Consider the following 72,089-nt stretch of genomic DNA (forward strand, 5'->3'; position numbering starts at 1 on the left):
GTGCGTCTGTTGCTTTTTTATGCCTTTTCTTATGTGCTTCGTAAGGTTGGGTTTGAGCGGTGCGACTCCATTGAATTTGATTGGTGGCATCAAAGAGGTTTGCTTTGTGTATGTTTGGCTTACGTACAACGTTGAAATTGGTATGTGTTTGTGAAGTTTCAATTTGGGCTACTATTAATTTTCTTTGGGTTTTGGAACTTACGGTGCTACTGTTTTGCTGGCTTTTGGAATTTAATTGGATTGGATGGAATTTGTTCAATTGATTTGGTGTTTGTGTTAGTAAAAAAAATAAAAAAAATCAGTTTGCTTTGTTGGTTTGTTTGTTTGTCTTGATTTCGTTTCGTTTGGTTCAGTTTGATTTCGTTTGGTTTGGTTCCATTTAAATTTGTTTGGATTAATTTGATTGTTTGGTGAGTTAAGTGCTCACAATTTGGTTTCTTCTTATTGATTGTCTCTCTATTGATCTCTGTTCTTCTGATTGATTGTCCCCCTTTGGATTCCTCTTGGTTGATTGGTATTCTTCCTCATTGGCTTCTTCCGTATACTTGATTCTTCTGAATGATTGCATTTCTCCCTCTATTGTTTCTTCTAATTGATTGCATTGCACTTCTCTCTGTCAATCCTTCCGTTTGATTGATTCTCTCTTATGATTTCTTCTATCTGATTGTTTCTTTTTAATGATTTCTTCTATTGCTTCTCATTGATGATGCTTTTGTCTGAATTCTATCTGATTGCTTCTCTTTGTTGATTTTCTTATGTCTGATGCTTCTCCCTGTTGGTTTCTTTTGTTTGATTGCTTCTCTCTCTGATGACTTCTCTTTTGTTGGATTGCTCCCATTTATTCTTTTATTTTGGTTGCTTCTCTCTCTATTGACTGATTCTTCTGGTTTGTGGTTTGGTTCTTCTTTATGTTGGTTTGGATTGCTTTGATTTGATTGGTTCAGTTCTCATTTGGTTTGGTTATGGGCCTATGGCTCATTTGGTTTTGTTCGATTTAAATTGGTTTGGTTTTGTATGATTTGGTTTAGTCTGGATTGGAACAATTTGGTTTGATAAAGTTTGGATTTGTTCGATTGGTTTGGGTTTGGTTAGCTTGAACTGAATTGGATGAAATAGATGTTAGATTGGTTTGATTTGATTCTCCTCTCGGTGTTTGAAGGTTCCTCTTTTGGTGCTACTTGTGGCTCTTGGTTATGATATTAGTTTATTTAGTTTAATTTTCTGGGTTAATTTTGTAACAAGCTTAAAGCTCAGTAAGCTTTAGCTTGAGGGGTAGTATTAAGAAAAAATGTTTTGAGTTTATATTTTTAAGTATGTTTTTCGTTTTGTTTGACAAACTCTCGATGCTTCTTGTTGTTGCATCGTGAGTTTGAGGGTAGGTGTTAAGATAATAAGTTGTTGGACTTTATATTATTGAGTCCATTAGGTTTATAGTCCACTAGGTTTTACTATATAATCTTTTGTAATTCTATTTTATTAAGTAATGCAATTCTGATATTATTGAAACCCTAGCCGTCACTTTGTGTTTCTATCTGAATTTTAACAATTTCAATATTCAGAAAATTCAAAAAGGTGTAAGTAACCTCTCTCTTTCTCTTTCTCTCTCTTATTTTCTTTATTTTTTTTTGTTACAATTTTTTTTTTCTTTCAAAAACTAACTTCGTGTAATAATTTTATGTGTCGCTTTAATATTTTTTAATAGGCCGGTTTATTTTAATACGTGGTTTCTTTCAATTGTAAGATTTTTGCTCTAATATGGTTTAGAATTCATTTTTCTCTCACGGACACCACGACACCGCTAATGTAAAAAATATAGGACACCGACACCGCTACATATTTATAAAACATATAAATTGAGAATCAAAATATATACATGTAAATCTAATTTGAGCAAGTTATTTTTTAAAAAAAGTTTTAAAACAAGATATGATAGTATTTTACCTTTATTTATCCATCTATGATCGAAGAAACTAAAAATATCGTAATCAAAATGTAATGTCTTCAATCCCTAATTGATCAATATTGTTGTTTCTACACATCTTTAACTCTTGTAGATATGTCTAATACGTGCGTAAGGAGAGTATAAGCAAAGAAAAATAATTTTTTTTGGGACACTTGTCCGACACGTGTCATACGAGTGTCTTACAGGTGTCGGACACCGATCTAAGGAGTGTCAAACTAAAGGAAAAATTGCATTTTTTCCGACACCGATATGAGCTATCCGACACGTGTCGGACGAGTGTCATAAGAGTGTCGGACACCGCGACACACCTAATCATAGAGGTGTCGGTGCTTCTTAGAATATATGGTTTATTTAATGCAAAACTAATTATGTGTTTAATAATCATTTTTCTTTTATGTTTTTTTTATAGGGCATTTTTCTTTTATGTTAATAATTTAGATGGTGGTCAAGATTGGTATTCCATGACCGCTCATATATTTTTGAACAAGTTAAATTTTTTTTGAACAAGCGACCTCTCATATACTAATATTTATTTTTATTTACTTGTAGAAATATATGATTAAAATAATATCTGTGAATAGTGCACAACAGTCAATTGACTCACTTATTATGGTACCGAGGGAGTATTGAGATTCTCTCTTGAGTTATGAATTCATCACCATTATCATAATAAAGTGTAAATCTTCTGAAAAATTAAAATTGAAAAGCCACCTTGCCCCCAAAGGAATTATTCCTCTCAGCTCAGTTAATCATGATAATATTTGTACTTCAAAGAGATTCAAATTCAATAGTAGTACTAAGAAAAATGTACCAATTGGTCAGAGAACTAAGAAGAACAAGAATATCAATTTTGAACAAAAAATAATGCTAGAAAGACCATTCTATTAAATCAAAATCAAAACTTGAAAACTCCATTAAAATGCAAAAACAGCATTTCAAATGAAAAATGTCTCTTTTTCTTTTTTTCTTCTTTTACATGATTTTCTACACTTACTCACACTATGTTGCTGGAAAGTGTTGTTGTTTCACTTTCTTTATCTCCACAAACTCCAACTTTTGCACCAAATTCAGAACAAATCCTTGCATCATCTGAACCATTTTTTGAACTACATTGTTGCTGAGACTGTTTACAATGTGCAATAGCTCCTTCAACTGAACCTTCTAACTCATAATTAGCACTAATACTTCTCTTAAACAACTGTAAATCATAGTACCCGGCAGAACTGAACGAAAAAGACGAAGAATTAGAACTAGACCCAGATGAAGATGTTGATAAAGATGAAGCTTTGTTACCACAATATTGTCTTTGAACAACACCAGAGAAAGATTTCCTATGGTTGACAAAATCATCTTCAACCATATCTCTTTTAATCTGTTTCTTATTTTCATCGCAAAAAATCTCAAAGGAGTTTTTATTTTTGTTTTTCATTCCAATTCCAACCTTGTTGTTTGGATCACTAGCATTTGATTTGTCAGAACAACCAGATTTGTTGAACAAAGATTTTAGATAAGCTTTTGAAGCTTTGAGTTTTTGACCAAACAATAACTGATTCATCATTTTCAGTTTCTTAGGCCAAGATTTAACTTTCGGTAAATCACTAACAACAAAACCATTCATTTCAAATGAGTACTCATCTTGGTTCCCTTCACTGCTACTAACTCTGCATGATTCTGAAGGTGAAATGTTGCAGGATTCAAGAGGGGTGTAATTAGAAAAAGTGGGAGGTGTTAAAGGAAAAGTACTATCTTCTAAATTGGTGTTTTGTAGAAGCTTTTGAACCATTTGAATCCGAGGAGGGAGGTGAAGAGGGAGAAGTTTTCCTTTGTAGAAGAGATCATCAGCAGGGGTAGTTTTGGAATCTTCTTCATTTGAGATAGAACTCATTTGAAATTCAAACTCTCTAGTATTCATTGGTGGAAAATCAATGGTATAAGAGAAGAAATTTAAGGGAGAAGTTAGTTCCATGTCAATGTAGTCTTCATCTACATGAACTAAAGTGGCTTGTTTAGTGGACATTTCAATTTTCATTTTTGACTCTTTTTATTGTGATGATGGTTTTTCTCTATTTGTGTTTGTTGAAGTTGAAATGTGGAGATGCCTATTGGAAATTGAGTTTCCTCAAGGACAAAGAGAATGGTGAATGGTGTTTGCCAAACTTTGTAAGTATATATAAAAGAGTATGAGTAAATAGTATTTTAAGTCATTGATTGAAAGAAAAAAATTGTCTCTATAATCAATTGAATGTATGATTTTAAGTTAAGGTTCGCAATCCCACAGTCGCGCAATCGAAACTATGGTATGAATATAGCAGATTTTGAGGTCTATGTAATAGCATTTCAATTGTAACTTTGATAGCATCGGCCTTTTTTTTTTTCTTCGCATTTTCCTGGAATATAACCGTTTGCAACATAACCACAACTGCAATTTAAAATCATGTCTAAATTAATGTATAAAATTATAAAAATATCTCAATATGTCTTCGATGAATCAATTTAATTTTCGCATATGTATGTTGTTGGTTAGTTTGATCCTTAAACACGTCTTTCGTTAATCTTGTATGTCTATAAAAATATTGACGCAAGACATTTTTAAGGATGTTTTTTATGTATAATTTTGATTCATTTAAAAATTATAGTGATACTATTTTAGGGACTAAAATATATTTTTACTCATAAGAGTTTTATGTTTGTATTATTTACAAAATATCAATGTTATCACCTGTGTCGTTACGTTACGTCTATTCAACTATAAAAAATGTTATTGGAACAATCAATTTTCAAACAAAAATACAACTTATGTATCTATGCAACTTTTAAATTTTTTAAATATTTTTTACACGTTTTGGGATCCATGCAAAGAGAGAGATAAAATACTATTGTCATATTTTTATTTAGAGAAAGTTGTTCATATAACATATAGCTCATTAAACCATTTAATGTTGAAAAATTAAATATCTATTTTTAAACTAGCAAGTTATAACATACACAAGTGCACCATATGGTGCACGGTGAACAAGTCAGTGTTTTCATTATATCGAATATAAAATTTACAAAATCCACCGTTGGATTGAAAGTTTATATCATATAGATCATCCATAAAAAAATTTAAAAATCATTTGATATGTTATTGAGATTCATAAAGATTAACGATATTTAATAAAAATTTATAAACCGTTAATTTTGACGGTCTCAATAACATATCGAATGATTTTCAATTTCTTCAAAAAAAATTATGGATGATCTATATGATATAAACTTTCAATCCAACAATAGGTTTTATAAAATTCATATTCGTTATAATAAAATCGTTAACTTGTGCATCATGCACCATATGGTGCACTTCTGCATGTTAGCCAAAGCTTTTTGAACTATGTATGTTGCTTTTCAAGCATGAAATTCATCCATGTATTATTGTAATGTTGAATCTTCCCCCTACTAAACAGTCACTTCCTTAATAATTTATTCTTTCTTTGTTTTTTTGTGTATATCCCAAGTGTTCAGAAAGTCATTGGCTCCACCAACATGCATAGGTGTGAATAATTCCGAACAATGAAACAATGTAAGTGATTTTAAAATGAAATGCAAAGTTTAGATGGAATTCAAATTTGTGTGGTCCTGTGACATAAAAGATAATGTAAGGGAGTAAAGATTTTTTTAAAAAAAATCCTATTGGTATATACCACTGAGGAACTATGAATGGCCTATAGATATTATAGATGCAGTTACCCCTCACTGGATATCTGTCAAAGTAAGCAAGTAAAGAGAGGAATGATGATCCATGAAAGTATATTGATTGTTTTCACTATTCTTTTTCTTTTCCCATTTTCCTATTTTTCATTTGTTTATAAGTTCAATCCATGCTAATTCTTACCTTTTCCATGATGCTTCGGGTCACGAGGAATAGCCGTTGATCATCCACATTGAGTTTAAGAATAATTCTACAAATGAGTTGGATATCACACTTTAATACAAAATCTTAAAGTGTTAGGTTTATGAGTCCTTTCACTTATAAAGTGTCCAACCTCTATTTTTCTAAGCAATGTGAGACTTAGCTCACTTGTCACAACAATCTCCCCCTCAAGTCCTTCAATTCATTTTGCTTCCCCTCAAGCGGAAACTTTCTTCATCCATGTACTTGCACCGCCGTTGACCACACTCAACGGGACATGTCGCCTAACCACCATTGTTAGGAAGACTTTCGATACAAAGTGTCAGTCAAACCTTTTGTCGAACCATCGACTCTGATACCACTGTTGGGTCACGAAGGAGCAGCCAAGGGGATCATCCACATTGGGTAAGAATAACTTCACAAGGGAGTTGGACACCACACTTATGAAATGTTCAACCTCCACTTTACTTCACACTTGCCACAACATATGCCTCCCCCGATCTTAAATATAAATAAAAGACAAAATATATTATATTTGATTTACATTTGAGACAAATGCATTTTAATATGTTCTTTTTCTAATAATTAAGATATCTAGAGATATCAATGAATAGACTTCCAACTATGTACATCGGTACCTCTAAACATTCTAATTAATCCTGTTATTAAAAAAATTTAAATTTTTACAAGAGAGATTCATATAATGTATTAAATATGACTGAAGAAAAAATTTTAAAATTTTGAATGATATGCACGAGTTGAATAAAAATAAAGACCAAAAATCATGACAATAAATACTTCAAGGACTAAAAAGTGGGAAAAAAAATTTAGAGCTATAAGCAAAATTTTTAACCCATAAAAATAAAATAGAAACATGCAACAACGGCAGAAAAAAAGTGAGAGGAATAAAATTAATGAAAGAGATGGTTTTGTCCTGTTTATAAAAAATTGTGTAGTTGATTTATTCAATAAGATCTTTGAATTTAACGATTGGATTGAAGAAACATAATGCCGATATCGAGTTATTAAGCGGAGTAAGTCAATGAAAACTTACTCCTGGAGTCAACGGATCGCTCCTCATATATATTATTAGTTAAAAATAATCTGATCCGGTTGAATCCCGATCGAAAAATCTTAAAACAATAAATATTCGTACATTTATGGTTAAAATTGTACTCAGGCTTAATATTATTCCTAGAGCGATCGATACAGATACATACCGGATACAAATGCTTCACAATTTTAAGAGCATACGTAAGTGTTGCAAGATTCAAATTTGTTTTAGAAACCTATACAAAGCAAGTATCCCCCTATGAAGAATTACTACAGGATCCAAACACATGCATTCTATATCATGAAGAGTGGAATCCAAACCGCATATAGTAAAAAAGAGTAATATGTTTTACTTGTTCTCATAGACAATTTTGATATACTCCATCTGTCCCAAAATATAAGATAAAATTGGTCAAATAAAGTTAAAATATGTAGTACAATTTTTTTAACCAAATATATCAATTTTCGTTGACCAATATTTTTCCTTATATATTTTGCGACGGAGGGAGTAGTAAATAATATCCCTTCATAATTTGATGGTTGTTGGTGTTTTATGTTGGCCTCATTTTGCTAAAACAAATATTCAAGCAAGTTGTTGGATAGAATGCTTCAACATTGGATACAACATTCATGCTTCAACATTGGATATCACATCCAGTGCGCTCTGTTTTCGCGAATGATATATTTTTGCGTAAGATCTTTGAAAGATTTGATTGAAGAATTAATCCACGTCTTTTAATTTGTGTGTCAACACACAGGTGTTTCCAGAATCTTCAGAAAGCGGTTTATGTGTTATTTGTTCCTCAAGATTGTCATAAAAGATTTGATTCTAAAATATATTTTGTGAAGATTGTTGTAGAAAATATAAAAGATTTATTTTAAATAAATCTTTATGGTTCAAGGAGATTATTATTGAAAATATATTCAAGGAGATTGCTACTGAAAATATATTTATGGACAATAAATATATTTATGGAAGGAATAAATATTTGGTGAAAATATATTTGTGGAAAATATATTTTTCTTCTACAAGGTTGCTTTGAGCTGAAGTATTGTGCACTAAGTAGCGCCTTTCCTGATGTTCTAGAAGGCGGTCATGACCTAGTTTTGTTTCTAAACAAATCAACTATTTTAGGAAACAAAACATTTGATACAAGAATATTCCTTGAAGTAACTTCTGGACCTGCTGCGTTTTTGAAGCCCAATTCAAGACCTAGCTCGTGCTATATAAAGGAAGACTGAACCCTTGTGCAACTCACTGAAGCCGAAATTGAGTTTTACAAATCGTGTGTTTAGGGTTTTAGTATTGTTAATTGTGTTCCTCTTCTTGTATTACCTTGATGCAAGATTAAGGATTGTGTGTTACTGTGTTGTAATATCTCTGAAGCTTATAAGCAAGGAGATAGTGTGTATGAACCATTCCTAAGCTTTGAAGTACAGAATTGGTGGATGTTTTAAGAAGTGTGTCTTCATCTGTAAACTGTAACGTGTACGATCACAGTGGTTGTGATTAAGAGGAGTTGAGCGGAGGTTCTCATACCTAGGTGTGACTTAGGTAGAATATAGCACGGGTGGTGATTAGGTGAGAAGTCATAAACGGGGTGTTTATTGAGGGCTTTGAACTAATACTATCATAGTAGATTCACTCCTGGATTGGTATCCCCTAGAGTAGGTTGTTATGCTGAACTGGGTTAACAAATAAATGTGTTATTCTGTTTCGTGCATTTTATATTTCCTTATTGTTCGTCTAGTTCAGTGTTGAACACAGTGTTGGATCATCGGATCAAACATACAGTGTTGGAGCATCGTGTTCAACATCGTGTTACTAGTGTGCCAGAATTTCAAGGGTATTTACCAATCAACTAATGACAACAAGTCACATAAGTATATTTACATGTGGTACTCACAACTAACTTGTAACATATTTTTATTTTGCATGCATATGGCTTGTTTTCATTGGTTGATTAATAAATAACCATAAATTATAAAATGTTATTCCAACACAATTTTCAAACAAAAATACAACAAATATACATTTTTTGTTTTTTTAATATTATTTGCATGCATCGATTTCCGTGTCAATTGTGTGTCCCCAAATTTTGTGTTTATATAACACTCCTCAATTATAAATGGGTGGTTTAGAAAAAAATCTAATATTTCAAGTATCCGGCGAAAGGGGAAAATGTGAAGAAGATTTCCTTCTTGAACTTGGCTGGGTTTTGATGATAACAAACTCTCATCACAAAAGAAGAAAGGTTATAGAGGCTCAACAAGAGGAAACAAGATGAAGACCAAGTCTTAGGATTTTTAATTTAAATTAATTGTAAGTATGTCCTTATCTTTGATTTATCATTTTCAATAATTATATAACTTAGAATGCTCATAAATTATTTATAAATTAATTAAAAATAAAGATGTGTAAGTTAAATATAAAAGTTCATATGAAGCAAGCCTTTAAAATTATAAAAAGCTGTTTTTTGAAAAATAGCTGTCAGGACCTTTTAACTCAGTGCGCTCGTTAACCGACTTAAAAAGATCTGTTACTGGTTGTATTTCCAAAACAGTGCAACGATTGAATTTTGAAAACAGAACTTTTTAAATCGGCTGTCCATAACAACAGATTTAATATATCTTGGACAGAATGCACTTTTTATAAACCATTGTGATTTTTAAACATAACTTTTTCTTATAAGATTTTTTGAAGAGTTGTCTTGCTTTATGGACATTTTCTAAAGCCTCTATAAATATATTTGTGATCATTACAATTGATAACAACTTTCACATTCACAATATTTCTAAGTTATTAATATCACTTTTTCTCATAAACCTTCAAACATATATCTTGTGAAACTTTGCCTGTATTTTCATATCCATAAAAGTTTCTGAGCACTAAGATATATACATTATTTAAAGTGATATTTGATAACAGCCATACATAGTTTTCTTCATTGTAACTTTGTATTGTTGCTTGTTTTCCAAGGTTATGGAAACAAGTGTTGTTTAAGATAGTGGGGTGCTATCTTGTGTTGTATGAGAATTTCACCATAGGGTTTGGTGAAGATTCTTGTGGTTAAAGATAGTGGGGTGCTATCTTGTGTATGTTAGAAAGATTGTTAGGGGGTCTTGGGGTAAGATTGCTTGTAACAAAGATTCTAACATAGTGAATTCATTCGCGGTGTGTGAAGGGAGTTGACGTACCAATAGGGGAACCACTATAATTCTCTTGTGTCGATTTTCTCTTTCCCTTCTCTCTTTTATTTTTCAGCATATTGTTATTACCTTCATCATAACTTTCAAGAAAAATAAAAGGAATCCAAAACATCTCTAAAATAACCAAAAAGTCTTAAAACTTAATTCACCCACCCTATTAGGTTGCACTCTAAAACTTACAGAAAATTGTTTTTTTATTTATTGAATGACTAGTCATTCCACCCGTGCGATGCACGGCTAAATTATGGATAATCATTTTTTTTTTGGTACATTATGCATAATCATATTTCACTATATAAATAACAATAATAATGACGGAGGAGTACTACTCATAATTAACAACATCTTCTTAAACATATTAGTTGATTAATTAACTTGACATCCATGAGTACATGGTAAGCACAAACACATTCTCACATAAAAAATGTTTAAATTTAAAAGTATTCCGGGTATATAAGCATTCCTATGTACAAATATATAAGTTAACCCCAATGGTAGAAAATCCAACCATTATTAATAGAAGAAAAGGATAAATAAATTTTTCATCCATATAAAATTAACAAATTTTGATCGTTGTTCTTACAAAAAAAAAAAGAAATAATTTGTTTTCATCTTTAAAATAATTTCTAATGGATAAAATTTTGACATATTTTTGATATATTTTTGAACATAGTATGAAATTATATATGTTTAATTGGTGAACATAAATTGATCAAAAACATTGACATTAAGATGAACATAAATTGGTGATTAGAAACAAAAAATTCAAATGTACCAAAAAAATAAATAGACGAAAAAAAAGAAAAATTTTAGAGGATGAAATCATATGATTTTGTTTTATAGAGAGAAAAACTAAAATTTACTAATTTTATATGAATGAAAAATATATTTAACTTTAAAAAAAATTAGAATAATTTTTTAATTTTTTTTAAAAGAACAGGAAAATATCGATTTGTTTCATGGGATCTAAAAGGTTTGCTATTAATTGTATTGGAAAGATTAATACTACAATGGGGGAATATTATTTGCCATTAAAAAAAATACTACAATGTATCAAAATTATAAAAAATACTACAAAAGGGGAATGAATGTGTATGAGATATGAAGTAGAAGATATGAGAAGTAGTTTAGACGAAATTAATTGCAGTATTGGAATTTAAAATTTTGTAAGGTGTTAATATTGGCAATTAATTAGTTATTAATTAATTAGAAAAATATGGGTTGAAGATTTAGGCGGACTATAATGGAAGTTTAGGAGGAAAAACATGTTTTGTGTTTTAATATATAAAGGATAATAAAAAGTTCAGAGTAGTGCAACTGACAAAATAATATGCTAAAATTGTTAAGCCGAATGGCAGACATTCTAAACTTATTATAACGAGTGTCCCTGAAAGGTGGTAAAATCAGGAGTGCCACTGCCAATCCGTTTTATAATTGGTGTACATAGTTCGTTTATTTTTAACTTTTTGGTAAACTATATAGTTCTTTTATTGTTTGTTGATTTAGTATTTAAAAGGATAAAGATTACATTATCTTGTCAAATTTTAATCATAATCATTGTTTAGTTTTTAATTAGTATTATATTCGGACAACTATTATGAAGTACATACAACATTGACCATTCCATTTTTATTGAAATCGGGGTTGGGTGAGATTTGCATCTCCTTAGCCACACAATTGTGGACCACGTACAACTATTAGATGAAGAATGAGAGAGATGTATCTCCAGGTACATCTTAGAATAGACATAATTAATGTTTAATTAGTCTACTAACTACTAAGTGAAACCGATTAAGAGTCTCAAACAAAATTTAGATCCAAGACTTAGGGCATACACAACTTATTACTTAATTTGCATGAGACTCAAATCTAGTCCCTATATTGCAATTCTCTTGTTGACAAATTTTTTTTTCACCACTAGTTTAATCTGGTTCGGGTGTCAGTTCTAGTATCAAGTGGTTCCAGTCCCCTCCCAATCACAGTTGCAGGTGATTAAATCGTGGTCTTCCCTTTCAAGTTCAACGTCAATCGTCACTGAATCAACTAACGATTGATTAGTTGACAAGTTATTTTCTTTTACTAAATAACATTTGTATATGAATAATACATAAATTACGGCGTAAATCTTGACCTAAGTTGATGATTTTTGCTAAGCTTTGCATGAGGGGTGGTGTGTGTCTCCTGCAGTCTATTTTTATATATAAAAAGTGGCACAAAACCATGTGTTAGATGAATGCTTTCATTCTTCCACCATATTGTCCTGTTTCATTTGATTATGATGCCTCAAGGTACAAGTTAAGAATTTGCAACTCAAGAAAGATGTTGACACAAACCTTGTTTTCATCGAGTATTTCAATGAAACATAATCTAAACATTCTGATTCATTTCATGACAAACAAAGTGTGAACATAATAATGATTCATAGGCTAGATAAAAGCTAGTGTTGTAGCAGGTACATCATACATGTACTTGGCTTTGGTCTCAATGAAATGAATCTAAATAATCCCCTGTCTAGTCTACATATCTGTCATTATCTCATGTATATTATATGAGAGCCTTAAATCCTTAATTTATTAAGTTACAAATTTAAATTATAGTGTGATTAGGTAAATAAAGACTATATATTGAACTTTGAAGCGGCTACATTAAGGCAAATTCTAAAATGGACCCTTACATTAAGTGGTCTATGATGGATGGGAAGTATTATCCCTAGGATTGACATTTTGTCTACAATAATATAATGAACCTCTCACACCTGATTTTTACTTTTAACTCTAATTTTCTCTCTCCCTCTGTATTCATGTCACTCATTTTCTCTTATTTATCACTCCTATTTTTATTTTTATTTTGGAATCTCCTCTTTTTATTTCTTTTGAACTTTTATAATGTTTTTTTTGTCAAGATTTTTTTTTCTCAAGTAGCCTAATGGCTATAAAATCTATCTTAAAGATGAATAAATGGAGTGTCTCATGTTCAAAACCGAAGTTCCTGTAAATATAGTGTGATGTCCCTATCAACTGAGCTAAGCTCACGGAGATTTTTTTGTCAATAACTTTTATAATATTTTTAATTAATTTTTATCAAAACTGTATGATTGTAAAGTTTTATATAAACCCATTGAAACTTTAACGTAGAAAAAAAATGTAATCATTTTTTATTCCAAAAAATAAATTAATAATTTAAAATAAGTTGTACTATGTAATAATTAATTCAATATATATTGCCTAAATTAATTTAAGGGTTAAATATATTTTTGGTACTTATAAAATTATCAAATTTTATTTTAGGTCCCTAACATGTTTTGGTCCTACAAAATTATAATGCGCACAATTTAGTCTCTATTATTAATCCAATTCGTATTTTTTATTTTTATTTCACATACATATTTAAAATATAATAAATATTGAACTCAAAATTTAATTTTTAAGTCGAGCTTTTCGTTACTTTTGTCTTTTTTTTCGTTACTTTTGTCTTTATCATTTGAAAATTAAAACATTCATAATTATTTTTTATTTTATTTTATATTTTAAACCCACTTGGGTTGGTGCATTGATATTGGCTTGGGACCTGAGAGTGTGCTCCTCTTGAGGTCTGAGGTTCGATTCTCTCTGGCGCCAATTTGGGTGGGTTAATTTAGCTTCTTAAAAAAAAAATTTAAAATTTTCTACATTTTTGTAAAGAAACTTTTTATAGTGTTCTAAATATTTCAAAAAAAAAATCCAAAAATTTAAAAGTTTAAGGTTAATTAAACAATTTTTAAAATTTTGAAGATTAGTTGTGTAAAAAAAAATTTTTGAAGATTAGCATGGACTAAAACTACATGCATAAAAAAATTATAGTGACTAATTATTAAATTTATTTTTGCCCCTATAAGAAAAGTGACATGTTTTGATTCTATAAAATTATTATGCATGTAGCTTTAGTTATGTCATGTTATTAAATCAATGTGTATTTTTGAAAGATTATTATGCTAACATGTTAAGAACATTATAAAAATATTATTGCTTTAGTCATGTCATGTTAAGAATATTATTGCTTTGTTCTTGCTAGCTGATGGTTGACGGAGACGTGGTTATTGTTTAATTCTAGTTTTTTTTCCAAATTGAAATGAAGATCCGTTAATTTTTTCTGCATTCATTTTTTTTTGGTAATTTGTAGTAATTCATTTTTAATTTATGTTTTGGTTTAATTTTTTTTTTTACAGAGCGTTTTGGTTTAATTTTAATTCTATATATTTGGCCAAATTCTTTTTTAAATATATTTAGCTGACACATGTCACATCGTTATTAGCCAATTTATTAAAATAATGGGGCCACATCATGCCATGTCAGCATTTTGTTAACCAAACTAACGTGAGGACCAAAATTATTGACGAAAAAAATGTAGGATTTTTTTTCACCATAAAAAAATATAGGAACTATTTTTGACTATATGGCAAAATATAAATGAGGATCTGTCGCTCGAAAACGGAGACAAAAAGTGATCTTTTACATCAAGGACTAAAAACATATTTAACCCTTTTAACTTTTATTGCAATTTTGATCCTACCCTCATTTTGTACCTCAAAATTAGTGATGCGTCACATTTTTAAATGGGGATTTGACATAATTCAAGTGATGATGCGTCACAATTTTTTTTATAGTTAAATTAAATTTATCTACTAGCAATATATTAAAATCGATAACCAACAAAGTTATTAATTTATCCTGATTACTTTTAACCATGTTGGAAGTTTTATATTTTTCATTGTAATTTTACTATAAAAAAATATTAAAAAATATAGAAAGAATATAAGATAAATACAAAAAAAATGATATGATTAAAAATAAAAACAAAACAGATTATAGATTGGAACAAAATAGAACATTCTATAATCATAAAAATAGCAACAAAAGAGTTTAATACGATCAACTCAATAATCTATTAAAAGAAAAAAGAGAATAAAATAGTCGATAAAAAAATTATAGAAAAAATAAAATAAATATGCCTGAAATTAGGAATATAGAAATAGAAACATAAACAATATTTTGCATAAAAAATATTATTAATAATAATAATCCGTAAAAAAACTATTATTAATAATAATAATATAATAACAATACAATAAAGTTATTTTCCATCAAATTTACTAAATTATCCTAAATATTCCTAACCAAATTTCTAATTTTTTATTAAAAAATATACACAGGACTATTATTTGTGCCAGATACATAAAAAATTGGATAATTTATCATTGATATTTATAATCAAATTTATTCATTTAATAAATTTTACAAAAAATAGTACAATAGTTTCACTTATATTTTAACAATATTATATAAAAAAATATATATATTTTAATCTAAATAAATTCTCTACTATAATATAATGACAAACTTAATTATCGAATAAAAGTCAATGACCCGTGCGAATGCACGGGTCTTTAAACTAGTTTTTTTTAATAAAAATAGGTGTCAATTAAGTATTCTATTAAAAAAATTCCAGCGATAACTAAAAGTAGTAACGGAAAAAATTGTTGGATTTTTTTTTCATAATAAAAAAAATTTAAAGACAATTCTTGACTATAGGGTAAAATGTAGGAACTAAAAACGTATTTAACCTTTTATTTTTTAATAAAAATAGGTGCCAAGTCAGTATTCTGATAAAATTTTAACATGGAGGACTAAAAGTATTAACGGAAAAAATTGTAGGTTGTCACCATAAAAAAAAATGTAGGGACAATTCTTGATTATAGCGTAAAATGTATTGACTAAAAATGTATTTAACAGAAGAAAAAAATAGAATTAAATATGTTTTTGGTCCCTTTAAATATCTCGAATTTTGTTTTTAGCCCCTATAAACAATTTCATTAAATTTTGGCCTCTCAAATATTTCCTATCATAATTTTTGGTCCCTGCTTTTGAGTCAACTCGTGTATATCATTCGAAATTTTTAGTTCCTGCTTTTAAAAAAAATTTGAATGAAATACACAAGTTGACTCAAAAGTAGAGACAAAAAATATTTGAAGATCAAAACTTACTAAATTTTTTTATAAGAATTAAAAAAAAAATTAGAAATATTTATATGGACCAAAACATATTTAATCTCTTTGGTACACATATTATGTGAATGTGTACCGGTACATTTGTTATGGTGGATGATTCTGAAAGGTTTACAAATAATATTTATTAATTTTTTATATTAAATATTATATGTTAATCAATCATAATAATCCACTTAAGTCGTGTACCGATACATATCCATATAATATATGTACTTTAAAAAAATATATAATATAAATAAATGTGGCATAGTACGTGTAATTGTGGAAATATTGTGGAAAAGTTGGAGAAAGGTGGGGTATGGCAGATTCAGATTAGGTGAGGATGGTCTTACGTGAGCTTATCTTAAAATGTCATGGTCCATCATGGACCATTTGCAACACTAGTCATGGAAGCACTCGCCATTATTAAATACTAGAACATCGACTCGTGCGGTGCACGGGTCTGATTAGCTGTAAGATATATAATGATTAAATAAGATATGATAATTCCAATAATGTAAGGTATATGGAAAAAATTGAGTAAGATTAAACGATAGTTCAACAATAATTTTGAAAAAATATTCATTCAAAGAAAATTATGTTATATTACGGAAGACTTCCTTATAGACCACATTCGAAGTCTTAGTCGTATCTTCACCATCGTCATCGATAATCAATATTTTTAATCCTTTTCTAGAAGTAACTCTTGAAATTGCAACATACAACTAACCATGTGAAAACACTGGCGACAGAAGATATATCCCAACATGCTTTAAAGATTGTCCTTGACTCTTATTAATAGTCATCGCAAAAGAAATCATTATAGGAAATTGTCTCGGTTGAAATTTAAAAGGAAATCTCACATCAGATGGTGTCAGAGAAAATCTAGGTATGAAAACCTGATCACCAATATTACTTCCTGAAATAATTTTTCCTTTCAAGAGCACGTTTTCCCAATCTCGTAATAATAAGTCCTGTTCCATTGCATAATCCTAATTTTTTAATCAAATTCCTTAATAGCATAACTGGAACTCCAACTTTAAGTCTCAACTTGTGATTTGGAAGTCCCGACGTAGAAATCGTGTTCAAAAATTCGGGAGTATGAACATTATCCACTGTTTGACCGTCTACATTTTGTGTGAGTGGAGTATCATAACTCAAATATGTTTTTTCTTCACCAGGAATTAAATCCAACATATAATCATTTATTGTGTCGACTATTGAATTGTTAAGAGGTAGTATAGCTCTATTTTGGAAATATGTTATATCGTTCATGTTTTGTAAAAGTATGGGATAGGTGCTTTCAACGATAGAAGCAAGAGGATCACCTGAATTTGGAATCAATAAATCTGATGGAATGTCAAGTTCTAAATCATCGTCGTTGTCATCTCCAATTTCTCCATCGCCAATACCCAAAACTCATTCATAAAACAATCTTCTTTGTTCAACGTCTGCACTCGAAGCACCACCGAGAAGCCTCGTGTTTTTACTCAATGTTAAAACTTCACAAAAATTCCAAAGAACCGAATAATTAATAGTAGCATAAACAACTTCTTGCCTTGTACCTTTGGGTATTACTGGTAGAATTTGTCTAAAATCTCCGACAAAACACAACAACTTTTCCACCGAAGGGAATGTGTTTATTTTTTTCATCAACAGACTTGAGAATATCTTTTAAAGTTCGATCAACAGCTTCGAAACAGTGTTTGTGCATCATTGGTGCTTCATCCTATATAATGAGCTTTGCTTTTTGTATTAATAGCGTCAAAGGGCTTTTAGGAACTATGGTACATGTTGAAAACTCGTCAACATTTAGAGGAATACAAAACCTTAAATGTGTTGTTCTACCGCCAGATATAAGTAATGCAGCGATCCCACTTGAGGCAACTGTTAAAACTTAAAACTATCTCACCTTTTGAGCGTAATGCGGCTGACATGACCCTCCAGAGATAAATGTCTTCCCTGTACTCACATAACCATAAAGAAAAATCACACCAGGTTTGTTTTCGTTAACTCTTGTCATGATTGTGTCATATACTTTATGTTGCTCTGAAGTCATAGTTGACATCAATCTAACATGTTCCTCAGCTAATGATTGTCTGTTATAATTCAATTCGTGGTGTATTAAATTATTTTGTATATCAGAAACTAATGATGTGTCTGCTCTAAGCATTGGAGGATAATCTTTTAAACTCTTCCCACAACTACGTAACATCATCTCAATATCTGCTAGTGCATATTGTATCAATTGATCATCAGTTAATATTAAATCTGCAATGTTAAAATCAAAATAATGAATGTGATTAGTGACATGACTATGGTTGTGTTTGGTTGTATTGCAAAAAAATTGATTTAGCAGAATTGAGTTTGATAGATTTGATTTTGGTTAAAAGTGAGTTAAACAAAATTGATTTATGTTTGGATACATTAACGTAAAAATAAAGGGTATTTATAAAAAATATCAATTCTTTTTCCTTTTTTTTTTGACAAAATTCTTTTTCGAATTTTAAAAAACAACAATTTAATAAACTGCATAATAAATAATTTAAAAAGTGATATAAGCAAGGTTACATGAGTAAAAAAATTAACAACTAATAAGTATGGTTTTATAGAAATAGGTGAAAATATTTTATACCTGGAGCACCAAGCAAGTATCTCTGTTTGTGCAAAATGTCATCAATCAAAAGATGTGAAGTACTTATCCGAACTATTTATGGTCTGGTCAGCTGATCTGACACCAATAATGTTGCAAACATTATCCTTAAAAAAAGTTCTTGAACCCTAGTGGCTTATCTCTTTTATTGCCTCTATATACTCCTTATCATTATCCAGCAAACCCCTTGCAAAATAGGCTTTCTTGAAACTATCATATTTGAAATTATCCACTGTTTTTAATTCATCAAAAGAAGTACGACTTTTGACGTAGTTTAACAACGTCCTCAAATAAAACCTTTCACCCGCACCAGGTGGTGCAAAGTGAACTCTTCCAATTGAAAAACTTCTTTGTCTTCGAGCCCACTGATGCAAAAAAAATTTCCACACAAACTTAGTTGGGAATTGACTATATGTTAAATTTTTTGCATCTGGAAATTTCTTGTTTGCATCCATCCATGCCAAAAAAATTGATGTGCGACTCTTTGGTTTGTTTAGAACGTCTTCAATACGCTCGTTATCTTCAAATAAAACAGTGTGCTCATCTTCAAGATGATAATTAAGCCGCTCAACCGTAGGCTCTCTATAGTGTATATCAAAATAAAATATCCTCCAAGCAGCTTCACATGCCGACAAATATCTACAGTCATAATACATCTTTATTTCATCAAAACATTGTGACTTGTCGCTTCCATTACCAGATGTATAGAAATTTGCTATAACACGATCATTGTGACTTGTCACTAAATGCAAAATTTTGTCGTGTGTGAAAATCCTAATATTAATACTTGGTATCATAATTTTAATAGAAATAATATATAAAATAAAATTAAATATAAATAATTGAGAATTTTGGTGTAAAAAATAATCTATTAAAAATTTTGGAACTATACTAACTTCGGTTACGCAAAACTCAACGCGGTAGGTCCGATATCTAATTTGCAATTCATTACCCAACATCTCCCGATCAGATATAGGATTGAGATTCAAATGACTTGTATATATATATATATATATATATATATATATATATATATATATATATATATATATATATATATATATATATATATATATATATATATAATTAGCATAAAGTTTTAAAACAATATCTATTTCAGGAATAAAGATAATAAATCACAAAACAAAATGAAAGTTTATACACACTTCTAAGTAAATTAAGTCGAATTGTGATGAAGTTGTTAACATGAGACATTGAAATGTGAAAGATATATTATTTTTTTTTAATAGATTTCAATATTGTTGAAGGTGTTATAGTATGAGAATATATATATATAACTTTCCAAATCACACGTGATAATAACTTTTCAAATCTCACATGATAATTATTCTCTAAATTTATGATCCGGTAGAAAAAAAAAATCATTGATCAGGAAAGACATAAAAATATTTCGTGATGAATAATATAGTCAACAATAATTTTAATATGATATACTTTTAAAATTGATGGTGCTTATCAATTATTGCACATAATTTTAATCACAATTGGTATACTTGTCATAGTGGTTGGAAATATTGCTTTGCACCGAAGGATTGCGGGTTTGAATCCTAGTCAAGACAAAATTGTATTATTTTTTAATAAAAATTGCAAGATAAAATAGAGGAAAAACAGGGAAAACAAATTAGGGTTTAGGGTTTGTTTGTGTATACAAGCTTATAAGTTATAATATAAAAGATTAGTAGCATGAAAAATATAAATGAAACATGGTTTGTCATTTTGCCCAAAGGCTTCTCTACTACCACAATAGGCATCTTATATTTTCTTGGGAGGCACGTATTTTGCAATTTGTATACTCCCCTCTGGTCTTTTAATTTAAGAAAAAATTTGTTTTTAGATTCATAAAATAATTGATATATTTGGCCTAATTGTTTATTAAATTCGTGAAATGATCAATGTATTTAATCTATTTTTTCGACCAAATATATTAAGAATTTCATAAATTTAAAAAGTAATTTTTTTTTATGATAAAGATAAAGAGTACTAGTATATTTGACGGCCAATGCTACGGAATATGAATTTTACGAAATTTACTAGTATATTTCACAAGTGGTCCACCGTGGTCAAGTGATCTACCGAATATGAATTTTACGAAATTCACTGTTGGATTGAAAGTTTATATCGTATAGATCATCCATAAATTTTTTAAAATTTTTTGAAAATCATTTGATATGTTATTGAGACCCGTCAAGATTATTTAATAAACCGTTAATCTTGATGTGTCTCAATAACATATCAAATGATTTTCAATTTTTCTAAATTTTTCTATGAATGATCTATATGATATAAACTTTCAATCCAACGGTAAATTTTGTAAAATTCATATTCGTTATAATGTTACTCATGATTGATCCACCATGAATCAAAAGTGGTCCATATTAGAATTTACCATATTTGACAATGTGAATTTCTAAGCATAATAAATCTTAAAGTGGCAATGAAATTTGTGAATGAATTTTTGCCTTTTCCCTTTTCCATTTTTGCCTAATCTATAACTGACCACTTACATAATTCACCCTTTTGAAGGACCCATTTTTGCCTAATCTATAACTGACCACTTCTACATAATTCACCCTTTTGAAGGACCCATCGCTATGGCAATTATTTTTTGTCACAGTCAGTGATGTGTTCATTTGACTAGTCACCAGATCAAAATGTATCCAGGATTTTTTTAGCATTAACGGTCTTTGTATTCACTCTTTATGTTAATTTGGAATTCAAACTTGAGGTTTGACTTCATGAACAAATACAAAAACTAAGGCATTGGGAAGTGATGAATAAGGTGCTTAGGGTGGGAAAAAAATCCAAAAATCAAACTAAACCGCCAAATCAAACCGAACCAAACAAAAAAAAAAAACTGAACCATAACTAACGGTTTTAAAACTGAACTGAAACAGTTTAGTTCGGTTCATGATTATCAGTTCGGTTCGGTTCGGTTTAGTTTAATGATTCAGTTATTTTTAGTAAAAAATTAGTTATGGTTTGGTTTAAAATCATAAAACCGAACTACTTTAACAGTTCGGTTCAATTCGAAAGACAAACAGTTCAATTCGATTCGGTTATTATGAATTTTGAAAATAGTTTGGTTCAGTTCGATTCGATTTTCTTCCAAAACCGAACCATGCCCACCGATAAAGGTGCTAGCTAGTGGCTTTAAGCCATAGGTCTAACATAATTGGTTAATAATGGAAAAATATGAAAGGAGCTCAGGTTTGTTTCGAGATTGAGTAAAAATAATGGGTAGCTTAACATCTCAATGTAGTAGTAGTAGTTTAGGTCTCCCTATGTAAATTTGCCATTTTAGTAGATTCTCCCATATAGAAATTATAAAACCATATAACACACCATCCACAATGGCAAGTTATTAGTTTCATAACGTGTTAAATAAGTTTTTGGTTCATATAAATATTTCAAAATTTGTTTTTAGTTCTTATAAAAAATTTCAACAATTTTTTATCACTCAAATATTTTCTGTCACAACTTTTGATCTCTATTTTTAATCAAACTATTGAGTACTTTCACATTTTTGAATAGTTTTTTGTATTCATGTTTAAAATATTATAAGAACATCTCCCACAAAAATTTATAATTTTTTTGGGGGGTGTGTGTGTAAATAAGTCGAGTTTCAAAAATCAAAGTTTTGAAAAAGTTGAGTACGATGCAGAAGCGCCTCTAGATCGATATGTCTAATCCGAACGTATTGGAAAGAAAGACAATGCGAATAAATCGAATAACACAAAATCTTGTTAAAAAAAATCAAATAACGCAAAATTCGACAGTGATAAGATAACTAAAGAGCACCAGGGGCGGATGCAAGTAGAATGTATTGGAGGCTCAAGCCCCCACCAACAATAATAATTTTACATTAATAATAGTATTAATATTATTTTTAAGCCACCATGAGTCATGATTAGGTCTATTATTCACTCATCACAAACTTATTTTCTGGTCCATGTGTATGGATAAAATTTGGTTAGGAAGAAAGGACTCATTTTGTGTGTTTCGCGGGTTCTCCGATGAAGAATAGTCATCGCTAACGACGATAAAAACTTCATACTAATATCATGCTAACCTAAAAAAAAAACTTTTCACTACTTCAACTTCTTTTTTTTTTTTTGACAAACACTACTCCAACTTCTTAATTTCCACACATTTGCTCTTTTAACTATACTTTTCTTCTCACTTAATTCATCTAAGCATCAATTTATTCTCTCCCAACTATTATTTTCTCTTGCTTTTTACTTTCCTTGAATGATCGATTAGTTATATGTATAGAGTTGATATTAAAACCCTATTATGTATTTTGAGTTTTTTTTTGTCACTATATTTGGGTATTTTGTAAAAATTCGTAATATATGTCTTTAGTCAAAATATATACATTATTTTTTAGCCCCTACCAATAAAAATTTCTGTATCCGCCACAGATGAGCACAATTGATTAATTTTGATTAAATTTGAGTATAAATTAATCAATTGAGTTATCAATGATTTTAATCGGTTTAAGCAAGTTACCGATAAACTAGTTGAGAACTAGTTTGGAACTTTCGTCTAGTAGTTGGTGTTCAATATTGAGGTTTTCTCAACAAAACAAGCACACAGGTATTTTATCGAACACTTGTTGTGCGTGTGTTTCAACAACAATGAACACTAACAAATCAAGTAAAAATTCCAAAGCAATTATCACAACAATAGACGAAAGCGATAAAGAAATTTTACGTCAAACCGTGATTAGGGAGTGCTCGGATTTCTTTGTCCTCGCTTCTGTCCGGTACATCTCCCTCCAATTCCCAAAAAGAGGAATTGAGATTTTTTTTTTTATTTTTGTTGAATGAATTGAGATTTTTTTTTTATGAAACACAGTTTATAGTTTATGGTTACAAATTTATTTATTTTTTTACATTTTTTTAAACAAAATATGGACTTTAACATGATACATAGACATAATGTCATAATATTGACATTAAAATGTCAAAATTTTGTTCATTAGGGACTAAAAACAAAAGAAATTTTTTTTTGTAGGGATGAAAACAAGTGATTTTATTTTATAGGGACGCAAATCAAAACTCGCTATAAAAGTAAGGACTAAAAACATATTTTACCCAAAAAAAAGTATTATTTTTTGTGGAAAATAGAATAACAAATGATTTAAAACAAATAATATTTTGTCAAAAAAAAAAAATGATGAGACTGAGGGATAATAAGGTTATTTCATGTAGTAGCAATCTATAAACTACATTTATGAGATTTTACCCCATAATGCATAGTTGAAAATAGAGTTGCATATTAATGTCAGCACTTTCTAGTTTATGATAAGAAGAAATTTTCTTTTAGACAAAAGTTGTTTAACAAACAAGACTTTTTATCCAGAAAGTTACATGTTTGAACATCTATCTATATTTCATCATTATTGATTGAATGCCTTAATAATGATACAATTACAACTACTTTCAGAAACAACCCAGTTAAGGATATGTTGTCTGATATCTGAGTTACACATTGATACTTAGTCACAATCATTTCAAATACACAGAACCTTTTTTTCACTCTTTTTACAACATGAGTAATGTTGGTCCTTTTCTATGTAGGTCAGGTCAAGCGTTAATTCATGGTATCTTTATCAATCGAATTCCCATTCACTTATCTCTTCTGCTGAGTCATCGTCACTTGATTTATCGAGTTCTACTAGCGAAAACGTTTTCATTGTAATTGATGGATTGTTTTTCTTTTTATCTTGCTTGCTTTTATCAGGCAACATTTCTGTAGAGGGTGGAGTTGTTGAATGTATTTGATTTGAGGGTGTTTCTGACTTTTCAATTGGTGTCTCAATTTGTAACTTTGGTCTCTCAATTGATTCAAATTCTTCTCTTATTTTCTCAATTGCATGTAATAGTTCTGTCACCTTGTCCTTGTCTTTTCTGTATCAAAATTGTAAATGTATAAGGAAACAATGTGTTATAACATGAGAAAAAGAGACAATGATAAAGGGATAGGTTAAGAAAAAGTGCAAGAAAAACAACTCTAGAAACTTTCAAGTCACGAGAAGCACACATTCACGCAACCAAGAAATTTTAGATAATTGACTTCAAAATACATCTAAGAATATGAGCCGTCTTATCTTCATCCAATGTAAAATGACCCGGAAATATTTGAAGTCACGAGAAGCACACATTTACGCAATCAAGATATTTTAGTTGTTGGATAGAGATGAGACAACTCGTATCCTAATTTCATCAAATTAAATTCAGAATACAGTTTATAATGAGTTGTCTGATCTCATCAAACGATTGAGATAAACAAGTGCAGCAATATGTGCCTACCTAAAATCCAATAGCAAGACACAACATACCTGAAAATGCCTTCCTTTTGAATGTGAAATTGCTTGTTCATGGTGTCAACTATATTCAAAGTGGTTAAAATCTGACAAGTAGAAAATCAAACAATAATTTGTTTTGTATTATACCTCAAGTAAGATTACCTTGCATACATGAGAGCCAAGACATATTATAACTTTATACAAAGAGATAAAATATTATAAAGATACATACCTTGGATTCTATGTCCAAATAGTTTTCTTCAAGCTTTTGCCTTGGACTTACTACTCTCGAACCATCGTTATCTACTTCTACTGATATTTCTAACCTGATATAAATCAACAGTTGAAGGCATGGATTTCACACAATAAACAATTGAGAGGCAGAACACCATACCATGGGCTTGATCTTAAATTCTCCACAAGTGTTCTTATTTGAGTAACAGATGAACCAAGATTTTCCTAACATAAGAGTAAGCCAGTGATGTGAAGATATGAAAATTGCAATAAACAAGGCGAAAACCTGCTCGTTATAAAAACTTTGTAACGTTAATGAGTTCATATAACTAATTTTAGGCAAATTGTTCCCACTATAAATATTAAGTCCTTTATGTTTTTGTTTTCCCAACCACATAACCAAGAGCCATCAAATTCATGTGACCCAAACCACCACTAAGAATGTAGATGAACATTGCATTCTTCCCTTCATTTTTTGTTGTTTTTTTTATAAAAAAAATAAATAAATAAATAAAAATAGGCCACCAATCGTTAGTTCGTTCAGTGGTGATTGATGCTAAACTTGCTAGGGATCAAGACCACGGTTCGAACCCCGTAACTGCGATCGAGAGGGGGTTGAAACCACTTGATGCAAGTACTGACCCCCAAACCAGATTAAATTCATGGTTAAAAGCCAAAAAAAATTAAAAAATAAAATAAAATAGGCCACCCCGGCCATTGTTTTGACTGATGCTTTTCCTGGTTTTTTCATTTTCTTTTTAGGGTAAGGTGAAGTCCCCCTTGTAAATATTTTTTTCTTTTCTTTTTTTATATATCTTTATGCGTATAGGCAGTGTTGCGATGTCTTGTTTTCCCCGGCTTTCTAGTTGCTCGTGATTCGGTTAAAAAAAATATAACAAACAAATTAAAAAATAATTTCAATTTTTTTATTAAAAGCCTAGTTGGACAGTCCAAATCAGCTCAATAACATCGACATCGACATCATCATTGTAATGGTCACGCCACAATTCTTTTCTTTTGTTTTTTTTTAACAGAAATTCATAAAAAGCCCAACGTCATTAGCATTACTAAAGTTAAATGACTTACTTGGAATAGAAAGAAAATGAAATAAAAAACCATTTCATTACTGTTAAATACGATAAAGGACCATGAGAGTATTTTACCTAAAAACATAAAGACATATATCTAGTTAGGATGATTTATTACCTTATAAGAAGACATAAGATGGACAGCCAAATTCACAAAATGATCTCCATATCTCTCTAGTTCAGCACTTCAGATGTAATAAGAAAAATAGATAATTGACAATTGAAAATAAGCACTTAAGACACAAAGGAACTATCATGTCATATACTGAACATATTTGATTGCATACTGGTATTAATCTAAATGACATACTTGACCTGGTCTGCATTTTTCTTTTTAAGGGAAGTTTGAAACACCCATGTGTGCTGAAGAAAATTGATCCAAGTATTAACAACATTGGCTTCACTTGTATAAGAAGCAATGGCACGTTCCATCTCGTCTTCCTAACATATAAAAACTTCATAACAAATTATGACAAATGATAAAATGACATTGTCGTATTATGAACTTCCTAACAATGCTCACGAATTAAACTTTTGTACCTTTGTTTTCAAATGTACAATAATTTCATTACTTGCATCATCAAATTGTTCTTTTTCTTCTTTTGCATTGCGGAGGCGTGTGCGAGCAGATGTCAACAACATGTTCACCTACAAATAATATCTTAGTCACATAAATTTAAAAGGGCATAGTTCTTAAATTCAAATATTTTTAGCATTGTAACTCGAGCAATCAAGAAGAGGTAGAATAGAAAACCTTTTTCAATTTGTTTTCGAGCTCACTTTTCTGATTCTCGAGTTCTTCAATCTCCCCTCCCAATTCCTGAAAAATACTTAGGCATGTGACTTGAAATTAAATAGTATCTACAATATAAGATTAAACAATATGTTGTTTTAAGGAAAATGTACCTTCTCAATTTGGCTAACCTCGTTGGACTTTGTTACCCGAAAATTAAGTGCTTCTTCTTTCTGAGATCTGCTTGAGAATAAAAACAAGAATAAATTTTCTGTAAGGAAAATAATGAAAAATTCGGTCATTTTCAACATTTTCATGTTTTTTGTACCAACTTTTAACTAACTAAAGATCAAATGAGATGCCTCAAGTGTCAAAGCTTAATCGAGTTACAAAAATTATATATATCTGGCTACAAAAATTTGTTTACTTATAGTATAGTTAGTAAATTCGCAGAATATGAAGGCCTTGCACATACAAGAAAGAAACTATTTTTATGTTATCTCTAACCTTAGGCTCCATTTATTTTAAATTGCTAACAAGGAGTTGAAAGACTCGTGTAGTGAACAATTGTGATAGATAGATGGAAGACAAGCTACACAAAATGCATTTTCAGAAACTATGAAAACAGTGTTTTGGCATTTACAAAATTTCTGAAAATGCCCGATCTATGTTATATTATGTTTATTTAGTTGAATTGATAAAGAAAACATAAAATAGATAAAATAAACGGGCCCTTAAGAACCTCAAAAAAGTAATAATAACTATTTCTGGCACCTATGCTCCGAAATGCGAGTCTGAGCTTTTGTGGTAGAATTAGCAAGAGATTCAGATAATACTTTCAATTTATCAACCTGGAAATGATTTAATGACACACAGTCAGCCACAAAAAGTGTAACATCAAGAGCAAAAAATTGAGCATCATTGTACTGCGAATAAAAAGATTATGCCTTGTTGCAAAAGCAGTTGAGCGAGTATTCAAAATACAATATGGAATGAAGGACACACAAGTGCATTCAGGGACGGAACTAGGTGCATTTGATTAGGGGCAGCCGCCACCCCTGTTAGTCAAAATGTTATGAATATGCATACTTGAATTACATACTCGCCCCCCTAAAATGTGAGACACTTGTGTTGATTGTTATTAGATTTAGAAAAAAAGCATGATATTGAATTTTATTTCAACACCACTCATTGCACTCCAGCATACACTACTAATCCAACTCTTGTAATTTTCCATTCATTCAATAGACATTCACCATATGGCTTCAAACCAAGCAAAAACTCATAGATGAGTTAAATTTTTGCCACCCTTAATAAGTTTTTCTGGTTCCGTCCCTGAGTGCATTCAAACTTTAAGACTCTAAAAATTGATTGCAAAAAATTGGTAAAAATGAAATTTACGTGTAAGTATTAATAATACAATATGGAATGAAGGACACAATATCAATTTTGAATACTTTTTATGCTCTTTTCAGTGAATCTTTAGAACTGTAATGAAATATGATGCTTCAATAGTAAAAGAGATAAGAAAAATGACCTTTTCAGCATGATGTTCTGGGGAATCAGCAGAGTTATAGTATTTCTTTTTGAGTAAGAGCTCCTCCAACTTAGAACACATTTGAATATTTTTCATAGCTTCATCAAAAGCCTGAAAATAAACCAAAATGCTTGAATTCAACTAAGGCTTAAATTTACATATAGATACATGATTTCACAATCATAATCCATTATGTATGTCAAACAAAAATCTTATAACCCCAAATAAGATGCTAATGTGTATTTATAAAAATCAAAGGTACTAAACTGAAAAACAACACGAGCAGTTCGCGAGGTAGGGCCGGCCCAAGCCAAACATATTTTTCAGCCTAAAGCTAGTTACAATTGCACCAACAAATGTTGAAAGTTTAATTAATACTAATAATAAATGAAGTTTCATATCACCTTCCCATTAAGGCATCGCTAGAATATAAAAGTAATTAGGAGGATATACGAAATCAAAGCTCACCTCTATTGCAACAGAAGTTGTCTCTTTAGGTGATTTTCTTTCATCGGAATTTGATGCCTTCATCTTCTCAATTTTTTGTTTCAAGTCGCGGACTTCAACTTCTATTCTGAGAGTGCATCACATACAAGAGGAGAAAATAATAATAAAATTTACTCGTGAATCTTAACAACGGTTCGAAGCATTATAGGTCAAGAATAATAATAATATCATCTTATGTATTACGTACAACATGATTTAGTTGAGAAAAGTTAAAGAAATCAATATTTCACTAGAATACTAATAAGAAGTGATGGTCCAATTGATCAAACATGTATAGAGCATGCAGATATCTTCTGAGGAATAAAAGCAAATATCGAGGTCAAAGAGGAATCAATAAAGATACGTTTTGCAACAACCTCATGAGATCAGCATTTATTTTTAGCCCTGAAATTGAAGCTTGAACATATTGAAGCAATTCTTGTCGTTTCGCCTGTTTTTGAAAGAATAAGGTGGAAAGAAATAAGATATGTAGGTATAAATGCATATAACTTCAGTAACATTATTCAAAAATGTGTAATGAGTATGCATATATGTTCATCACAAATCTTAATATAATGTGTCCTTATATTAACCATAAACAAATAAATCTATAAAAAAAAATTATATCAAAATCCTTACCAGTACTTCATCTTCATATCCAGAAAATGCTTTTGCCAATTTCTGTACACTGGATAGCAAAGCAGTCTGTTCTTCCTTCCCCCCTTTAATGCAGAGCCTGTAAAACCATACCGAACACAAAGCAGATTGTTATGAACCGAGTTTAGGCCTTAGACCAATAAATGGGCCAAATAGAGAATTGGTTGCAAACTGCTTATGCAAGTTAATCATGATGTTTCAATTCAATAATACAATTTGTTTCTTTCTTTAAATCCGGGTTCCGATCACAGATGTTTAAGCAAGTTAATCATGATATGTAAACTAATATCTATTTTCAACCAATATTTGGTTGCAGAATATCAGTCTACCAACCAAAAAAAAAAGATAAAAAAGACAGACGAATTTACCCATATATCTCGGAAATTAGTGAAACTTCTTCCTCATTTGGGGCTTCAAGAATCTGAGTCACACAAAAGAGTTAACCTGCGGTTAAGTTCCATAAATCAGCAAATATAAAACTTAACCATTGAAAATGAACATTCTATGTCGGATTCTTGTTACTTCTCTACATTTATGCTTTGATTTTTAAACACATGTCATTGCTGATAAACTATATTTATGAATCATGATTCACAAAACTAACTCATTGATGTATGAAAATTGGCATCAAATTCATCCAATTGACAAATACTAATCTAAACATTTCGAACTGCTGCAATTATCAGTAGCAATATTGCATTAACTAACTCACCATTGACAACGTTATGCCTTCAAGTGCTTGACTGTGAAGAAAGACATCTTGAAAATTCTTCGGTTCACCCTCCATACCAGGGTCTACATAGTAAATCTGTCCATAGTTATATACTATGAGAATAAATAAATTACTAACAAAGTTACAAAAATAGTTTCTAGTGAAAAAGACAGTTTACTGCATAGAATTGAGCTAGCTTAGAATATAATCATATAATAACTGAAGCCAAAACTGGAGGAGGAAAAATTAAATAACACAAACAAAACAACAACAATAACAATAGTGATGAGTTTAATTAACAAACCATAGTAGGTGAATCCTTAAAATCATCCGAAACAAAATGATCTTCTGGATCTTTTATGTCAGTGGTGCATGTGGCATAAAGTCTCTCAACTTCTTTGAGAGCAACCAACCACCTTCTAAGCAACTGAACTCTCTCTATCCCTCTACATGAAACTGAAACTTCTTCTAACCGTTTCACAGTATGTCTAAAACTTTGCATATTCCGTGACACCTATTCATTGATTCATCAATAATTAATTCATTTGTTAGTGGGTCTTTGGGTCAGATACCGAATCATAAAAAAAAAAAAAAAAAAAAAATTCAGACATTTTCACGCCAAATAATATAATTTATGAACTTCAAATCCTAATTTGTGTTTACTTTTAACAATCTTTCAACCGTGTATTAGTGTTTATGGAATAAACTAAGACTATGCAATGGTGGATAAATAATGTAGTTAGATAGTAATTTCATTTGATATAGTTTCTGAAATTTCAAAATGATTTCATGCCACAACAACCGCAATTTAAAACCTTGGGACAAACAACACTTGATAAGAATTTGAAAATTTGAAGAAATTAAATGTTCCATGCATTCAATAAATCCATTTTCTCTCTTGTTGGATGTTCATAGGTTTGGCAACATTTTTTAACTTAGAATTAAAAATGGAAAATTTAGTAAAAGGGATATTACATACAATGCGGTCCTGAATGATTTTGGCGCCACCGGCAACGGCATTGCTTGCATGGAGAACGACAGAGTCGGCATAATTGCGAACAGTGCGGCTGAGATTGGTCTGGCCACCTACTTCGACGGCTCTGTTGACCGCCGATCTTACCCACGACGACATTGTGTTACCCTGTTTGTATTTGTATATATGTAAATGTTAATTGTAGATGAGCATGCATGTGTATGTTTGTTAAGGAAAAGAAAAGAATGAGTTTGTGAGGAGAAAGAAAAAAAGAAAGAAAGGAAGAAGAAGTCAAGCGAGATGTTCAGATCAAACGTTATGTTGCTGGCATCAATTTCGATTCATTAGCCTTCACTTTCGCTTTTTTTTTTCTTTCTTTCAAATAATAATAATATTAATTTCACTTATGCTTTATGTTTATTCAAATAATAATTTCACTTTTTATTTTATTCTTTCTTGACTTATTTTCCATCATTTATTTAAAATTTTAATTGAGTCAAAAAAAGTAATTTTGTGCCACTCATTTTCCTTTTCATTTCTCAATTATTATTATTATTTTTTTTTAGCTTTTCCATACTTAATTTGAGTTACTTTATTTTTATAATTTAATTAATAAATGAAAGGTAAATAATTAATCCACCTAGAATCTTTATCATCACATCGTATTTCATGTTATTTAAAAAAAAAAAAAACTTTTGATAATGTTTAAAAAAAAAAAAAAGGAGGACCAATTTTATGAGTGACTGAAAATAAGGAAACTAAAATCGTAATTAAGCCTACAAATAATCTATACATGTAAGATAAAGAAGTTAAGATCCTTTCCATTTTTTGTCTCCTCTATTTTTTTTATTACTAAAGTTTTAAAAATATAAATACAATAATGTGACATTTAGTGGGTCGAGTTACTCCTTCATCCCTAATTATTAAGACCTTTACAAAAAAAGTTTATCCCTAAATATAAGACCATCTACAAATTTCACAAAGGGTAATTTAATAATAATCACACACTTTTAAGACAATATTATTACTACAACAAATTTTCTTAATATCCGTAACTTTTGTCAAAGGTTCATATAATAAGGGACGAATAGAGTATTTAATTTAAGGAAAATGCTAACGAGTCCTCCGGTCACTTTTTAAGCATTTCATTTAAAGAAATTATTTATTCAAAAAGTTAAACATTTCAATTTTCAATGTATTGACTTCACATATTTTCGTAAAAGTTTCATAAAAACTTATTATGTAAGATTCTTAAAAAAGTGTCTCTAGGACACTCTTTAGCAAGACCCTTAATTTAGTGTTGTGTATATATTCTAAAAAATCTCAAAACTATAGTAATAGAGAGAGAATTGAGAGATTAAATGAGAGAATCCCAAACCTTCTCTGTTTCTCAAAACAATAGAGGACTCCACTTATGTCAGAGTAAAACACGTAAGGAATTCAGTGGGCCCGCATAGTTTGGAATCCTCTCTATTTTATGAAGCACTTATACTCCAAAAATGGCGAAGTATCGTATCCGATACTTGTTCGATACCGATACTCGTTCGATACGCCCAATACTCGTATCGGAAAGTATCGGGCAATTTATATTATTTTTTAAATAAAAAAATTATCGATACGTTTCGGATACTTCTCCGATATGCGTATCAGAGAAGTATCGAACAATTAATGTTCTTTGATGGTAGAAATGGACCAAGAGACCGATACTATATGTGTTTCTTCTTAAATAGTGAATGTTGGAGTATGATGTTCTTTATGGATTGTCAACTATGTATTTTTTGGGTGGTACCGATGATGTTTTTTTGGATGGTACTAATTATGTTCTTTTGTGTAGTACTTACTTAACTTAAAATATGTAATTGTCACTTATTTGCTCAGTTTGAGTAATTTCAATGTTAATTTATTATCATTGTCGATTTTAGTTATGTTTATATTTGTATATTTAATTTTAAATTTAATTTTAAAATAACGTATCGCAGCCGTATCGTATCGGGAATTTTGAAAATTTTCATGTATCGCCGTATCGGTATCGTGTCACGTATCGGTGCTTCAGTATTTTCTAAAAGAACTAGCAACTTGGAGTATTATAATTTTTTTTTGCCATGATGGAGTATTATAATTTTGAAGTAAATTAAAAATATAAATGCACATATTTATAGAATTTGAGACATTAACTAGACATTTATACACACTAAATCAGACTTATCAACAATGTTGCATCTTAACCAAAAGATTAGGCTCAAGTGGTTAACGAGCTCTCTCTAGGACGAATTATTCGGGAGAATCCGAGTTCGATTCCTGGTAGAAATAATTATTGGTCAGACTTTACTTATCTTGCAGCCAAACTAATTATAAAAAAAAAATAAAAAAAATCTTGCAGCCAAACTCTGAATTATCAGAACCCCTGATACTAGAGGGTTATAAAATAAAGTGTTGCATCATCAAGGTCTATTAGAACTTCTCCCATAGTCCAATTCCACTTCCACTACAATCTTCCGTTCTCCTTCAAGTAATTTGTCTATCCCTTGGATACAAGATTCATGACAAATAGCAAGTCATATCGCCTATTCTCTATTTTCAGTCATTTTATGCAAACCACTAAACCTATTCTCATTAGCCTTCCAAATGGCCAAACAACTTCTGCATCATACCTTTTTTTCTCTACTGAGTTTCTTATTCTTAATAATGTGTTGTACATCCCAAAATTTTCATCAACAATTAACTTCTACTCTACCCTTTTTAGGACTTCCTAGAAGTTATAGTGGTACCATAGTCAAGTGAACCTTGTAGAGGTGTGTACATTGATATGAAACTCCTGATTTAAATCTGTGCAATTGATATAACTTAGCTATATATGTCATTTGTTTAGTTTTCAAATTAAGCATATGTTCATTCAATTGCTGATCACAAACAGTAAAAATAAACAATAAACCATAGTCATTCAATTTCTTATTGATCAAGAAAAATGACCGAGCAACTCAATTTTCAAAACAAACCAGCAGAATCACGAGAAAAATGTAAAATAGAAGTCAAACAAATTATTCTGCTAATTGAGTAATCCATTCTGATATTACACTGCCTAGGGTGGCATATTTTCTGTACAATTGAAGCCATTGTATAATGAGTAAACCTACACAACTTTTGTTTCCTCGGCTTTCATGTAGCATCCTCGTCTAGTTGTTTACTCCAATAGAGACAAATATGGATTTCTTTTCTTTTTATGCATTGGACAAACCAAGGGCCACAATGTAATGTTCTGTTTTCACTTCATTTCATGATTTCAAATATTTGTACAAGTAACAACAAAAACACTACATAAAATTCTTCAAAACAAAAGACAACGTCAAAATTATGTCACACACTTACGTACTTGTAAGTGAAAACAGAAAATGCTACCCAACACACCCTACAAACTCTAATACTTGGGCTCCACATCCACCGACCCAGAATTAGAATTAGAGAGAAAGACAGTTGCTTTGATAATCATGTGTGTCATTATTTCCTGATAACCCAATGAAAAATATACAAGAGGTTGCAGTTATGATGTAAGCCAAATGTTATGTTATACAACTCCGTTGATGAGTAGAAATAAATCAAGATTTAATGCAGATCAAAAAAGAAGGAAAACAAGGGCATTGCCAACACAATGAAATATGTTCTTGGAGAACTTACATGCCCAATCATCAATGACTTCCCGGATAGAAGGTACTCTCCACTCAGTTAACCGATAAATTAGCGGATTGTCTGGCTTTTTGGTTGACATGCTGAATAGTTTCGTATCAACAGATCCTTGTCAAAGGGAAGTAAATAACTTAACCCATAAATTAGTCGATATCTGGCAGTGGCATTCTCCAATAGTTCCATGCGTTGTAGTCCTCCTGAAATGTTCAGATATTAAAATTCAAAATAATCCGGGGTTGTTAAAACCTGACGTTAAAATTGGGGGTTTTGAGATGATTTGTCACCTGCTCGACTAAAGAAGTAGGTGGAAACATGTCATTGACGAGGGTATGTAATGATGTATACGACTTTGCACCAATACGTTGACTAATAGCTACTTCGCCCTGTTAATTTTCACAACATTTAGTTGGTGTCGGAAGAACTAAAAAAAATCCCGATCATTTGAAATATTAATCAAGAAAGCACACCTTTGGGTTAATAATGAATATTTTGCCCTTTGGGATTCCAATTTTCCTGTAACTAAGTTCATCTGTGTCTCTATTGCCAAAACCCGCATAGAATGGATTATAATCAGAAGGGAAAAGTCTTTTGATATCCTACAAAAAAAAAATGGTAAGAAAACGACTTGTAAATGCATTTCAGAGCAATACAATGACATGGTTGTGTTCCGGAAGTTACCTCTAGACAAGCAATCTTGAACTCATGAGGTGCTCTTCTTATCACTTTCATCCAAACGGGGGCCAAACACACAAAATGACAAGTCAGAGACTTAAAAAAACCACAAATATAGTGCATGGTTATAATATTTCTGTTGTTTAAATATAAAAAGAACTGATTAAAATGAGCATCAGTACAAACCGCATACAGAATTTTTTTTTAGCTTCATGAGTTAACAAAAATGAATAACGGGTTATCAATAATGCATTGCCAAAGAAATAATGTTGAGATTATGAATTTGTGTCACACATTCAATAGATGGCACTAGGTCTCTAAATAAGCAGTCATCTCATTTGATCATAGTGTTTAATAATGAAGTGACTAAATATTGTAGAGTTTAGAATCCTTAAAATATTCTGGATTTTTATTTAATATCATGCATTTATTCATATTTTGCAATTATGACTATATTGTGTTTTTCTCGACCCTTCTAATTTTTTATTTTTTTTTTCACCACCAATATCCGGCCCACTGGACCGCCTAACCTGGTTCGGGGGTCAGTTCTGGCATCAAGTGGTTTCAGCCCCCTCTCGATCGCAGTTGTGGGGGATCGAACTGTGGCCCTCCCTACCAAGTTCAGCGCCAATCACCGACTAGACCAACTAACGTTTGGTTCTCGACCCTTTATTTTGAACTGAGGAAAGAACTATAAATTTACGTGATATTACCAGTAGTATGCAAGTCTATCATCATAGTTAACAAATGATTACAACATTACACAAAGTACATAGAATCCAATAAACTTCAATTAATCTCAGTTTAAAAGTGCCTCACCTTCTCGGAAAAGTGAAGGAAATAATCCATCAGGTGAAATAACAACAGGTCCATTAGGTAAGGTTTTTCCATCCTGCAAATATATAAAGGTTTTAATATTGGAAAGAAGTTGTCAATTACCACAAAAGACGCGGTTGTTTCAATACCTGTTTCAGGTTAAGTAGGAAATTCCTGGTTAGATATGCCTGGACAATTGCACGGGCACTTAGAAACAGTAGCTGGTATCCGTTTTCCTGACATATTCATATTAGGTATTAAACATTAATCTTTTAGAGAGAAACTACCATTATTCTCAAAGGTTTTAGTTTTGAATTTTGAAAGAGAATAAAGGTTTGAAGATAACCATTTATTTATAATTTCATTCTAACAAAAATAAATGTTCAGAAACATAAGGAACAAACAGAAAGAAGAAAGCAGAAATTAAATTAGACACTTTCACAGTACAATATGTTTCCATTGACATAATCGTATAGTTGGCCTTAAAAATCCTACTCGATATAAATGAATACAGTAGAAACTCTTTAAATTAATAATGTCAGGACCGGAGAAACTTATTAATTTAGAGAATTATTAATTTATCGATAAATTAATAATTATTAATTTAAAGAGTTTTTAAGTAATTATACTGTACATGCCAAACAAGAAGGCAAATTAGTTTATGCCTCTTAGAATTACGTTGCAGCGAACCTTGGGACTCAACGTAAATTAGTAACTGCTGCGTTCATATGCATTGGAAATCAATAATGACTTTTGAAGTACAGTAAATGTAAACAAGAGGAACAAATGTGTTCAATATTTTTTTTTTCAGTTTCTATGAATTATTAATTTATGATTTTCTTGGGACCGAAAATTATAAAGGGATCTCCCGAAAAATTATTATCTTATTATTTTATCGAGTTTTTCAATTGTTTACATTGGCCCAAGTCGGGACCGGACAAATTTATTATTTTAGAGAGTTTATTAATTTACCGAGTATTAATTTAAAGAGTTTCTACTGTAAGTTAAATCTGCATAAATAAATTATTAAAAAAAAAAATACATACCTTAATGGCAGAGAAAAGCCTTGCCACCCCAGATTGTGTCCAATCTTTGCCAACTAAAGGCATGAACTGTCCCAAAACATCAGACCTAAACGAAGGGAAAACAGAATTTGATTATTATTCTAAAAACTGTTTTGAGTACTTTTCTCAAAACCTTGCAATAATAGCTTAAAAAACTGAAGGTGTATCATAAAATCACTTTTATTTTAAGCTTCAGACAAATGGACCATTTGTAGCCTAAGAAGCGCTATCTGTAGCCTTACTTTGTAATAGTTCCATCAACATCAGAAATTACGATTCTAGCATTCCACTTCCATAAGTATATATGAGCATCAACCTGTAGTGTAATTGAAATATCTCTCTTAGTAAGCAAAACTCAATTACTGTATTTATATGAGAACTTAAACAGTCAATGAATGTCACAAAACCTGCTGTGTTCCTAGAACCCTTGTTGAGAAACTGAAGGTTACTGTATTTTGACCATCTTTAAGATTCAAGGATGCTATCTGTTCATTGGTTGGAACATTTGTCCTTACAAATTGCTTATGAGGAGATCCCTGATTACTCAATGATGGAGTTGGTTCTAAAAGAGTCCCAGACTCGGAATCTAGAAAAACATCTTCATTTGATGCGTCGCTATAACTGTGTTCAAGTGTCTTGACCCTTCGAAATGGATTAGGCCAAAGTCTCCATCTCCGTCCAGACGAGGGTGATTGTTGATCATCCTCCCTGGACTTCAATGCATCATCTTGTTCCACCGGAAATGCATTTTTCGACTCGACAGGTAAAATCGAACCAAATGCAGCTGCACCGAGAACAAGAGGAGCAGCCTTTTCCCACGTTAAGTACATCTCTTTAAACTTGATAACGAGATTTTGATTTTTAATTATTGACGGTGCAGAATTTGCAAAATCCTCTGCTGATATTCGATGTTCTTCAAACACTCCAGCAGCAGCTACCAAGCCCATACCTGCCTTAAGTTCATGACCACAAAGGGAGATCTCAAATCCTGAAAATTATAATATGAATGAAAAGTAAATATATACATGCTATTATCAGACAAGTAATTATTGAATCTAAGAGCAACAACTTTTGTATCACAGGGCTTACCCAGACCGGAATGGATTTGGTCACCTTTACTTGAAGTTTCGGTTTGAGGTTCCAAAACCTCATTTGCATTACTTGAAGTTTCAGTATGAGGTTCCAAAACCTCATTTGTATTACTTGAAGTTTCGGTATGAGGCTCCAAAACCTCACTTGCATTACTAACATCTTCAAGAGAAGTGGTTTGATGACTATCATCTACCCTGCCATTTGATACTGGCATGTCAACTTGTTCGCTACTCCGTTCAGTATCACCAGTAATAGAAGGGGAGTCGTATGCAGTTTCAGCTTCAACCTCTGTCGATGCATCTTTTTCAACCTCTTGAAGTCCTGATTCTGACTTTGGAGATTTATGGCAACCAGAAGAAGTAGGAGTACTTGTGGAGGATAACTCGTCGATGTTTGTAGATTGTACAGGAGAACTTGCATTAGATTCGTAAGATGAATTTTGAACCTCCAACAATGAACCTTGTAATTCAGGATTTCCAGCCAGCTGTGCAAGTTCCTGTAGCTCCAAACAGCTTTTGAAAACACACTCCTTCTTGATGCCAGATACAACCACACCTTCTGAATCAGTTTTCGTATGAAGATCTTCATGAATTTCGACCTCCATAGTTTCTTGTGGTTCACAAATACTTACCTCCTCTTCTTGACAAACTTTGAGTGGGATCATAGAGGTATTATCATCACCATTAGCGTCACACCGTCTAGGTTTGATATCAGTTGTTGAAACATCCAGCTGGCTAATATAATCAGCAGCCCAAGCATTTTCACCAGAACTAAACTCTCCATTGCCTTCACATATGTCAGTCTCTTCAGCCGGGCCGAGATGAAATTGAGGATTTCTTAACCGCACATTTTCATCGTTTTGCTCTGATTCTGAGATAGGAGCTGTCAAAATATGACCATCAACACTCACCAGGACCATCTCTGGGTGAGAACCCTGCGAGTCCGCGGGATTTTCTCCCTCTATATTTCCGTACGAATTAGACCTGTATTCTGGTAAATCAACTGAATCATCAAATGAATCTTGAAAATCATAATATCTCACTTCAGATTCTGTCCTTTGAATCCGAGGCACAACGGACAACTCAACTTCATCTTTCAACCGAAGCACCCCAGAATCTGAGATACTATGATCAAGTCTATGACCATTAGTTAAAAAACTAGTATCATTTTTGTTACTAGAATCTTGATCAAGATCAACCCCTTTATCCTCATCCACTTCCTTCACAAAATAAGCCTCCCCGGAATTATCAAGATACATATGGAAGTTGGACTCAACTCCATTAACACTTATTCTAACAACTTTTTCAGCACCTTTGAGAACACCTTGAAATTTACCAAACCTAACATACCAAGGTGTGCTTCTAAATGTACCATCTTGTTGTTGAACAACAATCACATCAACAGCACCACCAAAAGGGTGAAAAGGGGTAGCAACTGAGTACACACCTTGACTTATCAAACTTCCAACTTTCCCTACCACATTCATTTTTTTTTTTCTCACACCAAAATTTCTAATTAAAAAAAAAAAAAAAAAAAAAAAAAAAAACTTCAAATTTCAAGCTTTGCTTCCAATCAAGACAAACACAAATTATTCCTACAACCTGTGTTTCTTTCCGATGATTACTGTTCCTGATCAACAACAAACTGCATGGCAAACATGAACATGATTTATTTTGGTAAAATAAAAAAACATAATGACCGATTTAATATTAAAAAAATACAAAAAAATTATTTCTAACCAAAATGAAGAAGAATAAAAAAAAAATTAACAATCAAAAGTTGAAAATTGAAAATCACTAAAGAAAGAAGATGAACTTACACTTAACAGATTCAGAAAACAATCCGGATGATGGCGATTTCGATTTTTCCCACGTTTGTTTAAAACAATCTTTGTAACGAGGTAATTAAAATATTGTGCTATGAATGAATCATCCACCTTGGTGGTTATGAATTAAAATAATAATATGATGGAGGCTTGAATCAAAGTTTGAATTTTGTAGAGGATTTGGATACCAGAAAAAACCCCCCACAAACCCATCTCAGTCCCACGCATTAAATAGTTATTCCTATAAACTTCGATTACTCCGTTTTTTCGAAACTATTTTATGGATAATGTATCCTACATAGGACTTTTTGGTCTTTATGCTTTATTTTTCGGGTCTCAACTCAATTGAACAAATTGCGTCAAAAAAAAACTCAATTGAACAAATAAACGTGAACACCGACCACCTCCTGTGAATGTGAATGAACACAAGTGAAGATAATCATCATTAAAATATAATCAAATATTATTATTTTTTTTGGACACAATCATCAAATTTTATTGAATGACTATAATGTCCTGTAATGCTTAATTTATTCAATAAATATATTTTTTGTCATGATTTTGTTACAAGGTTTATTCCCTTTCTTTTTTTCTCGACAGAGGTTTATTCCTTTTCTCTTATTCCGAATATTATTTGTTTGTATTTTGTGGGTTGTTTTGTAATTTTTTATTTATAAAATTATGCACATGTGGAACACGTGAGATGCACTAAGAGTATTGTGTTTTTTATAAGGGAGGTGTATTGAATTGAGATTTTGAGAGACAATTTTAACAAAAAAAAATCTTAAAGATTTGAAAAGATTTTGTGGGATTATATTAATTTTGTGGGATTATATTGATTTTGTGAGATTTTGAAAGACTTTTTTGAAAAACTTTTTACAATCAGGATTCTTAACACATGATTGTAACGGATTTCTAACTCAGACTTTTCAGATTTCAAATGACTTTGTAGATTTTTATGATTTCAAAAAATTCAAAAAAATTTAAGAAAAAATAGTTTTAATGGTTCAAATTTGTTAAAAAACTACGGAGGATACAAAAATGAATGGTTCAGATTCTTGCTTCTTCTTATTTTATTTTTTTCCCTTTCTTCTCTTCCCTTTTACCGTTACTTCTACACGTTCCTTCATCTTTCTTTTCTCATCATTATCTTCTTTCAAAACCAGAGGATACAAAATTGCATGGTGGCTTTTAGAAATTGCATTGTTGAAGTTTATGGTATTTGTTTTATTTGTTTTTATTGTTTTGTTAATAAATCCTTCTAATTAGGAAGTGTTATCCTATTAAGTAGGACTTATCCCTTATGGACTGCTAGTAGATTTAGTCTTTTAAATGTTCCTTCTTTGTAGGATATTCAGTTTATGTTTGCAGTGTTTTTAGCCCACGTTGTGTGTGGCAGTTGTGGTGTAAGGCTAGTTAAAAGGCCATTTACTCTTCATTCAATAACACAAGAAAATCTCCCTTCATATTTTTTTTATTTTCTCTGATATTTAACATTTGGTATCAGAGCTTCGAAAGAGGCCTGATTACCTGAAGCGGCAGTCTTCTGTGAGCATTAACAATGGCGTCTGAAGGGAGCAGTAGCGGATTTGTGCAACCATCAATTCCAAAGCTTGATGGTCACTATGATCATTGGAGCATGTTGATGGAGAATTTCTTGAGATCAAAGGAATATTGGGGATTAATTGAAGAAGGAATTCCAGAAGTAAGGGATGAAGCAGCCTTGAATGAGGCACAATTAAAGGCAAGAAATGACTTGAAGCTGAAGGATCTAAAGGCAAAGAACTACCTGTATCAAGCAATTGATCGAGTTGTTCTTGAGACTATTCTTAAGAAGAATACTTCAAAAGACATATGGGACTCTTTAAAGAAGAAGTATCAAGGCACTAGTAGAGTTAAACGTGCTCAACTACAAGCTCTTCGCAAAGAGTTTGAAATTTTGCACATGAAGGCTGGAGAATCTGTTAATGAGTATTTTGCAAGGACGTTAACAATTGCAAACCGAATGAGGATACATGGAGAGAAGATGGAAGATGTGACGATTATTGAGAAGATTTTACGCTCGATGACATCAAAGTTCGACTATGTGGTGTGTTCAATAGAAGAATCTAATGACATCGACACTATGTCAGTAGATGAGTTACAAAGTTCGTTGTTAGTGCATGAACAACGCATGTCAAACCACATTGAGGAAGAGCAGGCTCTCAAAGTGACTCATATTGAGAATTCCTCAAGCAGATTCAGAGGTCGAGGCGGCTTTAGAGGACGAGGAAGGGGACGTGCTCGTGGCAGTTTTGACAAGTCATCCATTGAATGTTACAATTGTCACCAAAATGGTCATTTTCAATGGGAATGTCCTGGTAAAACAGAAGGAAAGGCCAACTTTGTTGAAACAGATGAGGAAGAAATATTATTGATGGCTTACATGGATAACAAGTAAGCTGTAAATGGAGAGATTTGGTACCTTGATTCCGGGTGCAGCAATCACATGACATGTAACAAAAATCTTTTCTGTGATTTAAATGAAAGCTTTCGACAAAATGTCAAGCTTGGCAATGACTCTAGCATGAGTGTTATGGGAAAGGGAAGTGTTAAACTGCTGATGAACAAGAAGATGCAGAATATAAATGATGTGTATTATGTACCAGAACTTAAAAGCAATCTGATCAGCTTGGGACAACTACAAGAAACAGGTTGTGCAATTTTAATCCAGAAAGGAAGCTGTCAAATTCATGATCCAAAAGAGGGACTAGTTGCTGAAGTTAAGATGTCTAGAAATCGAATGTTTCAACTAAAACCAGAATCTTTTGACAATCAAACATGTCTCAAAGCATCTATTTCGGATCCTTCATGGTTGTGGCACTACCGGTTTGGTCATTTAAACTTCAATGGACTTAGAGTGTTGCAGCAAAAAGAAATGGTGAAAGGTCTCCCTCAAATTGAAACTCCATCACATGTATGTGAAGAATGTCTGATTGCAAAACAACATAGAAACTCTTTTCCTCATGAGAGTACCTGGAGAGCTAGCCATGTTCTTCAACTTGTGCACTCAGACATATGTGGTCCAATGAATCCAACCTCCAACAGCAATAAAAGGTACTTCATAACTTTCACTGATGATTTTAGTAGAAAAACATGGGTTTATTTTCTAAAAGAAAAGTCTGAAGCCCTTGAAATGTTTAGGAAATTCAAAGCAAGAGTTGAGAAGGAGAAAAACCAACCTATTCAATGCCTTCGAACAGATCGTGGAGGAGAATACACGTCTACTGAATTTGTAAATTTGTGTGAGAGTAACGGAATCAAGAGGCAGTTGACTGCGGCATACACACCACATCAAAATGGTGTGTCCGAAAGAAGAAATATAACTATCATGAATATGGTGAGAAGTATGCTAACAAATAAGAATGTGCCGAAGACTTTTTGGCCAGAGGCAGTTAATTGGAGTGTTCATATTCTAAATCGATGTCCAACCTTTTCTGTGAAGAATATGACACCAGAGGAAGCGTGGTGTGGTCACAAACCAGCTGTTGATCATTTTCGAGTATTTGGGAGTATTGCTTATGTGCATGTTCCTGATCAAAAGAGGAAGAAACTTGATAATAAGGGAGAGAAATGTGTTTTACTTGGTGTGAGCGAAGAATCCAAGGCTTATCGTCTTTACAACCCTTTAACTAAGAAGATTTGTATTTCTAAAGATGTGGTGTTTGATGAAAACAATAGCTGGAATTGGGAAAACCTTGATAAAGAAAAATCAGTGGCTCTTGAACTAGAAGACCATGAAAGTGTAGAAGCAGAAAACGATGCACATGGTGTTCGGGAAGAATCAAATGAACTTGAATCTGATCATGGGAGTGAGACTGCTGAAACTTCACTACAAAATATGCAGCGTCCAAGAAGAAAACCAGGTTGGATGGATGATTACACAAGTGGTGAAGAGTTCTCAGAAGAAGAGACATTGGCTCACTTTGCCTTACTTGCTGGAAGTGATCCCATTGCATTTGATGAGGCAATTAAAAGCTCTAGATGGAGAAAGGCTATGGATGCAGAGATTGAAGCAATTGAAAAAAACAACACATGGGAGTTAGTGGAGCTGCCAAAAGGAGAAAAAGCAGTCGAAGTAAAATGGATTTACAAAACAAAGGTGAATGAAAAAGGAGAAATTGACAAGTTCAAGGCTCGTTTAGTGGCTAAAGGGTACACTCAAAAGTATGGAATTGATTATTCAGAAGTATTTGCACCAGTAGCAAGACATGACACAATAAGAATGGTTATTGCATTGGCTGCTCTAAATAACTGGACTGTTTTTCAGCTTGATGTCAAGTCTGCATTTTTACATGGAGAGCTCGTGGAACAAGTATTTGTTGAACAACCGCCTGGTTATGTAAAGAAGGAAAGCAAACATATGGTTTATAAGCTGAAAAGAGCTCTGTATGGACTCAAACAAGCTCCTCGAGCTTGGTACAGTCGAATTGATGCCTATTTCAGCCAAACTGGTTTTCACAAATGTCCATATGAGCATACACTATACATCAAAACTGGAGAAAAAGGTAATTTTTTGATTGTGTGCTTATATGTGGATGATTTGATATTTACTGGAAATGATGAATGTTTATTTAAAGAGTTTAAACAATCGATGATGAAAGAATTTGAGATGACAGATTTGGGAATGATGAAATATTTTCTTGGCATAGAAGTAGTTCAGTCTGCAGCAGGCATTTTTATTTGTCAAAAGAAATATGCTCAAGAGGTATTGGAAAGGTTTAAAATGGATGATTGCAATCCAGTTCAGATCCCCATAGTTCCTGGAACTAAACTTACTCGAGATGTTGAAGGAACGAAAATTGATAACACTTATTATAAGCAGATGGTTGGAAGTCTGATGTACATCACAGCCACTAGACCAGATTTAACGTATGCTGTCAGCCTTATTAGTAGGTATATGGAATCACCAACTGAACTTCATCATCAAGTAGTAAAAAAAATACTTCGCTACTTGAAAGGTACTGTCAACTATGGATTGTTCTATAAAAAGAGTGAAATAAATGAGCTAGTTGGCTTCAGTGACAGTGATTATGCTGGGGATTTGGATGATCGAAAAAGTACATATGGATACGTCTTTCTCTTAAGTGGAGCTGCAGTCTTATGGTCTTCAAAGAAACAACCTGTTGTCACTTTATCCACGACCGAAGCAGAATTTATAGCTGCAGCATCATGTGTTTGTCAAGGTATTTGGCTTAGAAGAATTTTGGAAGAGGTTAAACATACACAGCAAGGTCCACTTATGTTATTTTGTGATAACAGTTCAACTATTAAATTGTCAAAAAACCCAGTTTTACATGGAAGAAGCAAACACATTGATGTGAGATTTCATTTTCTTCGTGATCTCACCAAAGAGGAAGTTGTGAAACTGTGTTACTGCAGAAGTGATGAGCAAATTGCAGACATTTTTACAAAACCTTTGAAAGTTGATTCTTTCATGAAGTTGAGAGCATTACTTGGCATGTGTTCAATTGAAGAAATAAACTGATTGTTTAACATCCAGTTTAAGGGAGAGTGTTGAAGTTTATGGTATTTGTTTTATTTGTTTTTATTGTTTTGTTAATAAATCCTTCTAATTAGGAAGTGTTATCCTATTAAGTAGGACTTATCCCTTATGGACTGCTAGTAGATTTAGTCTTTTAAATGTTCCTTCTTTGTAGGATATTCAGTTTATGTTTGCAGTGTTTTTAGCCCACGTTGTGTGTGGCAGTTGTGGTGTAAGGCTAGTTAAAAGGCCATTTACTCTTCATTCAATAACACAAGAAAATTTCCCTTCATATTTTTTTTATTTTCTCTGATATTTAACATTGATCTCGGATCATTGTTTTCTAATCTGCGGAGGAAACAATAATTTGTTTAATACATACAATGTTGTTTAAATATAGGAAAGGGTTAACGATCCGAGGAAACAATTTTGAAACTTTGGAAAAATAGGAAAGGAAGAAATTGCATGGATCTCGTCATCATTTTCCTATTTTCAATCTTGCTTAGTGTGACGGTGGTTGGGTTATGAGAAGAAAAGGGGAAGGTAGAAAAAAAAACCCTAAAAAATAAAGAAATCAAAGATTAGGTGGGGGAATATATAAGAGATTATACAGATTGTAAAAAGAGATTATACAAGAATGAATTGTGAAAAGTTTGTGAGAGAAAGAATTTGGTACGCAGTAGTCGTGTGCTATTTGCTGGAAGAAGAAAAGTCCATCAAAATCTCAAGATTTGAGTGAGATTGTTAAATGATTGTTTTGTGTGCATTTTGAATTAAAAAGTCCATCAAAATCCATCTCAAAGAAGAATCCGTCCAAATCCATAGACTTTTAAATACCAATAAACATTTTAAAAGTAGTAATAAATCTCAATTGAATACCAACAGATTTTATTGTCCCGAAAAAAAAAAATTATTGTCTTAATTGAATACTACAAGATTTATTGAACTTTTGTAAAAGTCTTGATTGAATACCACAAGACTTTTTTATCATAAAAATGTCTTTTAAAATCCTTTGAAATCCTGATCCAATACACCCCCCTAAAAGTTAAGATAATAGCAGGTATCAAAGGAACTCTAGAAGTACTAATTCAGGCACATTTAAAGATCTTCGTCGTCTACTATGGTCTCATAATAATATATAATAGAAAAGAAAAAAAGTACAAGAGTAAAAGGAACTAGGGGACATAAAACATGACCTATGAAAGTGCGGGTCAATCCAAATGGACAATACAATTACAAACATTTAAATCAACACAAATGAAATCGACTTAATCGATATTAGCAAATCATCCTCAAGCAAGTGAGTGGCTGCAAGCACCTACCAAGATATGAAGATTGGCAATCGGCCGCCAACACAGACCGATTCACGTTCCAACAAACCCTTAGGGATAAATCACAGCAAGCATTCGAGACTCTTTAAAGTCAAACAGTCTCTCGTCAACTCGAGAGAGTGACATGGATACAATAGAGACAATATGAGACCATGCTATCAAACTCTGGCGAATCGTGCCTTGTTGAAAATCCAAAATAACCCATAACCAATCGAAAGTCAAATTGAGGGATGGTCAATCAACGGGAATGGGCACCACGAACATAGTAATCCCAACAAAACCAGTTAACCCATTAGTACGACTATCACCGTCAACACGGAGTATCTAGGCACTAAGCCCTTTCGAACTTTACGAGCCCAAATCAGTCTTGAAGGATCCAGATCGTGGGAAGCAATGGTAAAAAAACAAAACAACGCACAAAGATTGGATCGAAAGGCATATTTCCCTCCGACTAATGAATACAAACACTCAAAAATTTCCACCGTTCGATCAAAGGTTTATTATCGATGCTTTGTCTTCTTATAGGGTGCAACACAAAATAATTCTAATGCAATTTTAGATCGTGACCACCATTACGAAAACAAATGTGAGACTTAGAAACATCCCGTGTTGAGGAAGAGATCTACCACCACCCTCGACCGGTAGTTGTTAAACTCTCCATTTACCCAATTGCTCTCACTGATGTTCAACATGTGGCAGTTAAAATTTTGAATGGTCCAGATTAATTAAAAGTTTAAAATTTAGTATTTGGCTATTTGCACACACGTTTTGTCTCTTCCTCTCGCTGCTCCCTTCGTCTCCTTAGTTCTCACCGCCGCTTCTCAGTCTTTCTCTCGCCACCGCCCCTCACCGTCCTCCCTCCCTAAACTCTTGTTGATGTTCTTGTTCTCTCTTTGCTTCGCTGATGGTGTCACGAGTGAACCGCACTGTACTGCCACCGTCGCCGCCGTCATCTCAGGAGCCAATCCAATGTTGCTGCTGCTACTGTTTTTTGTCCACTTTGTTCTTGCAATAAAAGAATGAGATTGAAATAAATTAATTTTGTTTTGCTTGTTTTTACTGTGTATCATCCAAAATGGTAACATAGTTTGTGTAAGTGTTGTGGAAATGATGGATCTTCTCCATCAATCAAGTGTTGTGTATGGAAGAGCATTGTTGCCGGCCAGAGAGGGAGAGGGCAGCGCCGGCGGAGACAAAAAGAAGGAGCGGTGAAGACTGAAGATGATGGAACAACGAAAGAAGAGAAGACGTCATACATTACACTGATTTTAACTGATTTGTAAACTTTTAATCTCGACCGTTCAAAATGTTAACTGCCACAGGTTGCACATCAGTGAGAGCAATTGGGTAAATGGAGAGTTTAACAAAAACAAATGGAGGTAACCCGAAATCGTGATGAACCACTTCATTGGTATATGTCAAAAAGAAGAACACCCCTCTCCTTTTATAAATTATTATTATAGCAATTCCTCAACCTGGAGTAACCTTTTTCTAACATTCCTCACCCTTTTCCAACATTCATCCCTTTTTGATAATATAGTGATTTCAATCGTTTAACCTGAACGATTTTCAAATTGTTTGATTAACATTCCGATTGATTGATCCTTCAATTTATTAATACACCACATAATATTCCAATTGTTTGTTCTTGGAGTAACAATTTTTAAATTGAACGCAGTCCAACAACAATTGTGTGACCGTTAGATGGCAATTGGTTTGTTGATTGTTGGTAAAATTATCAAAGGTATCATTATCGATACATTTGTTTGATTTTTATATTTTTTTTTATGAACATTTGTATAATAATCATGTGAAAAATTATGAATGGTTGTGCAAAAATTTCAATTAATTAATTTTTTTTTATAATAAAAAATCAGAATCCATTATAGTCAATAAAGTAATTGAAATCCTAAAAATCTCGGTCATAAATCCATCAGTCTCATACAATCCATTTTTTTACTTCGCAAGGATCAAGATCAAATTCACCTTGATTCTCTTTCTAATGGAAAAAGAAATACCTCCTCTTTTTGTAAGTGATGATCGCGTAAAACATCCATTTTTTAATTTCAAGACTTTTGCTACAAAAGAAACGGGGAAATCCAAATTAGAAAATCCTAACCGTATTTTTTTTAAAAAAAAAAAAGTCTTAAAAGTCAATACAATCCTTCAAAATCCGTAAAATTTTCAGGATTTTTTTTGTTGTTAAAATTGTCTATCAAAATCTCAATCCAATACACCTCAAATCTATATCTTAGTTAAACTCTTATATTACTAACTGGAATTAAAAAAGTAATAGATTTATTCCATCTAAAGTAAACAAAGATACCAAATGAAAAAACAACAAATATTTGACCCGCAAAATCTCGCAATGGTAACAACATATACATATTTCGGCTCTTGCATTATTATAAATAAATAAATACTTTAACGTCATAAAAAACAAATAATCTTGACTATTAAGCGTTTCTCATGAACTCCATGAATTTATTACTGAGTCAACTTATTATCTCTGAAAAAGGGATTAAGACAAACTATATACATTAATTAATTTTCAACCTCATTTAATTTGAGTGATCATAGTTCGTGTTTAATTACATTCTCTTCAATGAAATGATTGTAAAAATGTTTGGTGTGTTTAGCAAATATGAATAGTATCAAACAACTCACAACTATTGGGCCACAAAACCATAACACAAAATTGGGCCTAAATTGGCCCTCAAATTCTTTTCGCCAATCAACACGCTTTGCAGCGTCACAACCACGACGTCGTTTTATAAACACCAAATTCTGGCTTCACATCTCAATCATCAACAGATTCAACACTCTGAACCTTCGACAATACGCTAACAACATCCATAGAGAAGAGAAGAAGAAGAAGGGGAAAAAAAAAAAACTGTTTCACTCAAATCGATTCTTCATTCCAAAAATGGCCAAAACGGTGATCACCACCGTCGTTTCACTAATCACAATTCTCTTCCTCGCAACAACACCACCATCAACGGCTGAGATCAAATCTCTCACCATAACCTCCGATACCCGACCCATGATCTTATTCGAAAAATTCGGGTTCACACACTCCGGCCACGTCCGGATCGCAGTATCGGAAGTCTCAGTCGCCGCCGGCGCATCACAACCCGATCCATCTAGTCTCGGTTTCTTCCTGTTAAACGAAGAATCGCTTCTTCAAGTTCTAATTGAGATCCAACAAAACCCTAGCTTCTGCGTTCTCAATTCACATTACATCACGACTCTATTCACTTTCCGTGATCTTTCACCACCTCCAACTGCATCGTTTAACCGTTCTTATCCTGTTACCTATCCGAATGAGTTCAGTCTCTTCTTCGCTAATTGTGTGCCGGAAACCTCCGTTTCCATGGCGGTTCGCACCGAGCTTTTCAACCTTGATGCCGATAAATCCCGTGATTATCTATCCGCCGGTCAAACTCAGCTTCCTACTCTGTTTTTCCTCTTCTCCATCGTTTACTTAGGTTTCCTCGGTGTCTGGTTCTATGTCTGTTACAACAACAAACGCTCCGTTCACCGGATCCATCTTCTCATGGCGGCTCTTCTCCTCATGAAAGCTCTTAATCTCATTTGCGCCGCCGAGGATAAGCACTATGTCAAGATCACAGGAACTCCTCACGGTTGGGATGTTCTTTTCTACATTTTCCAGTTCATTCGTGTTGTGTTGCTTTTCACCGTCATTGTATTGATCGGTACCGGATGGTCGTTCTTGAAGCCATTTCTGCAGGAAAGAGAGAAGAAGGTTCTCATGGTTGTTATTCCTCTTCAGGTTTTGGCAAATCTAGCTTCTGTTATAATCGGCGAAACTGGTCCTTTTATCAAGGATTGGGTTACTTGGAACCAGGTTTTCTTACTTGTTGATATCATTTGTTGTTGTGCAATCATTTTTCCTATTGTATGGTCAATTAAATCGCTTAGGGAAACATCCAAGACCGATGGAAAAGCTGCTAGGAATCTCGCCAAGCTAACCCTTTTTAGGCAATTCTATATTGTTGTTATTGGTTACCTTTATTTCACTCGCATTGTTGTTTTTGCTCTCAAAACCATCACTGCTTATAAGTATAGGTGGGTTAGTAATCTTGCTGAGGAGGGTGCTAGTCTTGCCTTTTACATTGTCATGTTTTACATGTTTATGCCTGTGGAGAAGAATGAGTATTTTGTGCTTGATGACGAGGAAGAAGAAGCCGCTGAGATTGCTCTCAGGGAAGAAGAGTTCGAGCTTTGAGAGAATGCATTTAGCTCAACCGTGGATATTAGGTTCGCAATTCGCCTGTAACTGCAAGTGCAACTACATTTGTGGTTCATGTTTACTGTGCTGTCAGTGCATTGCTGTTCCTCCTTTTTACTTCCTTGACCCCTCTTTATTTTTTAACATTCTATTTTACGGTTAGAGATGTTGGAATACTGCCTGTATGTTTTTAGATTTTATTTTATTTTTTTTGTTTGGAATGCTCATATTGTACTGTGCCGAATAGAAAATGTTTGTTAATGTTTGTACTCAAAATCAAATGCTGCTTTCACTATAGGCGATGATTTTTCATTTAAGTTATTATCTTACATTTTTGTTACTTATTGTTATTCCTTGAATTTTCCATATTCACATTCTTCTTGATTTTATTGTTTACAAGTGCAATGTAGGTAATCAATTTTACATACATTCTCTCAGAATCCACATTCCACACCTTGCATACTCTTTCTAATTTTTGTTTTCATTTGATAGTTTAACGGAAGTGTGCAATCACGACTTGCTCTTTTCTATAACAAGAGACTTCCCTGTCATAATTCATATTGCTGATTGATTCTTAGTTTTCAGTTTTCATTTTCCAAGGTCATTGATATTTTGTCAGTGTAATATGGTTTCATTTGAATAACATGTTAAAATTTATTTAGAGCAAGTTAAGTGTGCAACTGAACAGATTACCAAATGGCTCACCAAAGGCTTTCCTCATGCCCCACTTAGTTACTAAAAAAAGAAAACTTGTTGCATAACAAGGCTTGACTCCAACTATTTACTTGTTGCAGTGAGCCAGGTTGGTTTTTTCTGCATTTATCTTTTATATTGAACAATATGAATTTCATGGCCATGGAGTGATTTTAGGTTTGTATGAGAGTTTCTAATCTTAGGTAAGTGAATGTTCAGGAAGAAAAAGAGTGAAGTTCTAGAAATTAGTTGATGTAAGTCAGAAGTGTATGATTTTCAAAAAAGTGCAATACATGTTATATCCGATGGAATTTGCCCATGGTTGTTTATTACCACATAGTTTTGTTTGAAATTTGCTGTCTAACTGATGGTATGACTTCTGTTTAGGCTTGCAATCATTTTACCTAGAGGAAATAATTCTTGCTTGCTTAATGGAAAGCTGTGAAACATCCTATCCTTGTAAAAAATTGTTCAAGTGAATCCAATTATAGTTAGATGATGTGTGCCTTCAGTAGTGTGGAAGGCATTCAATTGTGAATTTGCAAATTAGCCTGCTCTTACCCAAATACTATACAGATGGTTAGTGAAGATCTTAGGTTCTGGACTGATTAGACAACAAAAAAATTGATATGGTAATTACTACATGACAGCTGAACTAATTTGATTGTAATCTTGACCATCTTTGATGTTGAGCTTTTGTGAGTCAGTAATCAGGATAGTTATTTGATGGGTCTTGCACGTGCATATTTTGTAAAACAATCTATTCAGTTAAGTGGCTAGTCCCAGATTCTGAATGGTGATCCATTTTTTATCTGTCTAGAATTGGGGATGTGATTTCATATCAGGGAATTGATTATTGATGGATAGGTAGGGAAAATCTGACTTGATCTGAACCATTGTCATTCCTTGTGATGTATCAAAATAATGAAGGTTTTTGTATCAAAAAAATAAAATAATGAAGGTTTAATTACTGTGTCATTCTCTCACGTATCAGAGAACTTCTAAAAAGTTTCAATACAGCAGCAGTAGTATTAGAACGTTAGTCGTTAATGCCTTATTTCCTACATTTTATTTCATGTGATGATTAGCCCGATTATTTGAATGTGATTCATATGCGTTTCGAAGATGTATTATTTATGAATTGTGATTCGGAAGTTTTGTTGCTCACGGTTGAGATTGACTTGATTATTATCATTGATCAATTCGTCCATGCAAGTTCGCAAGTTTTTGGTTTTCGTCCCGGTATCTTTTTTTGTTTTAAAATAATTCTTGAATGTGTAAATCCTTTTGGTTTTAGTCTCTAATGTTAAGTGGCGTTTCAAAAATGATGACGTGGCAAATAGAGGATGACGTGGCAACATGTGACATGACAAACGAGGATGGTGTGTCAATGATAATATCCAGTCATCCACTTAGAGGAACCAGATCGAAAAATAAAATTGCAGAGAGCGACAAAAAAAAACAAAATTAAACCCAAAAACATATTTTTCTTCTTTTTTTTTCTCTAAACTCATAAATTGATTCCATTTTCTCTGAACCCATAAAATGCAAAACATGTTTTAATTGATTTGAGAGATTCAAAAGAATAAAAGGAATAAAAACAAGTTATTTTTTCTTAAAAGTTTGAAATTTTTGGTTGACATTTGAGGATATAATAGAACTCAAATTTTACAATATATAAAGTTGTTTGATTAAAAATTCATGTCAAATTTTGAAGATGGTGATTAGTAAATTAATATGGTCTTTTCATTAAATCAAAATAAATGGTATATCAGAAAACTCAATTTTCTATTGGTTAAAAAGTTTTATGAAATTTTAGGTTGGGGAGAAGAAAGAAGAAGAAAATATTGTTTTAGTACGTTCAATACAAATTTCTGGATGTAGAGAAATATGAGTCCATTTTTGGGTTTAGAGAAAAAAGAAGAAAAATATGTTTTTGGGTTTAATTTTGTTTTTTTGGTTTTGGTCCCTCTCTACAATTTTATTTTTGAATTTGGTCCTCTAAGTGAAAGATTGGGCATCATTATTGACACATCATCCTCGTTTGTCACATCACACATTGCCACGTCGACCTTTGTTTGCCACATCATCATTTTTGTAACGGCACTTAATGTTAGGAACTAAAACCAAATGAATTTGTACATTATGGGACTATTTTAAAACAAAAAAAAGATACATGGATGAAAAACAAAAACTCACGAACTTATAAGGACGAATTGATCATTTAAACCATTATTATATTATGGTAATATAAGTATTTCAAAACAATATTACCACTAATTAGCAATTATATTGAAACAAATTCAGTCACAGGAAATTGTTGCAAACTGAATTTTGAAAAGCGTTTCAGAATTTTAAGAGAACAATCGTAGTGTTGGATTGATTTATAGAATTGGGCTATTATGTCTCATGAGCTTAACTTAATTGGTGGGAACATTGCATTATCTTAAGGTGGAATTTGTCACTAAGCTACATCACATGACAAAAAAAAATGAATTGGGCTATTATTGTTTTTGTTACTATCACTTGGTATCTTTTCTAACTAATTAGTAGTATTGAGAATTTCTTTTGCCACCGTACCCATTTTCTCACACGCCTTACGAATTTACCAAAATACCACAAACACACGCTACCAATTTTTTTTTATAACATCCGCTACTTATGTAACATATGTCATATTTAAAATTTATCATTTTTATAGCATCCGCTACGTAAGTAACAATTGGTTAGAGATAGGGGTGGCAAATCGAGCGGTCCACCTTGTTTAGGCTCGATCCATTTAAACGAGTCTAAAACTAAAGCAAGGCGGGGCGGGCCAACTTAGGCATTCAGGCTCAAAAGTCATTTAGTAACAAGTTGGCTGGTTGACGGGCTGGCCTAGCCCAAACGTTTTTTTTTAATTTTCTATTTATTTATAGATTCTATTTATAGATTTATTATGTAATTTACAATTTTTTTTATGAAAAAGTAATATTTTTCAACAACACATCATAATAGAAAATAACTTAAAAGATTAGCAAACCTAAATTATGTAGTAAATAGTAATAACTAAAAATTTAACATGAAACCAAATTGCTTCATGTAAACTATTATTAATGGACATCTTGGTCCAATTTGAATGCTCCCGGGTACATGAAATATCTAATAGAAGGCTAGGCGATGCCAAAGGTAACTAGGCCGACGAACTTCACCACGTACTCTGGGCTTACATAACAATGCCACACTCCATGGCGGAAGAAACTTCATTCAGGCTTACCTATGGGCTACGACACTGAAACAGTGATCCTTGCCGAACTTTGGATTACTAGAGGTCTTTTTCCTAGGAATTGAAAGTTAAAATGAAGTAAATTTAACAAAAAGCAATATAATTACTTGTGTGAGGCTTGGTGTGGCTATAGCCACACCAGCCTAGCCCAAATATTTTTTAAAAATAATAATAATAATATTTTATAATTAATTTTAAATTATTCTTTACACATATTCGTACAAATATTATGTAAATATTAGTTTAGAGTTAATTATTAATGACGGTAAGTCTCTCGATACATATTAGTTTAAATATTAGTTTATAGTCCACTATTAATTATTTCAATTCTTTGGTTATACATAGTGTATTATTTTAAGTTATATACTTTAATTGTCTAATAATCAACTTTAGCTTTGTTTGTCAAAAATACTTGAATTCGTAATATTGAGTAAAATTAACGATTGTGGCATATAAATATTTAATGACATAAAACAATAGGTTTAATATTTTCAAGTAAGAAGATATGAGTAAACTTGGAATAAAAATTAATAAGTTATAAGCTAATTGAATTAGTTTATCAAAATAAACTATAAGCTAGTAAAATTTTGGGTTTATATATTTTGATCCAAGTAGAATCTTGAGATGTATCAAACAATAGTAATATGTATGATTTCACATATATTCAATAATTTATAGTCGTTTCTTTTTTTCGAATAGAAATTTTGTGCTTTTCTAGATATAATATGTTAGTTTGTTAATTTTTTTTTGGAAAATGCTAAACAGTGCCCCCGGGGCACTGGTTAAGGATATCAAAATGGAAATTTTATCTTGGAAATTGTGAATTTAATACCTTAAAGATGTAAAAAGTTATTATCTCTCATCATTAATTTTATTCTTTCTTTCTTTTTTTAGTATGCTTAACTAGTGCCCCGGGGGCACTGTTTAGCATGACCCTTTTTTTTTTAATAGAAATTTTCTGAATTGTTGGTATTCTTTTTCTAGATACACATGTTGTATTAATAATAATTTTATATGTTGTTCGTTGTTTAACTGAGTTATTAAGATAACGATGAATTTTTTCAGTAACGCCTAAAAAATTTAGCCACACCAGCAATTAATGTCTGGGTCCGCCCCTGATCATGACACGTGTCTTTTAGGATTACCAAGACAACAATGAGAGTTAGTTTAGGATTACCCTCATCACCGTTAGTGTTTTAGAGTTAGTCTTACCTTATGTCCAATGTCTAATGGGATAACGTTTATATAATGAAACGGATGAGGGTAGAGACCTCTCATTGGACATAACTGAATGGTCGAACCCATCATGATTTATTCAGAAACAAGAACCAAATTATATAATTCATTGGACTGGGCAATGGGCTTAGAGGTAAAATCAAACTAGCCCAATTAACATGAGAAAGGAAACAGGCCCAAAACAATAAAACTCTAAACGTCCATTTGGCGAGATAAGGTCTAGGCGAGGTAAGCAATGACGGATGACGCCCCTAAGACGGATTCACCCACGATAACAAAATATCTTCACCCTTCCCTGCCTTAGCGATTAACTTGGGAATGAAGAAAACAACTCCTTGAAACTGCCATGGCTTGGAGACCAAGGTTTTATTCCTACTTCCACGCTGCATCACCGAAAAAGGCGCTGAAGACCGGATTTATAGGAACCCTAGCTTGGAGAAGAAGGCTTTAATGGTCTATAAATAGTTTCATATTTTCATCTGTAGGGAGATCGAATTCTGACGGATAAAACTCCCAGGGTTGTTGGGATTGAACTGAGTGTAATCACACCATTTGATCAATAATACAAACCCCCTTGTTTTTCACCAGAACATTTTGGCGCCCACCGTGGGGCTGCGGTAAAAATATTTGATCCCAGCCTACCACATCAAACTAGACAAAAATTAAACACAATCACTCTGGCTGCAGAATCGAAAATACAGAGTAAAACCGCGTTCACCGTCATCAATTCCTTTGGTTCATGCAATCTCTGTGGCGAGCAAACAATCATCTCCAACCCGGCGGAACGGTGACAATTACCTCATGTTCCTCTGTTCGCCGCCTTCCTCAAATTCGGAGTTTCAAAGATTTCATTCATCACCTAAGTCTCCAGGAAGAGCTGCGACACCGTTGTTGACAATCGCGATTGAAAGCACAAGTTACGGCAAGGACGACGAAAGTAGCAGCACAAACAACCACAAATTTCGTCTCTAACGAGCGGAATAGAGGAAAGTAAAAACTCAATCTACCTGTATGATGTCGCCGTCGGTGCTGGTTTGCTATATTCATATTTATCTTTTGCTCCTTTCTAATTATCAAAAGCATGGCAATTGCTAATTAGTTATCGCCGTCAACTTAATTTGGTCAATTATAATATCTGTTGTTAATTGAAGTATTCTATTTTGAAATTATCATAACACAAATTTCGGGTTATCTGTGGACAAAAGTTTGATTTAAGTCTAAAAATTTGAACTCAGTGGGTGAGTATATCCGCTGGGCCTACTAGTCAGTAAGACTTAGTCAATTTTAACTTAGTAGTGTGGATTCTTAGTGTCCCATTTAGTAGGAGTTAGTTTGTATAAATGCGTTGCTACTTTATTATGTGATAATCTTGTTACTGCAAGTCTGGTAAGGAGCCGCCTTTTTGTTATGGAACAAATTAGTTTTGAAAATAAAAGAACTACTTCCTTATAGGCGACGTGTTCTGCATCTGCCACTAACTAGTACCAAGTCTTACCCATTCATCCACTAGTACCCTAACATATATAGCAATTCGATATTGGAGCTAAACAATCAAATATTTGGTACCAGTGATGAGTGGAGAAACTCTATTTCAACTTATAGTATTAACCATACCAATCAAATTAAGTTAGTTTATCAAATTGTCAAGTAATATATTTATGTGTTTGTTTGACACTTGAGTTTTAAATTATTGCCACAGGTGATTAATATATATATATATATATATATATATATATGTTGGATAATTGAGTCTTCTTACTCTTTCATATTTCTTTCACAATTTTCCAATTGTTTTCATAAGCCATTTATTTAAGATATGATCTCAGACTTTAGGTCCAAATCACAGAAGCCAATCCATGTTCAATATGATCAAAATTGTTATGACTTATGTTTCATACACTAGTCTTAACCTGTCAGAATTTATTGTCTGAAAGGTAATGTAAAATTACATGCTTTTACAGTAAGCAATTTAGATTGTTTCAAATAACCATTCAAGAAGGGCATTGAAACAGAAAAGGTATCGTATTATAGTTACTTTGACTCAATATATATATGCTTGATTACAGATTATTGGTTTTGAAAAATAGCAAAGAATTAATTTATGCTACAACTAAATTTTACTGGATTAGTCAAATAAGTGAGTATCTCTATTTCCTCCCTACATTAGTCTGCCACCAAAGAAAAATACAAAGAATTGATATGCAAGATGTAGATAACTAATTAATTTTGTATTTCTAACTCTATTTTTTCATAACATTCCGTGTATTCTCCTTGCATGTGCAAAATATTTGGAGTACAACACTCTCCCAAGAGAAGGCAAAAACACAAGCAGTTGGTCATGAATACCATTCGGCGAGATAGAAGCCGCCAACTAATATTTCAGGTTGAAGCATATCCTGCGATAATTACCGCAATGGAACTCAGTCTCGCCACGCCAAAACATAATTGTTTTTCTTGCTAGGCGAGGAGCGCCGCAACAAACCGCCTATGGCAGTATTATTTTCGTTTGTTTTATTTTTCATATATTATTATTGTTGAACTTCTAATGTATCAAAGCTTATTTGCAGCAATCATGATTAAGTTGCGGGCTCTGAACCATAATGAAGCCAGCCGGCTCTAGACCAATAAAGACTAACCAGTGATGGAATAAAGATCAACTCATATGAAAGCTCTGAACCAAATGTAAGGTTGAGAGGCCTTGGCGTTACCTGTAAGTCTTACGAGTTGGGTACGTCAGAAAAAGAAAAATTAAACAAGGTTGCAAGACCTTGGCGTTACCTGTAAGTCTTACGAGTTGGGTACGTCAGAAAAAGAAAAATTAAACAAGGTTGCAAGGCCTTGGCGTTACCTGTAAGTCTTACGAGTTGGGTACGTCAGAAAAAGAAAAATTAAACAAGGTTGCAAGGCCTTGGCGTTACCTGTAAGTCTTACGAGTTGGGTACGTCAGAAAAAGAAAAATTAAACAAGGTTGCAAGACCTTGGCGTTACCTGTAAGTCTTACGAGTTGGGTACGTCAGAAAAAGAAAAATTAAACAAGGTTGCAAGGCCTTGGCGTTACCTGTAAGTCTTACGAGTTGGGTACGTCAGAAAAAGAAAAATTAAACAAGGTTGCAAGGCCTTGGCGTTACCTGTAAGTCTTACGAGTTGGGTACGTCAGAAAAAGAAAAATTAAACAAGGTTGCAAGGCCTTGGCGTTACCTGTAAGTCTTACGAGTTGGGTACGTCAGAAAAAGAAAAATTAAACAAGGTTGCAAGGCCTTGGCGTTACCTGTAAGTCTTACGAGTTGGGTACGTCAGAAAAAGAAAAATTAAACAAGGTTGCAAGACCTTGGCGTTACCTGTAAGTCTTACGAGTTGGGTACGTCAGAAAAAGAAAAATTAAACAAGGTTGCAAGGCCTTGGCGTTACCTGTAAGTCTTACGAGTTGGGTACGTCAGAAAAAGAAAAATTTAACAAGGTTGCGAGGCCTTGGCGTTACCTGTAAGTCTTACGAGTAGGGGGCGCCAGAAAAAGAAAATATACAGCGAAGAAAGGCGAGATCATCAACACCGCCAGAAAAAGCTTATACACAACCAAAGCAAGACGATTCATCACAACGCAAAAACATTTGCAACCGCCAAAAGGCAACAGGTATAAAGTTATTCACAAATGATATATAATTATATTTAAAGAGCTAAAGACATTGCAGGTGCAAAGTTAAAAATTTTCAAAGGCGAGATTATTTTCAACACCAGACACAAAGTATAGTGGAAGGGCGAATCCGAGCAGCGCCAATTCTTTCTAAATCGCCAAGAAACAACAGTTACCAAATAAGGCGTGCAAGCCTGACAGTACGAAAATCAACTACAACAAAGAAGCAGAAGTTACTAGCCACAAAGTTTCAATTTGTTTTCAAGAAGGAAAGGCGAACCGCGAAAGACGAAGAGGCGAGATTGGTGACAACGCTAGCTTGAAAATGCAAATACAATGAAAAAAGAGGAAGGGCGACTTGCCAACTTGCTCAAAGTCGCCAAGAAACAATGACAACAATATTCAAAGCCACAAATGGCGTACATCAAGATATTCAAAAGTCATAGAAGGGCGAACAAATTATCTAAGAAATATCAACAACAAAAGGAAGGACAAGGCGACAAGCAAACAAAGAATATGAGTCAGCAACAAATAGGCGACATAGAACAACATCGAGGCATAATAATTGCCAAGTGATTTCAATCAAAAGCACTTCGCCTTCCTGAAGCCTCGTGCTTGGGGGGCTGTGTACTGGACCATGGACCAGGGTGTGATTTGTTAAGGCCCAATACAAAAAAGCCCAATCAATTATAGTCCATGAGGTTCACACCAAAATATCTTATGTTTCTCACCATGATGATGACACGTAAAGATTACCACCACCTCCATGATCTACCATAGCTTGGAGAAGAAGGAAAAGAAGCTTGGAGAAGAAGGAGAAGAAACCACCCACTACCCATGAATTCCTCCACAAGCAAGGCGGTTATCAAGCAACAATAGGGAGATGTTTTGCCTATAAATATGATCTTCTTCAAGAGAATAGGGGAGGATTTTTCACTGATTCTACAGAGGCTCTCATTCTGAGAAACCACCATACTTTCATTCCTGTAAAGAGACAATTCTTTCATTCTTGTAAACTAATCAATTTTTTTCTTTCTGATCATACTTGTATCCATTATCCATCTTGAATAATACACACCCCCTATGTTTTTTACCAGAACATTCATCAATGCTTAATAACAATAATCCATAATTTATATTAATAAATAATTTTTAATAATTGATTATTGTCAATCCAAAATTGGTTAATTAAGTAATTAATCCAAAAATAAATTAAATAAATATAAACAACTTTATAAAAAAAAAAAAGTAGGTATGGCAAGCCAAATTACGTGTCGATGTTATCTGGACTTGGTGTAGAAAGGGATTGCCATAGTCATCATGTTATTTATATACATTATTAGCCACATAATTAAGTCAGTGAGCTTATGGAGCATACTGATTATACCTGCACCAAAACTAGGAGTAAACCTCAAGTTTCATCAAAGCCAATATATATGGTTTGGTGGTAGTTATGATTATTGTCAATTTTTTCTTCACGCCCATTCTTTATGACCATGGATGGATGCTCATTCTCCTTTGGCTGCCATATCAGAGCATTGAACTTGCAATCGTAACATCTGAGAGGATGATCATTATCTTGTGTTATATTAATAGGGTCTTGGTAGTCCATGCTGTTACGGGAAGGAATTAAGAAATTTATATTTTTTTAACAATGCTAGCTCAACCGGTAAAAAATGCCGATACCTTTAGGCCGGACGTTATGATCGAAGTTTGAACTCAGACTCTCTCAATTGTGTGTTTGTGTGAGTTTATAATGACTTTATCATTTTATCTATTTACAAAAAAAAAAACTACATATATAATACGATGTGTCTGCCAACTGAGATAAACTCACAAGACTATCTAATTGAGAATTTACACATATATAGTCGTTCATTTTATAAAAACATATGTTTTTAACCCTATAATATGATGTCTCTGCCAACTGAGCTGAGTTCACGATGACTGATTGATAGTTTATAGTAATTAGTCGTTCATTTTGTGTCTGTTTGGCAAGTCCACGAAGTTAACTTATATCTTATTATACTAGTTTATAAGCTTGTTTGATAAAAAAAATTAATGAGATGTGTTTGTAACAAACTTCTCTGATTAGCTTATAACGTTTTTTGAAATGTTATTTCAAATAATGTTTGAGCTTATAATTACTTGTAGCTTTTTACCTTTTATCCCAAATTTATATTTCTTTATTTTTTTATAAATATAATAACTACCTACTAATCATGTGATTTTAATGTACGTACAATATCTAAATTTATCAAAAGCTTAAATTTCATTCTACTTAATTTTATTAATCAAAGCCTTTATAAGACAGATGCTTTTAGCCCTGATCTATAGAAACAATTTGATTCTATAAAGTGAATGACTAAATAATTAAATATTAGAATTTAATTTGGTATACATAGATAGTGTAAAAAACATTTATACATGCATCTAATCATAAACATTTACACATGCATCAAATTATATTTGTGGATACGTTTTAGAAACTATTCTATAAAAATAATATTGTGGTGTAATTTAATTGGACGTATTTGTAAAAGAAATAAATTATTCACCAACATGTGACATAAGTAGTAAATGTCCTTCTTCTTTATCCCGTGACTTTAGTTAAGTTGACAGATATATTGCATTATATATACAGAGGGCTGGGATTCAAACTTTGATCATCTCACTTATCCACCTTAAAGATGGAATTTTCAAGCCATCAGACTATTTGACAATTTTTTTTTTACTTAGAAAAAAAATTGTTACGCGTTCTCCTATAATTGTAGATAATCTGATTCCCGCTAAGTTACACACTCCCTCCGTCACAAAATATAAGCAAAAATGTAAAAAAAAAACTTGATGTATTTGGTTAAAGATTTGGACCAAATACATTCATTTTTTTGTACACAAGAGGGTCTAAAGACCCAATGGAAAGGATTACAAAACAACTAAGCGAGGAGTAGCAACTCCCATAATATCAACTATAAAAAGTAAACTAAGAGGAGCCGGACAAGACTCATAATAAATCAAAGGACCTCATGAGTCATACATTCACCTTTATTGACAAATTTTTGCTTATATTTTGTTACGGAGAGAATATTTACTTTGTGTTTTAATCTGAGCGAGTATTTACTTTAGATTTTCACTCTATAAAAATAAAAACATAGCATTAAATGAAAGACAAAATTGGCAAAATAATCACTAATATCTATACTTTGTAGTTTCAACAAATTACATTGATTTTTAGTGGGAAAAAAAATACATTGATTTATCGTGTTTTTCAACTAAAATGAAGAACCAACTTTTGCAGAAATGTTAGTGAATATGAAAGAGAAGTAATGAACTGAAAGCTTTTTTTTTTTTTTTTATAAGCAAATGATGAATTATATAAGGAGAACAATGGAATGAACCGAAAGCTGTAAAACAGACCAAAGGATATATTTATCTTCCCCATTACTTTTCTCAACTGGCACCAACTTAAAATTCTAGTGTGGAAACAAGACAATACAAAGATTCCAACGCAAAAGTTAGCCAAAATTAGCCAAAAAAAAATTCTTATTCAAAATGAGAAAGTAATATACAAATAGATAGATACATACATAGCTATAAACTGAGACCAAACTCAAAAAAATAATAACAAGGAATATAAGAAAAATAAAAAACCAAAATGAATTTTTTACCTCTCAAAGTTTAAAACCATAAATGAATTAATAAAAAAAAAGTGAATTAATGTTGGTGTTTTTCATTCACAACAACATCAACACTAGTGCCACAAGACAAAAACCTATGAAAAATCCGAAACAAAGTATCACAAGAAATTTCCTTCATTTTCTTCAAAATCAAACACTTGTTCTTCTTCTTCTTCTTCCTTCTTCTACTACCACCGTGATCCACTTTCTCTTTCACCCTACCAAAACATTTCTGTGTTTTCTCAGGAACAGTTTCTTCTCTCGAAAATGTATAGCTCCTAAGATACATCTGTCTGCAGGAGATACTATCCACCACCCTTGGATGACCATGACCGTACACGTGTGATGATCCTCTTATTCCGTTTAGGCTCACCGATTTAACAAACTCTGCATCTGATTCCGGCCACTTGTAGAGGTTCACGTATGAGGCTCTAACCGGCACGCGTGGGTCACGTGTGTCGTTCACACAGTTTGATATGCAAACTGAACTCATGTTCTGTTTCTTTCTAATTTCTTTCCCACTTGTAGAGAGTAGTACTCTGGTTTGGACTTTTGGAGTATATATAAATTGAAAGGGAAAATTAATTAATTACTTAATTATGTAATTAAAGAAAAACGGATATTGGTCAAAAAAGTTTATGAAAAGAAATTAAAGGCTTGGATTGCAAGGAAAGTGGGTGGAAAGGTAAATATAAGATAAATGAATGTATTTATAATGGTTTTCTTTTTTTGGAGGGTCATGTTATGTTATCATGTCTAATGATTTGCAATGACTATGTTTGTAATGTTGGAATATTTTTATATGAGTACCGCTATATGGTACGACTAACTCGGTGCACGAACCGCACGACATGTTCAACCGCATGCAATTTTCTTTGTTAATGGACTGATATATGTTGTTTTGTGTGTTTAATATACATGTATAAAAATTAAAAAACTAAACAATTATCAAATTAAAAAATATCAAACATATCCAAGAAACAAACGGTGATGTGATGGATGGCTGTAAGATATCCACCGTTCAATATTAGTGGGTGAGGTAAGGCTTTGGAGAACACAGTAAGTGAAAACATGTTTGTGGTTTCTCATATAATAATCAAGCTGAGATAAAATTTGTCATTTTGAGTGAAAATTTTAAGAAAAGTAAAGCAAAATACAACCTTAACTTAGGTCGTACAATATTGACGACAAAGTGTGTCGTACATTTAAGCATTTCCCTTTTTATATTCCAAGTCTTCTTAATATTTTAGTGATAAAAAAAAAAAGCGTTTTAATTGATTGTAGTAATTTTTTTTTTTACCAATTGATTGTAGTAATTTAACTAAGAAAGGAAATGGGAGAAAATAATTTTATTCTAGAGATCTTTAAACATATTGCTCATACTTGAAAACATGGAGTTGGGTCTCCTTATAAAGTGATGCAGCTCTTGTTGATTTGCTTTGAGTTGGAGTCGCATCATGATAGTATTCCGTTTTAAAATAAACTTCACTTATAAGATAAAGTTTAAATTTGAATCCTTTAAATAAGTGGAGTTGTTGTTTTTGAAGTTCATAAACATGAGACTTTTTTTTACCAAAAGGGTCTAGTTTTTATGGTATATTATCAAACATGTGCGGTTTTTAAAAAAATTATAAAAAAGGTGTAAGTCGTCGTTACCATGTACGACTTACACAAAACTTTCATTTTTTTTTTCACAGCTTTTAAGCAAAGTCGATGTTGCTATGTACGACTTTGGGTTTTTTTTTTTAAAATTTTTAACGAAAGTCGTTGCTACCATTGACGACTTTCAATTTTTTATTTTTTTTTTAAACTAAGAATTCAATAAAAGACATAAACATTGCAAACATTAATAATTTTTAAGACTTAAAAACTATTTAAACATTCACTCTTTATTGGGACAATTATTTTTTTATGTCTCTCAATGCGACAAAAACCACATTTTCTTGTTTTGTTGGGTATAGCTACATCCATCTCGTTATGTATTCTAGTTGTATTCGGTCTAACCCTATTATGTCTTCTCATGTTACGATTAGGTTTTAATGTTGGACCCGAATATGAAGTCCAATAATCTTCGTTACCAAGAGGATGGAATTCATGCCCGTAAACTTTATAGATGTAGTTCAGTGTGTAAATTAGGTCAATATATAAGCACCACAATTAACATTGCAATAGGCACACGATGCAATCACATGTGAACACGGATATTTGAGTGATGCACAAAATTCTCCATAGTCACCACCAAGTATTTAAATTCTTTGTTTGTAAGAAAAAAATAAAAAATTGAAAGTCGTCAATGGCAGTGACGACTTTCATTAAAAAATTGAAAAAAAAAATCAAAGTCATACATGGCAACGACGACTTTGCTTAAAAGTTGAAGAAAAAAAATGGAAGTAGTGTGTAAGTCGTACATGGCAATGACTACTTACACCTTTTTGGTAATTTTTTTAAAAACTGCACTTGTTTAAAATACTATTAAAAATACACCCTTTTGGTAAAACAATCTAAATATGATGAAGTAGTCCATGATAGTTGAAGATGTAATTGATAATTTGTGTGTATTTGATGTGTTTCTGATGTATATTAACCGTCTATATTGGTTATGGGAATTTTTGGGATTTATGGGATCGAATTCGGAGCTTTGGAACAACTCCAATGGCGGAAATCGCGAACTCTGCGATTCTGCCCAAGGTTTTAAATTGCGGTTGCGGTCGTGGATGCGGTTGCGGTTGCAGGTATTGCGATTGCGACTAATGCGGACACTGCGATGCAATTGCGGCCGTTGCGACGTGAAATAATTTTTTATCCGCACAAACACAGAAAAAATACTATAATTATTGTAATTCCTTATATATCTTTTACTTATAATTCTATATAAATTTTAATTCATTTTTAAGTCATCGAGACATAAGAAGACAGAAACTCTAAAATGAAAGGACATAAAAGAAAAAATAAAGGTGAGATTCTCTGAATTTTTACGAAAAGGAATATTGGATTGAACCGTTGCGGCCGTTGCAGTCAAAACTCCGTTGTGTTGCGGTGAAATGCTGTTGCGTTGCGGCTGCGTTGTGGCATCACGTGTGATTTGAGTTCACACCGCAATTGCGGTCCGATGCGGTTGCAGTGCCTACCGCATCCGCAATATTGCGGCCGCATCAGGTGATGCGGTCTGCAATTTAAAACCTTGATTCTGCCCATGGTTATGGGCGTAAGCTAGGTGACGGTCTGACCGTCATGGGCCCCTTGACTGGCTCCTGGCCAGTTAGTCATGGGATTACTGGGGTGGGGAGCAGGATGACGGCCATCAGCCATGCTGGGTTGACCGTCTGCCTGCGTTGACCGTGTCAGCGTGACCTGTTCGTTTTCACAAACCGTTTTTGAATACTGTAACTGCTTGATGCTCTGGTGTTTCTTTCAACTACTGTTATGGCATTTTATTGATGTTGTTGGATTATTGTTGTTGATAAGTTTTATTACATCGTTAATTGTTGGATTATTCTTTCAACTACTGTTAGTTTTATTTTAAGGACTAAATTTTTTTTTTCAAGTAAGGACATATCTATCCCATTGCACAAACGAGGAAATAAAAGAAAAAGAAGTAAAAACAAAAAGAAACTATATCTATTATTACAATTTCAACTAATCGTAACTCAAAAACACCAAACCAATTATACAAATTATGTACAATAATTTGCGAGGGAAACTGGGATACAACACCAAATTAATGAGATAAAAAAATAAAGCTTCATAATAAAATAAAGACAACAAAACGAGCGTATACATAATATGTAATATAAGAAATAATAATTTATATCAACTAATTAAAATAAATTGAGAGATCCATTCTCATATAGAGTTGGTCGGAGACGATGAATTAATTTTGGCGAGGTGCATGACGAGTTTGTTAATGTACTGCATGAACGAAAGGATTCTCATTGACATAATTACCCCCTGGATAATACTCACAGATGATGAGCATGCCGATACCATTGTTGCAATGTTGCAAGGCGCATCCAATATGTGTTGTGTCCCTCCACACAAGTTGTGTAAAATGGTCACACTCTTTTGGCGGAGGTTCACATTTAAGGGTATTGAAATCATAATCATTCTTCTCCATGTACCAATAATAAACCGCATCACAAGGTGTCCAATGCAACCTCTTTCCCCAAAACAGGTTCTCACCAAAAGTTAAGTTAGAATGAGTACATTGACAATCATTATATCGTTCCATAAGATATTTTTTACTCATATTCGCAAGTTTCTCGTCCCACGCCAACCGCGGTAATTTGTACTCCTTTCGCACCCAATTGTGCGCGTGTAAGAACTCGTCCGCTAACTCGGTTTCATTATGCAAATACGTCTGGTTGCTTGTTCGAACATATCCGAAGAATTTTGCAGCATTACGACGGCGGCGACCGGTGAATTTTGTAGCTGAAGGGTCTTCTGATTGTGTTGGTGGAGGAGTTGCCGAAGGGTCTTGTGATTGTGCCGGTGGAGGAGGCGCCGAAGGATCTTTTGATTGTGTCCGTGGAGGTGGTGCCGAAAGGTCTTTTGATTGTGTCGCCGAAGGGTCTTTTGATTGTGCCGGTGGAGGAGGTGCCGAAGGATCTTGTGATTGTGCCGGTGGAGGAGGTACCGAATGATCTTTTGATTGTGCCGGTGGAGGAGGTGCCAAATGATCTTTTGATTGTGCCGGTGGAGGAGGTGCCGAAGGATCTTGTGATTGTGCCGAATGAACTTTTGATTGTGCCGGTGGAGGAGGTGCCGAAGGATCTTTTGATTGTGCTGAATGATCTTTTGATTGTGCCGGTGGAGGAGGTGCCGAAGGATCTTTTGATTGTGCTAAATGATCTTTTGATTGTGCCGGTGGAGGAGGTGCCGAATGATCTTTTGATTGTGCTGAATGATCTTTTGATTGTGCCGGTGGAGGAGGTACTGAAGGATCTTTTGATTGTGCCGGTGGAGGAGGTGCCGAAGGATCTTGCGATTGTGCCGGTGGTGGAGGTGCCGAAGGATCTTTTGATTGTGCCGAAGGATCTTTTGATGGTGCCGGTGGAGGTGGTGACGAAAGCTGTTCTAATTGCGTTGCGGCGACGACATTGGAAAATATGAAGAATAGAAAAACGATGAAGAAAGAGAATGTATGCATTGTGAGATTCTGGGGGACTCGTGGTGTCTGAGAGCCCCGTTTAGAATGAAGTGGAAGAAATTTTGCCATTGTGGATTTTTGTCATAGTTAATTACTCTTTCAAAACAAGAAATGTAAGGAATCATCATTTGCTGATTTAGTATTTTTACGGTGTTGCACTACATGTTTCTATTTTTAACTTTATGGATGGAAATTAATGGGATCAATTTGCAATTTGGTAATTAGAACACCTAACTGCAATGGGTAGTTCTAGAAAATAGAAATCAAAACTACATTTTTTAAACAAAATAGCGTGGTTTTTGGGTGTCCGCATGCAAGTGGTCTATCTATAGTCAAATTGTTACTGATTTTTTGTTTTTTTCCAGTTTGTATATGAAATGAAATGGTTGGATGATTAACCCACGTTCTAATCTAATCGATTTCTTAATGTTACATTTTTTATTCTTGATGTTACAAGTATCATTGTGAACCAACTCATTTTGATTATAATTAATATTATAAACGATTTTTTTGGTTAAATAAGTTTTTGTTCCAATCCCGTGTGCTAATTCAATTGGTAAGAACAATACATTATATATGCAGAAGATTTAGTTCGAACCTCAGTCATCCCACTTGTCAATCTTAAGAGTGAAATTTGTAGCCGTTAGACTATTTGACCAAAAATAAATAAATAAGTTTTTGATCCTATAAATATCTCGAATTTTATTTTTAGTCCTATAAAATTTTCAAAAACTTTCGATCCTTCAAATATTTTCTATCATAACTTTTAGTCCATACTTTTAATCAAACTTTTCTGTATTTCCACATTTTTGAATATTATAAGAAAATATTTGTGATAGCAAATATTGGAATGAAAACTGTTATTATAAGTAAACTCAATCAACGACAACCAAAAATTCCAACTATCTCCATGTTCTAGCACACATGAACTCAATAAATCCTCTAGTGACTGAACCGTCCTTTCAGACTCTCCATCGGTCTGCGGATGATAAGTTGAGTTTAAGGTACAAGTAAGATTACTCTAGATTCACAGAGATTAACTTCATTTGTTCAAGTCATATCTCTTTTGTTGTTGTTGTAGTAGTATCTATGTCATGAAACACAATAATGGAAGAGGAAGACACATAAAAGGGTTAATAAGAAAGAGTCACCCTCCAGTCATAAGGGTTGTTGTTCTAGTCATGGTGATAGATGGTAATAGTACTAATAGAGGAAAAGAAAGACGTTGGTGAGTAAGGTGAAGTGGTGCTGGGGAGAAAAGGGTGTGTGTAAGTATGATGGTTGGGTTTAAGTATTTATTTACCTAAGGTTGGTGGTGTCTTTAGCAATTGTATTACATTGTAATTATTTTTCTTAAATTAATGTTTTATTTTTTTTTGTACAAAAGAGGACCAAAGCCCAAATTCTTAAATTAATGTTATTTAAAACAAAAGCCACATGAAATTATGAAAAAAGATAAAGAAAGATGATTGAGTTGTTTATGAGCAATGGAGCTTTCATGTATGAAAAAGATAAAGAATATTGATGATTTTTTTTTTTTTTTTTTGAAGTTGTTGAAGTGTTAGTTAATGTGAAAATAATGATGAAAAAAGATGGAAGATGGGTAATAATAATCCAAGTTGTATAGTGGCGGAACCATGAATTTTTTTAGTGGGACCGCTAAAAATTTATAATATAAATTAAAGAGAAAATAGAAGGAAAAATCTTTTATTTCTAAAACTTTACACTGGTATAATATCACATATGCTATCTCGTAATAAGCTCAAATTTGATTATAAAAAAATAGAAAATATAAAGGCTTAAATGCAATTTTAGTCCCCCAAATTTTATAATTGTGCAATTTTAGTCCCCCAAATTTCTTTTGAGCAATTTTAGTCCCTCAAATTTTATAATTGTGCAATTTTAAAGCCCCCTACTTTATGTGGTTGGATTTATTGAAAGGTCTATGATACTCCCTCCGTCCCAAAAAGAATGACACAGTTGACTGTTTCACGTATGCCGATGCATAACTTTGACGATTAATATTTTTAATTGTATAATAGTAAAAATTATAAAAATTAGATATTTTGAAAATACTCATCGAGACGAATCCAACAACATCTTATATGCTAATATTTATTTTTATTTATTAGTAGAAAACTATGGTCAAACCAAGATATATGAATAGTGTACATTTTCAAAATGGGTCATTCTTTTTGGGACGGAGGGAGTATTAACATGCACTCTCTACACCTAATAATCATATCTTCTCTTCCCAACTCTCCCCAATTCTTTCTCTAACCAACCTATCCGCTCAACCCAAATTCTCTTTCTCATTGTCTTCTTCTTCCTTTGATGCATCGAACCACACCAAACAACACAAACATGCACTGATTTTTTCCTCAAAAAAATGCATCAAAGTTGAAAATCCAAATGTTAATTTGGTCGGATTCAATTGTATTTTACCTGCAAAATTCTCATAATTTTCACTCTTTCACTGTGTTGCTGAATTTGAGTTTCTATGGTTGATCTGTTTTTGGGTGTTGTGTTGAAGAACTCTTCTCACGGTCCCATTATTTCCATAGGGTTTATATTTGGTTCATTACTTCTCTTAATTGAGGAGTGCTAGCAACACACTCTTTAACAAACACACTCTAACACACTC

At 32.5% G+C, this 72,089-nt stretch overlaps 5 protein-coding genes across 9 annotated transcripts; 1 reads left to right on the forward strand and 4 right to left on the reverse strand.

Annotated features, from left to right (window-relative positions):
- Positions 1 to 2,729: 2,729 nt before the first annotated feature.
- LOC123922837 (probable membrane-associated kinase regulator 4) lies at positions 2,730 to 4,256 on the reverse strand. The gene has a single exon (XM_045975518.1). The coding sequence runs from the start codon at positions 3,990 to 3,992 to the stop codon at positions 2,958 to 2,960; it is 1,035 nt and encodes a 344-aa protein (XP_045831474.1). The 5' UTR covers positions 3,993 to 4,256; the 3' UTR covers positions 2,730 to 2,957.
- A 19,928-nt stretch (positions 4,257 to 24,184) lies between these two features.
- LOC123903038 (uveal autoantigen with coiled-coil domains and ankyrin repeats protein) lies at positions 24,185 to 31,881 on the reverse strand. 3 transcript variants are annotated; one of them, XM_045952897.1, is made up of 18 exons: positions 31,548 to 31,881; positions 30,873 to 31,082; positions 30,569 to 30,664; positions 30,225 to 30,277; positions 29,839 to 29,935; positions 29,577 to 29,650; positions 29,182 to 29,287; positions 28,714 to 28,824; positions 27,951 to 28,027; positions 27,350 to 27,416; positions 27,198 to 27,263; positions 26,984 to 27,091; positions 26,754 to 26,884; positions 26,562 to 26,628; positions 25,516 to 25,580; positions 25,354 to 25,447; positions 25,155 to 25,225; positions 24,185 to 24,723 (listed from the first exon to the last, which is right to left on the reverse strand). In XM_045952897.1, exons 1-18 carry the CDS (start codon positions 31,698 to 31,700, stop codon positions 24,426 to 24,428), a joined length of 1,944 nt encoding a protein of 647 aa, XP_045808853.1. In that variant the 5' UTR covers positions 31,701 to 31,881; the 3' UTR covers positions 24,185 to 24,425. The 3 variants fall into 3 exon arrangements, 2 of the variants coding, with proteins under 2 accessions (XP_045808853.1, XP_045808854.1); XM_045952898.1 differs by lacking the exon at positions 31,548 to 31,881 and having other exon boundaries at positions 30,569 to 30,651; positions 30,873 to 31,006; XR_006807796.1 differs by lacking the exon at positions 24,185 to 24,723 and having other exon boundaries at positions 25,354 to 25,433.
- A 2,664-nt stretch (positions 31,882 to 34,545) lies between these two features.
- On the reverse strand, positions 34,546 to 41,289 carry LOC123902281 (phosphatidate phosphatase PAH1-like). Of its 2 annotated transcripts, XR_006807543.1 has the most exons (12): positions 40,686 to 41,222; positions 38,864 to 40,510; positions 38,182 to 38,762; positions 38,017 to 38,090; positions 37,757 to 37,841; positions 36,860 to 36,946; positions 36,714 to 36,786; positions 35,901 to 35,944; positions 35,690 to 35,818; positions 35,507 to 35,605; positions 35,214 to 35,419; positions 34,546 to 35,043 (listed from the first exon to the last, which is right to left on the reverse strand). XR_006807543.1 is itself a non-coding variant. In XM_045952030.1 (11 exons), the coding sequence occupies exons 2-11, from the start codon at positions 40,350 to 40,352 to the stop codon at positions 35,366 to 35,368; spliced, it is 2,715 nt and encodes a 904-aa protein (XP_045807986.1). In that variant the 5' UTR covers positions 40,353 to 40,510; positions 40,686 to 41,289; the 3' UTR covers positions 34,546 to 35,365. The 2 variants fall into 2 exon arrangements, 1 of the variants encoding a protein (XP_045807986.1); XM_045952030.1 differs by having other exon boundaries at positions 34,546 to 35,419; positions 40,686 to 41,289.
- Positions 41,290 to 50,297: 9,008 nt separating this feature from the next.
- On the forward strand, positions 50,298 to 52,115 carry LOC123913849 (protein CANDIDATE G-PROTEIN COUPLED RECEPTOR 7-like). The gene has a single exon (XM_045964741.1). The coding sequence runs from the start codon at positions 50,473 to 50,475 to the stop codon at positions 51,793 to 51,795; it is 1,323 nt and encodes a 440-aa protein (XP_045820697.1). The 5' UTR covers positions 50,298 to 50,472; the 3' UTR covers positions 51,796 to 52,115.
- Positions 52,116 to 67,801: 15,686 nt separating this feature from the next.
- Positions 67,802 to 69,760, reverse strand: LOC123903017 (probable pathogenesis-related protein ARB_02861). 2 transcript variants are annotated; one of them, XM_045952869.1, is made up of 2 exons: positions 69,205 to 69,760; positions 67,902 to 69,090 (listed from the first exon to the last, which is right to left on the reverse strand). In XM_045952869.1, the coding sequence occupies exons 1-2, from the start codon at positions 69,512 to 69,514 to the stop codon at positions 68,201 to 68,203; spliced, it is 1,200 nt and encodes a 399-aa protein (XP_045808825.1). In that variant the 5' UTR covers positions 69,515 to 69,760; the 3' UTR covers positions 67,902 to 68,200. The 2 variants fall into 2 exon arrangements, with proteins under 2 accessions (XP_045808824.1, XP_045808825.1); XM_045952868.1 differs by having other exon boundaries at positions 67,802 to 69,755.
- Positions 69,761 to 72,089: the final 2,329 nt, after the last annotated feature.

The sequence above is a fragment of the Trifolium pratense genome, linkage group LG1 (assembly GCF_020283565.1).
Source record: "Trifolium pratense cultivar HEN17-A07 linkage group LG1, ARS_RC_1.1, whole genome shotgun sequence".
NCBI lineage: Eukaryota > Viridiplantae > Streptophyta > Magnoliopsida > Fabales > Fabaceae > Trifolium > Trifolium pratense.

What these genes read in the sequence shown, in the direction of transcription:
- LOC123913849 (XM_045964741.1), top strand. Translation starts at nt 50,473, where the DNA reads ATGGCCAAAACGGTGATCACCACCGTCGTTTCACTAATCACAATTCTC.
- LOC123902281 (XM_045952030.1), bottom strand. Translation starts at nt 40,352, where the DNA reads ATGAATGTGGTAGGGAAAGTTGGAAGTTTGATAAGTCAAGGTGTGTAC. An exon ending in CCAAATCCATTCCGGTCTGG is followed by an intron (nt 38,763 to 38,863) that starts GTAAGCCCTGTG and finishes TATAATTTTCAG; the next exon opens with GATTTGAGATCTCCCTTTGT. An exon ending in TATTCATTATTAACCCAAAG is followed by an intron (nt 35,606 to 35,689) that starts GTGTGCTTTCTT and finishes GAAAATTAACAG; the next exon opens with GGCGAAGTAGCTATTAGTCA.
- LOC123903038 (XM_045952897.1), bottom strand. Translation starts at nt 31,700, where the DNA reads ATGTCGTCGTGGGTAAGATCGGCGGTCAACAGAGCCGTCGAAGTAGGT. An exon ending in AGGTTAGCCAAATTGAGAAG is followed by an intron (nt 27,264 to 27,349) that starts GTACATTTTCCT and finishes AGTATTTTTCAG; the next exon opens with GAATTGGGAGGGGAGATTGA. An exon ending in CAAAAGGAAGGCATTTTCAG is followed by an intron (nt 24,724 to 25,154) that starts GTATGTTGTGTC and finishes ATTTTGATACAG; the next exon opens with AAAAGACAAGGACAAGGTGA.
- LOC123922837 (XM_045975518.1), bottom strand. Translation starts at nt 3,992, where the DNA reads ATGAAAATTGAAATGTCCACTAAACAAGCCACTTTAGTTCATGTAGAT.
- LOC123903017 (XM_045952868.1), bottom strand. Translation starts at nt 69,514, where the DNA reads ATGGCAAAATTTCTTCCACTTCATTCTAAACGGGGCTCTCAGACACCA.